The sequence below is a fragment of the Ambystoma mexicanum genome, chromosome 7q (assembly GCF_040938575.1).
Source record: "Ambystoma mexicanum isolate Mex_15411 chromosome 7q, UKY_AmexF1_1, whole genome shotgun sequence".
NCBI lineage: Eukaryota > Metazoa > Chordata > Amphibia > Caudata > Ambystomatidae > Ambystoma > Ambystoma mexicanum.
The window spans coordinates 805120440-805192528 of record NC_090941.1 but is presented as its reverse complement, the minus strand read 5'-3'; positions in this window follow the sequence as shown (position 1 = coordinate 805192528).

The window sequence follows — 72089 nt, the reverse complement described above, 5'->3', positions numbered from 1 at the left end:
GGACCCCACCAATTTGCATACTCCACCTCGTTCTGCCAAAATGACATCTAATGCCATCCGATTTTGGAGTGCTACCAATCTTATTGCTTTTTGTTCTAGTGTCATATTGTAGAGTATGTCCGTGGTCCGGTTGATCATTCTCTCCAGTACCCTTGCTAATCCCCTAAAGTTCTCAGAGTGTCTTATTTGTCCCCAAAAGGGCACAACTGATTTTGCTATATCTCAAAATACTTGCCCAGGGGTATCTCCGTTCTTGTCCCGCCGTGGGCGAGCCTTAGAAACCTCCAATGTACTAGCTACAAATACCCCGGGTAACAGGATTCCTAAATAACAGGTTCCCTGCCAATCCTTGGGCAACCAGGGAAATGCTAAACTACCACAAACAAAATAAACAGGCCCCCCTACATACAGAGGCCTGTTTTCTCCAGTCAAATTTACAGTGTTCATACAACCTTCAAAATCTCCCATTGGCCGAGTGCCATTTCTTTGTACACAAAAGGGGACCAGATCAGGGCTATGATTTATAGAGTAAGAAGGAGGCACGGCGTCCTTATTGCCTATCGGATCCATTTTAAAGGAAATTAAAGTTTGAAAAGGAAGAGAGTGTTTATCAGACGGCCTAATAGAAGCGACATTAGGTTTACTTCTATTTGCAAAAAGCAAGCATCCCAGGGGAGTTAATTCACGTTTCTCGAAATCATTCAAATTAGTTCCATCAAAGTTCCCTGAGATGCTGTCATTCCAACGGCCAAAGAATAGTGCTCTAAGAGATGCATAGCAAGCAGTCGTTAAAGGTAAAGGGTGAATATACCATCCTAGCCCTTGTTCCCATGTTGCGGTAAATGAGTGCAAATCCAACAATTACTCTTATTAAAAATGGCATGCATTGCATTCATTACTATCATTAGAGTGTTATTATTTACTTTTGTCTATGTTGGGAGTCTCTAGGGGACAGAGTGTGAAGGTGTACAGAGGGAGTCAAAGCAGTTGGTACAATCTCGGTCGGTAGTAGAGGTTTTAGAGGATAGATTTCTTCAAAGTACCAAAGTCCTACAGCAGTAATTGCAAAAATAACAATTATCGTTATCAAAACACAGCAATACGTTTTCGGGGCCCAGGCACATTGTTCATTGTCCAAGTTGGTCACCCCCTTATTCACAAGTCCAGTGCGGGGAGCAGCAATGGAGGTGGCAGGCATTGTAGTTCCTCAATCGACGACCCCAATGTTCGTTGCTGGCGACGCTACGGTCGCGTGATTTCTTAGTCCTTCCCAACCCTAGCCAGCAGAATCCCTTTTCTTCCTGTTGTTCAACAGAAACTTTCTTATACAAAAGAAAACTTTCAATCACTTCTCTTTTCCCAAATGCACAGAAAAACCTGTGCCGTAGTTCTATTTTCTTCGTCGAAGGTTGTACCTGGTGGTACCCAAGATTGTTTGATCCGAAAATAAGGTGTCGTCACTTCCTGAGGGAAGCGTCGTATCAGAGGCGACGGAAGTCGCAGAACTCGAAACAATGTTTTCCGGAAGTGATTTTTCAAAAGAATGCAGAGACGAAATGGACTGTTCCCCAAGCTACACGGGCTCAGAGAAATTCTCCGAAGCAATCACAGCGCTGTTTGCTACTCCAAGATCAGGGACTGTAGCATCAGCAAGGGGATCTGCTTCTTCTGTAACGTGTGGCGTCGGGTGAGGAAGTTTCTTGACATGCGTCGCGTGGATCCAGTGTTCCTTCCCAGCCACCCGCACTGCTCTCTGGGTGACCAACAGCACCTGGTAGGGTCCCTTCCAACGAGGAGCGAGACAGGAAGACCTTTCGTAGGCCTTCACTAGGACCCAACTTCCAGGCTGTATATCGTGTCCTGGGCTCGTGAACCGTACAGGTAAAGCCAAATACACCTGGTGATAAATGAAATACAGGTTTTTAGTTAACTGGTTACAGTAGTCTACAAGCAATACATTTTCCACCTCTCTCAGGGTTTTAGGTTTTGGGAGACCCCAAATGTTAGCAGGTCTCCCCATCACTACCTCAAATGGAGAAAGCCCAATCTTAGTTTGAGGTGTGGTACGCATAGCCAATAATAGAATAGGTAAGGCATCTGGCCATTTCAGTTTGGTATCGGCACATGTTTTTGCAAGCTTATTCTTTAAGATACCATTGTGTCTTTCCACCAACCCAGCACTTTGAGGATGTCTAGCTGAGTGAAATCGTTTCTCAATATGTAATGCTGTGCATATCTGCAAAATTACTGCTGCAACAAAATGAGGACCATTGTCTGACCAAATTACCCTTGGGAGCCCAAATCGAGGAAAGAATTATTTTACCATAATCTTTGCAGTGGTCATGGCGGTAGCATCTTTAACGGGGAAAGCCACGACCCATTTACTGAAGGCACAAATAATTACAAGAACATATTTCAGATTGCTACACCATTCCATCTCAATAGAATCAAAGTGAATGACCTCGAAGGGAACAGAAGGGGGCACAAAGCTTCCCCTTGGAGTTACTGTCCCCTTACCCACATTGTGCTGTAAGCAGATCATGCAGTTCCGAACATGGCGTTTTGCAGTCTCCAGAATCTTGTTATTCACCCAAACTTGTTCTAACATGTTCGTGATCTGCTGAGCACACACATGTGTAGGACCGTGTGCCATCGTAACCATTGCCAGTACATATGAATCAGGGAGCAAACATTTTCCTTCAGATGTATCCACCCAACACCCATCATCATCTAGTTTCCCCATTCCTTCGGCCCACCTTTTAGATTCTTCTACTGTAGCATCAGTTTGAATATCCCGCACAGACCCAATGCCTTCATCCATTACATAGGCATCTTTTGTTTCCCTTAGCGCATACATGTCTGTGCTAAGGTCTGTAGCCGTTTGCCTGGCTATCAGGTCCGCAAAGGCGTTCCCTTTTCCCACATCATCTATGACCTTTCGATGTGCTGCACATTTCATGATCGCTAACTGCCTAGGGAGCGAGAGTGCCGAGAGCAATTGCACTATCAAGGGGCCATGCTGAATCTTGGTCCCATGTGAGGTCAGGAACCCTCTTTCCGACCAGATCCTCCCAAAGTTGTGAGCCACCCCAAAGGCGTACTGGCTATCAGTATATATATTTACTATATGCCCTTCGGAGAGTTCACAAGCTCGGGTCAATGCTATAATCTCTGCGGCCTGCGCGGAGTTATGCGAAATTCTCTTAGTTTCAACAACTTTACTCAATGTAGTAACTGCGTAAGCAGCTGTAGATGTACCATCTGAAAGTTTGAAGCAGGAGCCATCACAAAACAGCTCCCCTTCTGCATTGTCCAAAGGAGTATCTATAAGATCTATACTTCCCTTTGTTTCTTGTTCAGTGGTATACAGACAGTTATGTAATTCTTCGTCACCGCAAACAGTGTTTTGCAGGAAAGGTAAGAGTTCAGCCGGATTAAGAACACAACACCTCTTAATTTTAATGTGCGGGGAAACAGAATTAATTCATACCTTGTTAATCATGCAGGGGTGAGGTGTTGCGTTTGGGTTTTGTTCAATAGGATATCTACAGAGTGAGGTACCATCAAAATCAAATCATGGGCAAGGACCATCCCCTCACTCTGACAGACCCGGCAGCAGCAGCGACAGCTCACAAAAATCTTGGCAAAGCGCATGCGACAGGATCAAGGGTGGAGGAGTAGTAGCCGCACGGCCTATTCTTCCCTCCGTGTTCCTGTGTTAACACAGCCAAAGCACATCCATCACATTCATGCACAAACAACACAAAGGCCTTGTCATAATTTGGAGTACCCAGAACCGGTGCAGAGCATAACACGGTTTTGAGAAGCTCAAATGATCGTTGATGTTCCGATTTCCATGGCAGTGGCAGAGAAATGCCCTTCTTCGTCAAAGCCAACATCGGTTTTATCACTAGCGAAAAGTACGGGATCCACAACCTACATTAAGAAGCCATACCTATTAAGGCTCTGACTTCCTTCTATGTATTTGGAACAGACATGCCAGAAATGTGTTTTATTCTTTCAGGTGTCAATCTTCTCCCCTCCTTTGACAGGAGGTACCCTAAATAGGCGACCTCCTGACAACAATATTGAAATTTTTTGAGCGAAGCTTTATGACCATTTTTTGCTAGATGAACAAGCAACAGTATAGTGCCTTCCTTACAAGCACTTTCAGAGTCTGCAGCCAAAAGCAAATCATCAACATATTGAAGCAGTGTACAAGCGGGTGGTAACTCAAGGGTGTCGAGCTGCTCTTTCAAAGTTCTACTATAAATGCTTGGACTTTCATTATACCCTTAAGGTGCCCTAGTGAATGTAAATGAGCGTCCCCCAAGGTGAATGCAAACAAATATCTACTTTCCTTATGTATAGGAATGCTAAAGAAAGCATTTTTTAGATCCACAACGCTAAAGTGCATAGCCGTAGCAGGGATCATTGTTAGTATCGTTGCTACATCAGGAACGATTGGAAATTGTGGGGCGACAACTCTGTTAATAGCACGAAGATCAATTATGAACCGGTATGGGATTGCATTGTCGCCTTTCTTATATACAGGCAAGATCGGACTGTTACACAAATTACCTGTAATCTCCTCGATCACCCCACGATGCACAAAATCGGAGACAATGCATTTTAAAGCACGCTCGCCCTCAACTGATATTTTATACTGTGGAATGCGTGATAGTTTAACTCCATGTTTCAAAACTATTTTAACGGGCTCAATCTGTAGTACCCCGACATCATTGTCGTCAACCGCCCATAAACATTCCGGAACAATGCTAAACTCAGGAGGTAAAGGTCGAATCAGAAACTGAGAATTAGGAAGTTGCTGTGGTGAAACCGTCAGCCGTACTCCATCAGAAGAACAATGAATTACTGCATTCAATTTCTTTAACAAATTCAACCCCAGCAAATTCTCTCCACAGTACGAAGTCAGAAGAAAAGGGCAATGGTCCGTAAAGGGACCCACAGAAACAGACACCGGTGAAGAAACCGGACAGACAATTGGTATACCAGAAAACACTACGGAAACATTTGTTTGCCCTGATAGTGGAATGTTTGGAACCCGAGAATGATCAATGGAGCACTTCTGTGCTCCAGTGTCTATCAAAAACTGGTGTTTCCTATTCCCCACTAATAATTCAACGTAGGGGCCTCTCTGATTAACGGGAATAGGTGAAGGTTCCAAACCCTGCTTCGCGCAGTCCTAATGAAATGGAGTATCGTCGGAAGGAAGCTCTTCAGAAAGGTAGGCAGCAGAAGGGGGATCAGATATGTTCCTCGAGTCCACACTCGAGGTCTGATTTTCCCGTGAAAAACGTTGCTGAGGATCTTGCAAAAACTGACCTCTATCAGGGCCCCCTGCTCCAGGGCGGCCCCTAGGTCGTCTACCCATACTCCCAAACGCACTGTTTGACCTTTGTCGAAGGACGGGGCACTGTGCTCGCCAATGACCTTCCTGGCGTCAATAAGCACATTGATTAATATTCACAGAACCCAAAGGAGCATTTCCTTTTGGGACATACTGACCTCTGGTCTGTGTCGTGCCTCCTCTGGGGTTTCTAACAATTTGTTGTAATAATACTTTGGTTTTCAAATCTCCCTTCCTCTTTTCTATTTTCTCCTTCTCATTATTAACATGATTCTCATAATACTGAGCCATGTGCAAAACCTCAGATTGAGATTTTGCTTGCCAAGCGCTCTCAGAGGACATAATCAGTGACTGGATGCCGGGCAACAATCCATGCACAAATTTGTCCACAAACAACCTTTTCCCAGACTCTGTACCCAAATCCTGCCCACTGAAGTCAGAAAATACCTGCTCAGATCTATTAAAGAATTTGGTGGCGCCTTCAGTTTTCCCTTGAACACAGGCCGTAAGCTTGTCCCAAATAATTCTTTTCTCTGGAATTATAGTTTTTAATTTTGTGACAATTCTATCAGGCAAAGTAAGTATTACCTGAGGTGGTTTCTCACCTGCTGGTCTTTCCCCATCAATCCGAATCATATTAGCCCACGTATCTCCCAACCCTGGCACATCGTCTATTGTCCAAACCTGCTTCCATACATCTACGGTAGGAGTACAGGGAATAGCAAGTCAATATCACTTAAGGTGAACACAGAGGACTGTAAAACGGACTCTATCTCTTTGTAAAACCCCGTCGGGTTTTTCCTGATACCGGGAACTGATTGTCTAATAGTGTTCACTTCCTGTCGTGAAAACGGGACGTGAACGAATTGTGATACATAATGTGCAGGGATATCCACAGCGGGTGCACCAGTTCCAGCGTTGGCGGGAATCTCAACCTTTGGGATGAAGGTCAGAGGAACCTCTCTCATAGGCAACTGAGATATAGGCACCTCCGGCCGCTTACTAAGCAACAGAGCCAGGTCGAGCGCTAAGGCAGCCGAAGAAGTGTCGGCCGAAAAAGCCCTTTTACAAATCCCCAACAATTCTATGGGGCAACTAACCTTCTTTCTTACACATTCTTCTTGCAGGTACTGTACCATTACCTGAATTACCTTTCTTTGCATTTCTACTGTATACTGAATATACGTGTCATATAGTTCATCTGGCGGAATCGATGAATCCGAGATCCATCTAATCGCATCTTTGGTACAAATTCGTACTTCCTCAGGTGTCGATCTACGACACGGAAGGAACCGTTTCTGTACATACATACTATCGTCTTCGTCATCCTCATCTCGTGACTTTTCAATGTCCTTCCTATACCCAAACAATTTTTCAACATGACCATATACTTTCTGCTCTGTGTCCCTCGAAAGTGCCAAAGCATTTAGATCTCTCACCTCTTGTGGAAGATCTGAATTTTGTAATCTACCCCACATCACACATAAATGAGTCCCCAAACCTCCGATAAAAACATTTTTCTCTGGAAAACTGTTCAAATTAGATAATGTGGAAAAAACATTAACTTGATCACCTTTCGCCATACAGTGCTTAGCCCATGCAAACAATTCCTGTTTCTTATCTGCAGAAACAGTATTACGAGTGACGATCTTTGATCCTGCACCTTGATCAACTTCAGTCAATACGGGACCACTCGGGAGCGGAGGTGCAGGTAAATTTAATAAAGGTGCAACTATCGGCGCAGGAGGAAGAGGCGGTGCGATAGGTGGAGGAACAACAACTAGAGGAATAGGAACAATAGGTTGTACAGGGGGAACAGGAATAACAGCAGGAACAACAGCAGGAATGGGCAGAGCACCCAAGAAAGGATCATAAGGAGGTGGCGCAGAGGCACCAAGCCTGCGTTCGTTTAACAATTTTTCAATAAATTCTTCGGAAACATGGAAATCTTTAGAGGGGTAAATATTCTGGATTCCAAGAGAAAAAGCCCTATCCATATTTGTAACTGATTCTGAATGTTTTTCTTCATCATATAACAACGCTTTTTCGGCATTTGTTTTATGACGGCGTGCATGTTTATCCCTACTTTTAAGCTGCTGTAACGCTTCTTTTTTCCAATTCTGTAAAACATCAAAGGCTGCAGGTCTAGCCTTCTTTTTTAGCAAGACCGATTCTAGGTATTCAATACGGGAGATCTCAAAACTGCCATTGATTGGCCACTGAAATTCGGAGGCATGTCTGGTCTGTCTGTGCCAAATATCATTAAATACTATACTACCAATGCCATACTTACAGTACATAGTACTTGCCGGCGACCCCTCCTGTGGTGCCGGGCGGCTAAATTCCAAAGATTGTCGATCGCTGCGGAACAGACAATTTCCGAGGCATTTCACAAAAAATTGGTGTTACCTGGTCAATAATTGTGTCTGCAGATACAATACGCCTAATTCAAATTGTCAGGGTTAAATTAAGAGGCGGGTCACGATTGCACCTGACCAAACCTAAGGAGGACCGTACGGTTTATCAAAGAACTTACCTAATGAATTTTACCTTGTGTTTGGTGGTTTCGACAAATCTGCCCGCCTCAAAAATGGACCCTCGTCAAGATGCCGTGTCAGACCACACGTCTATCGTCCAAGGATCGGATCGTGCAGCGCTGCCGAGGTATCGCGTCTCGTTTGGTCGGGCCCGCAAAATCACACCGTCCGATCCCGGTTCGATAGTCTGCGTCAACCTTCAATGATCCGGCATCAATCTTGAGGGTCCCTATTCAGGCGCCAACTGTGAAAACATAAAAATTGATATGAGGCTGGGAAGAAACACACCAACACAGGTTACAAAGGACATACAAGTGCTTTATTAAAAAGCTACAACAGTTACCAAAGTCAATTGACAAATGGATAGCTATTCGGCTCTCAGAGTAACGTAACGAACTTCAACGAGGGTTCGATGCATTAGTAGAGAGACCGTACATTCGGAATACTTGGGCTTTTATATCCTTTATCCAGCCCTTGGCCAACCCCCTCACGGGTTAACCATTCTTGGGATCAGGCCTAGGGTTCCTTGCCAGGTCAATCCTATAATGTATGCATTTTGATCAGTTCCGCTGATACAGTTGTTCATTTACATATAGGTCAGTGATAGGACAAGGTCTCAGTTCGCGACCCCGACAAGTGGCCTGCAGGCATATTAATTATTCGTGTGTGCGGAGGTCACAACGGCCAGAATCTCACTCAGAATGTTATTCAGCCTCCATTTTGATGTTCAGGGTGACTTCCACATTACAAGAGAACCTAAAATGGCAGCTAAATCCAAAATGGCGACTTACATTACTTTTCGTTAAGGTCAAGACCTTGCCGCGGAGCATATTTACATGATATTTTAGACAACTTGGCGTAGGCCAATACACATTCAATTACTGCGATAGGAGGCATAATATTATTTCAATTCCAACATGCCTACCCAACATCTTCAAACTCAAGCAAGGCAACAGAGAAGGAAAAAGAGGAGGGAGACTCATTGTGGTAGGCAAGGACCAGCTACAAATAAGAACAGCAACACTTAAACATCCCAAGCTGCAAATCACTCACACTACACCTATCCCTACATCCTCAAACCAACCTAATGTTTCTACTCATCTACAGGCCACTAGCCTGTGACCTGACCTTTGTGAACACCATCACCAACATGGCTATTAACCTTAACCACCTGATCATTCTTGGAGACTTCAACATATGGTTCGAAAAGAGAACATCAACTCACCACACTTACAAATCAACTAGCAACAATGCGTCTATGACAACTGGTGAAAGGAGTGAAACACACAGCAGACCACACAATAGATGGAATCTTCGGCAAAAAATGCAAATCCTGTGTAGCAACCACCTCATTATACTCTTTGTGATCCAGCTGCCAACAAAGATACCTGACAACCTCCCTAAAAATACTCCCATTCAGAAAAGAAATTGGAGACCAATTGACAGTGTGGACCTGGAAGCACAAAACCACCAATCACCATCCTAGACGCAGCCAGCATGGAAGAAAGGAAACATTAAATGACATTGCACCTGAAACACATGTCACCCCTCCACTAAAGAAAGCAATAGCTAGATGGTTCACACCCCATATCAAAGCTCTGAAAAAGACCAACAGAAAACTAGGACAGGAATGGAGGAAAAACTATGACCTACAAAAAAAATGCATACCACAGAAAAATTAGAATATACAAAGCCAAAACACCGAAATAAAAAAAGACAAACTAAAATGAATGGATTGCAAAATCAAGCAACAACAGAAAGAAATGTTCAGCATCATAAACGAGATAAGAAACTCATCCTTGTGCAACAACATACCAACCCCTATGCAAAACCTATGCAAGGACCTTGCTGACCACTTCAAGAACAAAATCACTAGCATCCAGCAAATCATACAAAGCAATCAAAAAGCACCTTTTATCACCTCAACCAGCTAACACCGGAACCACCGACCAGACTAAACCATCTCACGCAAATATCGACAAAAGCAATCTACAGCCTATTAAGCGAAAGCAATAGAGCAGGCTCTCCAGCAGAACTCTGCCCACCAGATGTTTACAAAACCATCCTAACCCAGAGAACACTTGCCGAATACTACCTCAACCTATTCAATCCCTCACTAGCAACAGGAATTGTGCCAAAAGCCTTCAAATCAGCCTACATCAAGCCACTCCTAAAGAAACATCTGGAAACACGGAAGACCTACCCAACTACTGACCAAATTAAAATATCCCATACCTGGCAAACTGTTGGGGTGCATGTACTCTCTCCCAGCCAGGCAAAAAGGTTCTGGTTGAGGTAAACCTATCAGAGTGCAACATTATGGGAGAAGAGTAAAGGCTGTGTCGCAGACAGCACATCGATGTCTTAATTAGGTGGGGTACATATTTGATACTCACATATAGTAAAACAGAAAGAGCAGCAAATGTATTAATGTTGATGGTGCAGAGGTAGAAGAGAGGGCAGCATTATAGGCCTGGTATTATTGGATGTAACTATAGTAACATAGGGTAGCCTGATTAGTAGGAAGGATTGAAATGAGCCAAAGATGGAGTCAGCAAGGACGTGTGATAGAAGCATGGGTTTTTGTGTTAACTTGGGAGAAGCGTCACCATTTTTTATGTTAAGGCCTAGCACAGGATGAACAAACGAGAATGCAGGCCTTGGTGTGGAGCTGTGGCTCTGGTAGATTAGCTCCAAAAACAAATCCCCTTTCCTGTTTTTTTTTTAGCGCCTGTGCTGCTGGGGTGGGTTTATCTATTTTGCCATCCGATCTGTCCACCCTAGGGTTGAGTAGACAGTTGAAGTCTCTGCCCCATAGGATCCCGCCCCCCCAGCAGGGGGCTAATTTTGCTGTACAGCGTCCTATAATAGGCACCTGTGTCCTGATTGGGGGCGTACAGATTCACAATGCACACTTCCCGGTTTTCTAACATCCCTTTAATAACAAGCAGTATGCCGTCTGGGTCCGCCACAACCTGGAGAAGCTGAAATGGTACATGCGGTGCCACCCAAGTAATGACCCCTCTGGCATATGCTGAATACGTGGCTCCCCCCATGCACCCCTTCCATTTCTTCTTGACCACCTCCAGTTTCCCCCTAGTGAGGTGGGTCTCCTGTAACAAGGCTATATCAATCCTCATCCTTTTCAGATACATCATCACCCTGTTTCATTCAGATAGCTGTTTAGGCCCCTGACATTCCAGGTGACCATTCTAAGGCACCCTGGCGCCAAAATTGCAGTGTCCCACCTTCCTCCTCCACCTATTATCCTGCCTACGGAGATTCACATTTTGGCTCGTTATCCTTTCCCTCACCCCCAACACCCCCCCCAAACCACTGCCCAACTCCCAAATCTCCAACTTCAAACCACTGCACACCCCCACAGCCCTCCCCCCAACCTCGACCCCAACCCCAACCCCAACAAATGCCCAGCTCCATCCCTGGATCTCAGGCCTCCCCGCGTTTGGCTTTGCCCTAGAATCACAGGCCGAGAGCCCAGCAGGGTGTCACCGGACTACCAGTGACCTAAATAAGCTACTCGGTGGGGGTTATGAGGTCAGGCTCCGTGTAGCTCCCTTATTAATGTCAAAAGTTTCTCAGTGCCCCCGGATCATATTTATAACTGTTACTTCAGCATGTACACCCGCCAGTTATATGCCAAGCTATATTCAAGCCCCAAAGTCTCTTGCTACAGCGCCCAGGAAACTCTAAACCCATGCTACTTATCCTCACCATCGTTTTCCTGGATCTCCGATTCCTGGGGGCAACTATGCACGTCCAGCCATCCCATGGTGTCCTCAGGAGTGTGAAAAAACAAGGTTCTGCTCTTGTGGAATACCTTCAGTTTAGCAGGATAGAGCAGCATGTACTTGTAGCCGGCTTCCCGCAATCTCCTTTTCACCAACCTAAAGTTCCTACAGCTACGCTGTACCTGCAAGGTATAACCCGGGTATGCCGTTATAAGCGCGGCCCCCCTCTGTATCGTGCCTCCTTTCCGAAAGTGCTCAAGGATTTTTTCCCGATCCTGGTAATTTAAGATCCTAGCGATCACCGGTCTAGGGGGATTCCCGGCCGGCGGCTTCCTCGTCAGGGCTCTGTGCGCCCTCTCCACAGCGAACCCTTGGGATAGGACTCCCCCGGGTATCTCCTGCAGTAGAATGGATTCGATGAATTCGGTGGGGTTAGTTCCTTCAGCACCCTCCGGCAATCCGACAATGCGAATGTTGTTCTTTCGGGCGCGTCCCTCCGCCTCCTCTGCCCTGTTCTCCAGATTGCCCACACGTTGCGCTAGGGCGTGGAGTTCTGATTGTTGGGTCGCACAGGCCGCCGTGTTCGGGGCCACCTCTTTTTCTAGGGCCCCCATGTGCTCCGCTAGTGACCTTACATCTTGGCGGAGGAGGTTCACGTCCTCCTGCACTGCTTCTACCTTGAGCTCAAGTGCAGCTTTCAGTTTGTCTATTGCTAGGCCCAGTTTGCTCTCCAAGGCCACCTTCGGGTCTGCGATTGCCTCCAATACCTCTTGGTTGCCCATAGGGCTGGAGCTCTCGTTGGGGGTCTTTTCTTTCTTCCCGGCCCCTTCTGTGCTTGATGGCGTTCTAGCAAAGTCATCCAGTGTGGGCTGCTTGACCCTTTGTCTGAGGGGTTTATTAGACATCTTGGTGTGCTGGGAGCAAACAGGCCCCCCCCCCACAGCCTGCTATCTTCTTTTCAGGCTTACTAAATTCCCCAAAGTGTCAGGGCCAGGCCTGACTGTATCCTTGGTATCCCGGTAGCTTAACACACTACCAGAGTGGACTGTGTCCTCCCACGTGCACCTATATTTGCAACCTTCTTTCACAAGGCCCAGGCTCCGGCCGCTTCTGTCCTCTGGTGCCAGTGCAACCCACCCGGTCCAAGAGTCTTTTTGGTGCCCCAAAATCCTCCACACTAGGACTGTGTCGTGGTGGTCCGTGAATCCGTTTAATTTCACTTATGTAAGGGCTCAGGCGGCCATGTCTTGCATATCTGTCTGGGCTGAACGCTCCAGTGCCCATGATGGTGGCCGCCCTATCAATAAGTCATGTACCGCTGAGGGTCTTAACCCACCTCACTGTCCGGGTTCGGGTGTGCGCCACACTTGAGATAACAAATCCGAATAGTAGTAGTGCAGCCTACCAAGTATGGTAATGGAAACTGATTGAATGCTCTCCACCATCCTTTCCTTAAATACACATCATCCTTCTCCCACTAGCATCTGTTAAGGGACTCCAATTCAGCAATCCCACTAAGTCAGTGCCTCTTCTGGGATGCCCAAGGGAAACCCTTATTTACATATTTCTATGACACGTTATAATCTGGATGATAAACCCTTATATAACGCCCCTCTCTTTGAATCCCCCTGACCTCACTGAGCCAAGAAGTAGGTTTGTTTTGCAAATTAAAGATTTATTGGAAAAATTAAACAAGATATATATATCACACTTTTATGAATAAATGAATATTTGATAGTACACTTATGCATATAATGTTGATCAACAATGGGTAATGTTACAATTGCACACTCTTTTCAATTACTTAGGAATGAGTATAGAAAGGATAAGGTAGCAGAGAATGCTTTATGGTTTCAAGGAAATGCAATGATAGAAAAGAATGTAGCACAGGAAAAAACTTATATGGGTTCAACAAGAGCTAATATAATCACTTTTCCCCTTGTGGCAATTCATTCCTCCCCCTATGCAATATAAGGAGATGGAAGTATGCACACAGTTTTCAGGAATACAATCAACATGCAATACAGATTCAGTTCAAATTCTAGTAATCTTGGAGCAACCAGTATGCTTTTAAAACATGCAGAAATATTTTGACTGTGATTTGCTATGAAGTGAAAATATGCTAAAAATGATTTAAATTCCCTATAGGAGATTCAGGGTAGGTGACAGCTACTTTGAATTAGTTCAGGTCAATGCTATCAATGCTCTATGAATGATTATCAGGTTGCAAACGAATTTCAGCAGTGCACAGCAATAGACCGCTATTTTGACAGAAAACGAGATTGATCGAAATGACTATTCGCTGTAATTTAGTTGCGTGCATCAAGCGCGAGCGCGATTACGGACAAACTATAATGAATAGAAAGTTGTTTTGGGCTTGTTGGAAAGCTTGGATTCTTAGTGTTACAATGACCTTTAAATTACGCTTCTAGGATGAACGGATCAAAAGTTATAGAGATTTTTGTGGAGGTAGATTTTCGGAAATAAATCAAGGTTTCAGAATGACAGATGACACTTTTGCAGTTTTGAACTCACAGAATGGACACACAATTTCTATGCAGTTCTAATTATGTTGAAATGGATGGGATGAGATTATTTTAGACTAAGAGATGACTATGCACAGTTCTGGCTGGATACTCACTCCTAATTTTGGACCGGAATGGGCCTTGGACGGCACTCTCGCCACGGGACGGTCTGGGCCCTGCTCCTTAGCACTGCATGGCGGTCTGGTCTGGGTCTCTCTCGGGTTCCGGATACAGCTCTGCTTACTGGGTCTGGATATGGTTCTGGATACAGCTCTGCTTTCTGGGTCTGGATATGGTTCTGGCCCAAGGTTCTAGCCAGAATCAAACAGCTTACACGGCTGTTGAATCAGGTTGCCAAAGATTTTGAGGCTTTCTGAAAAAGGATTCAGCTGGTGGTTCAGGCCCCCCTGTTTTAAGTTCTGGCTTGGTTCTGGATCTATCTGGAGTTAAGTTCTGGATCTCTGGATTTGAAGTCTGGAGTCTCTGGTTTTTTCATGCAGAGCGTCCCGCCAATGTTCAGGTAATGAGTAAGTCTGGAAGCCCCCCCTAAGGCTGGCTATCCTTACTTATAGCAGAAATTTCATCACAAAAATGGGTGTGTGCGTTGGCATAACTAAGCCTGCCCCTCACAACTTATCATTGGCCAAGTTCTCTTCTCTCCCTTGATTGGGGAACTGAGTTGTGTGTCAGAGTGATGCTACCATTTTACAATCTATTGAAGAAACACCCCTTTGCTTTTGCTTAGAAATGAATTTTACCCAAAACACACATTTCCCAAATACACAAGTTGTTGAAATTACATGTACACATCACCGATGAATTAAGGTACATTCTTGACCAACTCTGATCTTCCTAAGAGCTTGGGTTCAGAAATGACAACTTATTTTCGTTTTTTAGTTGGTTTTCCAATATTGGACTTTTACCCAAATTTACACAGAGGTACACACCCCTTCTGGGCATATTAATATAAGTTATCATGTCTCTAGCATAAACCCAGTGTCTGCAAGATTAATAAAACGCAGGGTTTGGTCTTAGAACATCATACAGAGTGGAGTTTGGTCTCAAATCGTGAGGGCATTTTTCATATTAAGGATCCCCCAACTTATATAAAAACATACAATATTTTATAAGCAATTTAATAAAACCACATTTGCCCTTAATGGAATTCACATATGAGTCTGGGTCCGCCCCCAGGAGCTTGGCTTGACTCAGAGAGCAAATGTCTCTCCTTTCCCCAGAGCAGTGTTGACAGTAAACACCCAAAATCAGCATATTCTTTCAGCAGAAAGAGTCAATTGTGTTGTTTCCTGCAGGCTGCAGGACACTCTCCTCCCCTCCTAATTTACATGTCAAGGCGATATTCTGTACTGTTGGTGGTAAGAGCAGGTGTCAAGACTTACAAAGGACAGAGGCCTCTTGAACTGTTAATTGAATCAGACTGCCTTCTTGTGAGGGCCTGGGAACAGCAGGTGTTTAAGAATTCTCATTTACCAGCAAGGCTTTGAAGTCTAGGCTGACTCAGGTTCCTTGACAGCCACTGAAATGCAGTTCTCCTGTCAGAGTTTAGATCGCTTGCGCCGGTTAGTGTCAAATGCCGGTACTGCATCCATTTTTGACAGCTGTCTTGAATTAATGTCTTTCAAAAAGAAAGGATTTTGAACAGCACCATCTTTCTTGCACTAGTTTTAGCTCTGTGTGTAGCCAAAGGATAGGGCCTGGAAATGGTCTCTTGTATTAACATTGACAGAGGCAAAAATGGATGGCAACCTATTTTTCATGTTTTCCCTGTGCATTTTCTGGTGAGTTCTGGCCATCAGGATGTTTTCAATGCCAGTAATGCACAGTTCTGTGGTAGGTCTTGGATGCGTGGGTAAAAACATCCCACAAGCCCCCCTTCTTGCGATGGCCATTCTGATCTTTCACCGATGGAACTCGCAAGATCTGGGATGTTCGCCTCATCTTCTTCCGATTCCGCCGATGGCAAAGTTCAGCATCTCTTCCTCCATCAGGGTGGATCAATCAGTTCTCCTTCCCGGTCCTGATGCGAGTATTGGGCGGTACCCAGGGCCCCTCGGATCTTTGCTCCCGGTCCCTGGGTCGTCCACCTTGGTCAGTCTCCATGGTTTTCTCTCTCCTAGGATGACAAAGCAAAGCGGCAATACCTATTCGTAGACATTTCTCCCCCACTATTGATATAGTGGGGCGGCATATACATTTTATAAATCAAGAGACATTTGCATTCTTATTTTAAAAACAAGATATAATCAGGAGACATTTTCATACTTGTTACTATATTTTTGATATGTGGAATACTTTAGGGTTGGAGTTTTTATTGATCTGGGGCGGCCCCCTCTAGGATTCCAGAGGATTCCTCCAGTTGTTGCAGAGAGTGCCTGGGATGGCAACACTTTAGCTGATTAATATGGACCCACTTATCGTCCCCCTCTGCCAAACTGCCTTTGTGGATGCGGATCTTGTAAGCGACTGGGGAGATCTTGTCTACAATTTCAAACGGTCCCTTCCAGGTAGGCAGAAATTTCCGCTGTTTGGCCTGATTTCTTTGGAAATTGTATAGATAGACCCAGTCTCCCACATTGTATTCTTTACTGGTAGTTTTCAAATCGTAATGGGTCTTCATGCTATCAGCTGATCTTTCTAGATTCCGCTGAGCATAGGCAAAAGCATGTTGAAGGTGTTTCCTTAAATTCTCCACATACTCATGAGTTGTGGAGGCATTTATCAATGTCTGCTCTTGGGTCCTGTAGAGCAAATGCTGGGAAAGCACCATCTTGCGTCCAGTCATAAGCTCAAACGGTGACATTTTTCTTGCAGATGAAGGGGTAGATCTGATGGCCATTAGGACAAGAGGTAATCGGATATCCCAACTTGGCGCAGAATCTGCCACAAACTGTTTTAAGATGCTCACAATGGTGCAGTTGTAACGTTCTACTGCCCCAGAAGAAGCTGGCCGGTAGGCAATTGGTAGCTTCCTTTTTACCCCAAGTATCTCCCACATCTTTGTCATCACTTCACTGTCAAAACAGTCCTTGGAGATTGGTCCTAACAGTTAATTTCCTAAATCAATGGAAAAATGTCGGTCATCAACCGTCATTCCAATAATGGTGCCGGCGGCTAGAGTAATACTCTTTAAGTCGCGGTTATCCACCTCTATTGGAATGGTGTCATGTTCTATATTGACTAATGGTGTTGGGTTTACCCCCAACCCTTGCTGTTGGAGAGAAGCATTTAGATGAATATAAGCATCAGGGTTTTTCAATTTTTGTCCTCTTTTAACTTTCACTCCCAGGGAGAATTGTTGGGTCTTTTCTGGTATGTGACTTCCTCTTTAATCTGAATTTCAACTGCATAAGGTAGCAATTGAGCGGACCTAAATGCTTTTTCTGGATCATCAAAGCCCATGGGATTATCCGCTAATCGGGACCAAGCTTTGAAGTTTATTAGGTCCAATCTAATGGCAAAGCGATTGAGAATGTCACTGCCTAAGTAAAGGGCGGCAGTGACGTCTTGCACGCCCCAACAATTATGGACTATGCTCTTGTTGCCAATGGAGATTTTGAGCATTCACCTGGTTGGCAGGAGATGTTTGGAATTGGGTGCTTCCAGGTCCATTTCCCATTTGTCTATCAGTTTGAATGTGGGAATGGCTGGATCTTTGGGAGTAGGCGGAACATGGCTTCGCTGATGAAGCTCTTACCGTTGTTCACACACACTCGGGCTACAACAGAGTCCTTCCCATCATTTAACTGAACAGGGATGAACAACTGCTCTCCAATTTGCTAAACATCAGCCAGGCTCTGAGCCGATTTCACATATTTCTGGACTATAGGAGTGGGAGTTTCTGATTGTGGATTAGCAAGGATTTTGAGAGTGTTTCCTTCCAGTGTGGAATACCATCTTAAACTGGAAAGAAGGTTGATTTTCAGAAATAGAGAGGACCCCCCATCACCAGTCTGTCGTCCTACTGCTATTACTGTCACGTCTGGAATTTGGTTGTTCTGGAAGTGAAATTCTAATTGGTCAGATTTTTGTTCAACCATGTGGCATGTGCCGTTTAAACTAACATGGTTGACACTCTGTTTTAATTTTATTGGTCAGATAGTCTGGGTTCAGAGGATCTTGTTTACGCAATCTATTAGGGGTGACAACCTTCTCAGGAGGTCATTCCCTAGTAAACAAGGGGTGCCCTCTGGAGTCACTACTATGACCGGATGTTTCACCTTGTGTCGCCCAATTTTAATGTCCAAGTCTGCAGTCCCCTCAACGGGAATTTCCTTCCTGTCAAAGTTCTGCAGTTGTACAGGAAGAGAGGTGAGAGGAATTCGGTAATTCTCCCCCCTTCCTGCATTTAGTTCATCAAAGGCCCTTCTGGACAGAAGGGTAGCTTGGGATCCAGTGTCCACCAGTGCCAAAATTGTACCCTGCCACTGTACTTGTACCGGGGCATAGTATCTTCCCTCCTTCTCCTCAAGGGGGCACAGATAATGCACATTTTTGGACAACTGGTGGGCTAACTTTCTGGTTTTGGACATTGCTAGCGAAGAGATTTGGGCAGAATTCTGTGGAGAGCCTTGGGAATCTGAAAGAAAAAGTTGGCAACTGGAGATCAGAGCCATTGTGGGTTCCCCTGGTTCCGGTTCTGGGCCGCTCCGCCCTATTTGGAGGCAGTCATCAGGATGGGTTTGACCCATGGGATTTTGGTATTGTCGGTTCTGGGATGAGATGATGGGCGGCGACAGCTCAATCCCCACATCTACCCAGTCTATTGATGCGGATTTGGGTTCCCCTGGTTCCGGTTCTGGGCCGCCCCCCCTTTTTGGAGGCAGTCACCAGGATGGGTTTGAACCAGGGATTTTCGGTATTGTTGGTTCTGGGATAGAATGATGGGCGGCGACAGCTCAATCCCCACATCTACCCAGTCTGGATTGGAATCCCTTGGGACCCATTTTTCCTTGGGAGGAGTTCCCCCATCTCTGAAGGAAAAGATCCTTTTCCCAGGATCCTCTGAGGATCCCTCTCCTTCAAATTGGAAGATCTGTATTTCTTCCTCAAAATGGGTCTGTTTGGGTACTTTGTTTCTCCTACACCCCCTCTGCTCCTTGGGTGGCAGACTTTCAGGGGCAGGAGATTTTGTTTCCGGTTCCTGGGTTTCCAGGGGCTGTTTACGAGTGGGGAAGGAAGCTTCCTCCAAGGCTTTACACCCCCCTTCCCCTTGTGCCTCCTCCCTGGGAGCCGGTGGGTTATCGGGGTGCTGCCCCCGTCATTGTCCTGGAGAACCAGGCCCAGAGTTTGGTGCATTCTGTGCCGGCATGCCCATCTGAGGGTTCTGCTGAGCCCTTAGCACGCGACCCAACTCCTGCGCCATATTTTGGACCTGGCGTTCAAGTTGTGAAACCCGCTCAGGCTGATACGGGGCTCTGTTTTCTCCCCTGAGCTGATCCCGGGAAGGGTAGCTATCCCTTCTCTGGTAGTACCCCGGGTTGGGAAGATTGGGGTACCCCTCCACACTTGGCCTCCCCTCTCCCAGATTAGGTTGTCTGAGCTCAGGGAATTGGGGAAAGGAGGATGGATGATTTTGGGGCTGGAAGTTGGGTGGATACCTGGGGAAAAAGTTCTGCCCAGGGTTTGGTGAATTTCTGCCCTCCTGTGGGAAGTTAGGAGGGAAGTTCCCTGGGTTAGGTACTTGGCTGGATCCCCCCCTTTGGCTGGAGGAGACCACACATAACCCAGGATGGGTGGGTTTCCCTTGTAACGGGGACTTACATAATCAGGGGAGTGAGGGACCCCATTTGTGGGACTACCTCCTTGACTCCCTGTCTGTGACTGGCCCGAGGCATTCTGGGCTTAGAATTATTCGGTGCAGGCAGGTTTTTAGGCCCCCCCATCTCCAAAACTAAAATGGGGGCAACCTTTACCTCTGCTACCTTGGCAGCAGCAGGTGTGCTGGTTGATTTGGGGCTTTTCTGGGCGTTATTTTTATTGTCTATGGGCTTCTGCACCATAGATCTGCGGAGCCTGTCAATGACCCAGTCTAAAGATCTTTTCTCGTGAAAATCTCTCATGAGCTGGGTCATTATGTAATTGGGTAAGGCATGGAAAAATGTATTTACAAACTCTTTACTGTCCGTGCGCACCCTTTTGGTAGTCTGCGCAAAGGCACGCTTCAATTCCTGCACACATTCTTGTGGGGCCTGATCCTCCTCACATTGCAAATTGTAGGCTGCATTGCGAGCCTCTTGGGGATTTCTGTGAACAGAAAAATGTTTCAAGATGGCCGCCCTGTAGGTGGACCATCTTGAATGATTTTGGTCCTCCAGCCCCGCAAAGAAATTGGAGTATTCTGGGGAGAATGTCCATTTTACGTACTGGATGCAGCTACTGCTGTCCTTCAAATGGAAAGTCTCCATCATTTGCTCAAAGAGCTCCAAGTGTTCCCAAACAGAATACTTGGTGTTCTTGTGATAAGGCGTGATGACGCTCCTGATTGCCTTAATCTGTTTTAAGGGGTCCTTAAGCAAGGCCCTTTTTTGCCTTATTGGCCTTTTTGGTTCGGGTAACCCTAGTCCATTCATCCTCTGACTCAGAAGCACTGCTCCCAGAGGTGCCCGTCTGATCTTCCAGGTTTTCCCGGATTCTGCGAGCCTGGGAATGGCTGGCAGAATGTGGGGACTTGGTCTCCTGTGTCCTGCGACACTCAGAGGAGTCTTCAGATCCCTCCTTGCTGTCAGGATTTGATGAGTACCTCCCACTGACCTAACTGGACAGAGGTTTTTAGGATGCCCTTAGTGGGCCTACTCTCCTGGGGTTCCCCACTAAATTGCACTTTGCTTGGGTGCCCATACCCGGATGCCCGCCCCTCCATTCCTGGGTGGTACTGGCTTATGAGCCCCATACTTTTGGCTGGATATTAATCTGCCATCCTTCTCGCCCTGTGCTCATGTGCGCCAGGGGACATGGGGGTGGCAGAGTCCAGAGACAGGGAGAGATAAAGGCCTCTGGTACTAGGGCTCCTGAGGTTATGCTCAGGTGTTTCCCTTTCCCAGCGAACCTCATCTCTATCAGCCCCTGCTCCCTGTTGCCATGCAAGAGCCTGTGCTTTCAGTTCCTCAGTTAAGGCCTTACTAGACTCTATCATTATCTTCTGCATGGCTGTAACGCTCACCTGATTCCCACGGAGGCGCTGGTCCCGGCTGAACTGTTATAGTCTCTTCAATTGAGAAGCGTAGAGCTCAGATGACTCTCTGGACTGGGCTTCCTCTTATTGACTGTCTGGCTTGCAGGGTAAGGTTTCTGCAGGAGGAAGAAAAAAGGGTTAATAACCGTTTGGCTGGACTTCCTCCTCACTAATCGCCAACTCTCCGAAAGTCCAATGTCCTGGTGAGCTCTCACCTTAGGCGTATAAATGCTGGGCTCTCCATCCTGCGACTTATGCAGGGGTGCGTGGGTTCCAGTTACGTCACTGTAGGTCCTCAAAGTCTTTTGTGGCCTTAGAAGTGGCACAGGTGCTGAGATGCCAAAAGGTGATGCCGCCGTTACTGCACGAGCGGATGCCAGTAGGTATAAAGAGTTTATAGTCTTGAAGAGATGGGCACCTTTAATGAAGTCTTTGCATTGGCCCTCATTATGACCCTGGCGGAAATCGAAAAACGATGGCGGAAATGCAATACCGCCATCGAATAGCGCTCGGTGCGATTATGACCCGTCACCGTAAAGTACGATGCCATTAGCGACACCGTAGTGAACGCCAACGCTAACTGCACTAACTGCACCAAGTACGCGCACGCGCGCCATGCCAAACCGTAATTACCACCATGGCGCAACGGTACCATTCCGCCATGGTGAGAAGTACGGCATCGCGAATCAACCGTAAACGGCCCTACTGAGTGCCTGTACACCACTCCCTGGCCACATTGCACAACTCCTCGTAGGTGCAATGAAGTCACACAATGCAACCAGTGAAATGTACAAGTCACCCATGCATGCCAACGAACAAATGAATCCAGGGGCTCCAAGTGCCTTGTGAGTGGGCATCCATATTTGCCATGGCACCATTGCCGCACTGATGCAGCACTGATGCAGCACAGGCATGTGAAGGTTCAAGTACAGCAACATGAGCAGAAAAATGAGACAAACAAAAACAGGCCCCCCCATCGACTGACACCAGTGTAAGGCAACATTCAAAGCAGTATCCTGAGTGAGACTGCACCAGCCCTGTACTCCTGCCAGTAAACAAACCAACCATCAGCATAAGCATGTACCACACAAGTTGGCAGAGTGACTGAGCAGCCAGGCTCATCTCAAGAGGGGCCAATGGGAGCTGCAGGGCACAGATGGCACGAATACAGAAGCTATTCCAATGGACATGACCTCAGTCTCCCTCCAAGAAACGCACGCAAACACAGGCACCTGTGACCAGCCATATTCTGATAATCACATCATTCCACCAATCCACCTGGCTGACCGGCATCTGTTACACAAAAGCTAAGCCCCCGCCCCTGAGCATGACATCATTAAAACAGTCATAATGGCAGGCCCCATCCCTGACCTTACTGGGCTTCGTAGGCAAACGCGGCCAGTACAGTACCACGCAACTATACTCAGAAGCCGGAACCCAATGCAGATCTCCTCACAATACACCGCTCCACAAATAGGAATATGCTACATTACTTGCAAAGAATAACGCTAGACGGTTAATATCAGAATAGAAATTTAATGCACCACAAAATCACCAAGCCCATACAGCCATTAGGTCATGAACTCCAAAATACATTTCAGTATTGTGGGCTGCATCCGCAATAAATGATCAGCTTCTGCTTGTGTGACGCCCTGTTCCTTCATGGTACACAGGGGCTACATTCACGTTCAAAAAGGCAACATGGAAGCGCCTAGAACCGCAGGGCCGTCCCATTAGGTAGGCACTAGTCCAGCTGAAAGGTCGAAATGTTGCTCCTAGCCACTAGTACTGCGTAAGGGCATGTGGCCCATTGGCGATCGTCCCATAAGATCGTAATGGTGCTCCACTGATTAACTCGAAGCAGCAGGTGTCGGGAGTAAAAGCCATCTGCAGGAGTGGCATACAGATGGCAGCGGCAAAAGGGGAGGAGATACCTGTCACCCAAATGAAATGAAAAAGAATAGTATGGCCATCAGAACTTGATTTGTATTACTCACTTCAATGATCACACTAAATCTACAGCCATATGCATGCTAGCCCACTCCAAAGGATTACTCCCACCCAAAAATCACTTGCGAATCACAACTATAAAAATCGAGGTGAAAACACTATTACAAACGAGTGTTTGTGTGCATGCGTCTGTTAAGACAGAATCCATTAGATGGGATTAGTAACGTGCATAGACACAAGTGTTTGAAGGCGCGTCGAGACAGGGAGGGTTCAACAAGGGCAGAAAGACGATGGTCCCACTATGGCAGCTCTGCATCACATAGCGCAGGGGAGGTGGATAGATTCCAAAAAGCCCTGTACATGGCAAACTCTCCATCAAATCATCTGTCCATGCATCCATACATCATTCCCTCATCCCGGTATGAAAATGCCTGATTATTTACTCACATAACATGTGAAATTTCCATTGAGTCTGTGCGTAATGCAGTCTGCAAAATCCACTGTGCTTCAGGCCGGAATTCCAGTGTTGTGAAGTAACATGTATTTGGGAACGTCCGGCCTTATCGTCCACTACGCTATTGCGCATCCCCATACTATTCATATCAATCATAGCATTCTCGCCATGGCCCCTGTCCCAAGGACATTAAACAATAGAACGTTATATTTGCAGTCAGACCTGTGGGCGTCTCCTCGCCGCTAGCTGAAAACCGAAAGCGCTGTCCTTCGAATTCCTCATTTGCAACATCACGTCGAAAAGGCATCTGTGACCGCTTGAAATCACAAATCCATCCATGTAGTGCGGCAATGTGTGAAAATGCAAACTGGCTTCACTCACAAATGGGACGCCCCGCCCGTCGGTGAACTGCGGTACAGGCTGCATGAGGGTCCACCGTTAATCGAGTACTACATTCCACTGACCCTTCACAAGTTTGTTCGCGACTGCAAAGATAGTATGTGAAGCAATGGGACCATAGCAGAATGAACATATGAACCAATATCTCACTGCCATCGGGATGAAATACATGATTGTAATGGCAAGATGCCATGCGTCGAATTGCAGCGTTGTGTGCGGGACGTGCTCGCCCAAAGGGGATTGCAGCTTGCACAGGTGGAATGAATCACCACAGGTGGAGGCAATACAGCTTGAAAACACATAAATTGCACACCCAACCCCCTCCCACAACCACACCCACTCCAAAATGCTACCGGCAGGACTAGCGATGTTGGCCCTGGGTGACCTGATAGCACTGCAAGTACTCCAACTTCAAGAAGAAGACGAACACCAACTACTACAACAACCGGCCGCACAGAGGAGACGCAGGAGGAGGAGGAGGGCAAGGCAGGGCCAGCAAGGCCCGCCAGCACAGCCACTACCACCACGCAGGCAGCCCGCAATCCCACGCCTCTGAGCACATCCGTTCAACCTCACGGATGAGCAGATCCACACCCTCTACCGTTTGGACCGGGACACCATAACCGCCATTGTGGACATGACACAGGCTGACCTTGTCAGCATGATAGATAGCCCAACCGCCATCCCACCCCTACTGAAGGTGGTGTCTGTACTACACTTCCTGGCCACAGGCACCTACCAGCACACAGTCGGACAGTTGCATGGCATTTCACAGCCAGTGTTCTCACGGACACTATTGCAAGTGCTCGATGCCCTCCTGAAGCACGCAGACGACTACATCTCTCTACCACGCTCAGAGCAGGAAATTACGAACACAAAAGTGGGATTCCATGCACTTGGCGGCATACCGGGTTGCATTGGTGCCATCGACTGCACCCATGTGGAACTGGTCGTCCCACATGCCATGGAGGCCCAGTACCGCAACCGAAAACAATTTCATTCTCTTAATGTACAAATGGTGTGTGACTCCAACAGGATCATTACACATTGTTGTGCCCGATTTCCTGGATCAACCCATGATTCTATGGTCTTGAGGAACTCTACAATACCACGCTACATGGAGCGACACGCAGGGAACAGATCCTGGCTACTCGGTGAGTCTCATTTCATGCATGATAATGTGGGGTATGTGATGCAGCAATGACCTGGCAGGAAGGGGGGGGGTGCGTACGTAGCAATGTCATTCCACAAACATCCTTTATTGTCCACATACAGGTGATGCCGGGTATCCACTGAAGAGATGGCTCCTTACACCACTCCGGAACCCACAGAACCAGCATGAGGAGGACTACAACCATGCCCACTCACGTACCCGTGTAGTCATAGAACAGGCATTCGGCCTACTGAAGACTCGTTTCCGCTGCCTCAGCAGGTCTGGCGGGGCACTCCTGTACCGCCATGAGAAGGTTGCAAAGATGGTCATGGCATGTGTCATGCTACACAACATGTGCGTACGTAGAAATGTGCCCATGCCCCCTGACGCAGAACTGCAAGCACCTGAAGATGGTCATGATGAGGGTGGGGATGTGGCAGCACCTCAAGGAGTCTGCGAGGCACAGGAGGGCCGTGACATTCGTCAGATTCTCATTGATTCATGCTTCTAGCACTCACGCCTGGTGGCTGATACATGGACACGGGACTTGTGGCACTGTGTGTGTCTGGAACATGCACAATATGGACTGTACGCCTATAAAGGCCTCGTACACAAAGATCAATGTCCACACATCTCATTGGATGATCGTGCATTGTTTATAGCATATGTGAAATTATGTTACACACCCCATCGACCCGCCACCCAAGTGAGCCCAACACACCCCCTCCACCCTCCTACCTCCCCCCCGAACACCAGTGTCCGAAGATGCTCATTGTCAGTGGGCAGACGCTATTGCAAGCCCCCTCTCCGGGTATCAGGGGCACCCCTGCCTGTGGAGCGCAGGTTCCTCCCAGATCTACGTTGGGGGCTGCCCTGGACGGAACTTGCAACGGATGATGTCTCTGCCTGCTCACGTCCATGCATGTCCCTAAGGGTTTGTGAGAGCTCAGTGAGCACACGGCGCACAGCGGCAAGTTCAGCACATACGTCTTTGGACGTCGCATGCAGTTCCCCCCTCAGGCTCTCGGTGCTTCTCTCCATTTGTACTCTCAGGCTCTTGGTGCTTCTCTCCATTTGTACTCTCAGGCTCTCGGTGCTTCTCTCCATTTCTGCCCTAAGTGTCTTCGTTGATGTTTCTATGGCTGCCTTAGTACCCCCACATTCATCAGCATGGTCCTTGAGGAGCGTGGCCAGTTGCTGCTGTTGCACGATCACCTGGTCGAGGGACTGTTGCCTCTGCTGTGCCATGGCCATTTGCGGTGGTGTCACAGAGGGGCTGGTCACCTCATGTTGCCTTGCCACAGGGCTTGTGGGGGATGGCCAGTTGTCGTCTTGTGGGTGCCCCTGCGTGGTATCCTCATGGTGTACGCGATGAAACAAACAGGGGGATTGAGACAGGTCATGGATGGATCTTACTTCGACATCCCCGTTTTCTGTGTCGGAGCATGCTGCCATTAATGCAGTGTCACCTATGGTGCTGCTGCCACCAGAAGCAGTGCCTTCTGTGGCATCCATTGGGGGGACCTGTGGTGGTGCTGTTGTGGGCATGCTGGCTGCTGGGGTGCCTGTTGAAGTTCCCTCCTGTGTGCTGCCACTTGATTTGTGCTGCTGCCGTGTCTTGATGCGTGCAGCTGAGGTGGAGGGTCTTTGGCCGTTGGTCTTGGCCCTCTTTGCAGGTGTGCTGGTAGGGGTGTCCTGGAGCTCGTCGTTTGAATCGGACCCTGTGGTGGAGTAAAGGAGGGCGAGCGTTATTAATGGGTCTGTTGAAATTGGAATGGCAATGTGTCACATGCATTGGGGTGGTACCTGAGGGTGATTTGGGTCGGGGCCTTGGAGGTGGTTTCATTTTTGTGTGGATTGAGGATGCAGTTGTTTTGCAGCCTGCAGTTAGGGTGTGCCTGCTGCACGTGTAGAGGGTGTTTTTAGGATTTTTAATTATTTATGTATTTAATGTGAGTTTTAAAGTGCGCTATCAGGCCGATGTATGTGGGCGTTCTCCTGGACATGTGTTACTGTTGCACTATGTGGACACATGGTACTTCACATGATTGGACATTGTGGATTAAGCATTGTTTTATTTGGCCCACCTACCGGATTCTTCGGATGTCTGCACTCCTTTCTCCATCCCTCCGACTCCCTCTATACTCTCCATTCCAATGGTGGAGGCACAGATTTCTTCCCAGGGGGTCAACTTGATGGGTGATTCCGATCCTCCCCCGGTAGCTGTGGCAATGTTACGGTTGGCGGATAGTATGCTCCGTACGCGTATCCGCAGGTCGTCCCATCGCTTTCTGCATTGCTGTGGGTTGCGGGGTGCGGTCCCCACCGCACTTACCCGCTGTGCCACCAGGGCCCATATGGCCTTCTTGTTCGCAAGTGCCGTCCTGGTCATTTGCGTCTAGAAGACGACGGCAGCATTCTCCTGGAGGGTCTCTGTGAGCACGGTGAGTTCCTCACGGGAGAAGTGGACCTGCCGCTTGCGGTCGCACGCTTTTTTCGCTACTTTTCCCATTTCTATTGCTTTCACTAGGGTGGATGACGGGTTGGGATGTGTCTCAGGGTAGTATTTTTTATGGTTGTGTGGGAATTCTGATTTTATAGGTGTACGGCGTGCTGTTTCCCGTTCCGGGACCATGTTTTTACTTCCGTTTCCGTATATTTACGGTCACCGTACTTTCCGATTGCCGCTCATTACGGTGACCGCTAAGATGGGTGGCGGAATTGCACCTAGGGCGCCGTACGACGGCGGTGAGGGGCGTTTTGGGGACATTTCCGCCATCGCGGACTTTGCACTTCCGCCATGGCGTAGTGCTCGTGCCCGATGGGTCGGAATTAGCCGCACTTTGCTCCGTTGTGCAATGGCGGAAACGCTATTTACGCTATGGCGGTCAGGTCAGTCACTTTCCGCCAGGGTCGTAATGAGGGCCATTGTCTTTTTCAGGTGCCTGGATGCTGAGGGCGTGGTCACTGAGAGCGCGACACGTGCGGTTGTACGTAGGTATGGGAATTTCAATGACACCTCAATAAAGTCCCTTGTTTTCTGTTTTCAGGTCTTGAGATGTTGCGGGCGTAGTTCGTCGGTTGCCGTTGCACGTGCGAAGTATGTGAGTATAATGATCTGTGACCTTATTATAGCACCTCTAACAATGTTCTTTTCTTATTTGCAGGTGTCGGCACCTTGCGGGCGTTTTCCCAGTCGCGGATGCACGTGGGGAAACACGTAAGTGTTAGGCTTTCTTGCAGTTTTTAATGGCACTTAAATAATGTCTTTTCTTGTTTTCAGGTGCCGGGCTGCTGCGGTTGAAGAGATCGTAATACGCGCACAAAAGCAGGTAAGAAAAGTAAATGCGGCCGCCTTCACCCGATTCCTACTTAACAATGTACTTTATCTTTACAGGTGCCGGTAGGCTGCTGAAGAGAAGGCCGCGAAGAATCCGTGAAAGCACAGATGGATCAGGTAAGCGAGCGCGGCTGCGAACGTGTTGCAACTTGCTAACCTTATGTTTCTTTTGCTTGCAGGTTCTGCCGGTGTCTGGATTCCTGGATGGTAAGTATAGTTCTCGTGTCTTTCTTCCACAGGTTGCTGAGCTGAAGCTGGAGATGTCACTGGAATGCTGGAGCTGACTCGGTGAGCGTCCTGCTGCAGATGCAGAATAACGCGAAGCACGTTTTCCCAATCGGGTGTGGTTTAAATAGTGTTGGAGTGATTGGGTGTCTTCTTCCTCAGCCTCGCCCAGGTAAAAGAGTTCCTGTGTTCCAGAGCTAAGGAGTGGCACCAGCCCCACCCAGGTAAGAAAGTAGTCCCAGTTCAGGGAATAGTTCCTCCCAGCAGAAGGCTGGGGACTTCATCCTGCCAGCATTTGCAAAGGTGAGTATGCAGCATGGTCTGCTACAGGTAGGTCCACCCAAGCACCTTTGCAAGAATTATGAGCCCGGCGCCCCTGGCGCCGGGACTGAGGTTCCTTATGAGCCTGGTGCCAGAGGCGCCAGGACATGGTCCAAAGGGCCCCAATAGGGGTTTGCTGGAGCCGGGGACGAGGGTCGTGAGCCTGCTTCTGGGGATGCTGGGCTTGACTTGGCTTCTCGGGAGCAGTGCTCATGACAGCACCCCCCCTCAAGGCCCCTCCCAAACTTGTCTTCCCCGGAGGTTTTGGCCTATTGGGAAAAGTTCGATGGAATTTTCTGACTAGACGAGGAGCATGGACGTGGTCAGAGGGTTCCCATGATCGTTCTTGAGGTCCGTAACCCTTCCAGTCGATCAGATAGTATAATTTTGACTTGATGATCTTGGAGTCCAGGATGTTTTTAACCTCAAATTCAGGTTCTCCATTTACTTGAATAGGCTCTGGAGGTTTATTCAGTCTGGTTCCAGGTTGCATAGGTTTTAGTAGAGATACGTGAAACACCGGATGTATTTTCATGTGGGATGGCAAACCCAATTTGACAGCCACTGGGTTTATTATGGCTGTAATTGGATATGGTCCCAGATATTTTGGGTTGAAGGTGTGAGGTCCTTTAAGTGATAAATGTTTGGTGGATAACCAAACTTGATCTCCAACCTGGTATTGAGGGGCGACTCTTCGGTGTTGGTCTGCTCCCCTTTTGTACCGTTCTTTAGCCTGTTGTAGGTGGATTGTCGCTTCTTTGAAAGCTTGAGTGATAGCATTTGTGAAGTTGATCCACGGCAGGCGTTCCAAGATCTTGGGGCGGGTCGAGATTGGAGGTTCGAGGATGAATCCCATATAAAATGTAAAAGGGACTTTTTCCGGTTCCTGAATGGATCGAGTTGTTGTAAGCATATTCGGCTATCCAAAGGATATCTTTCCAATTACTTTCCGACTGCTGTAGCATACAACGTAAATATTGTTCCAGAGTTTGGTTTGTCCTCTCAGTTTGTCTGTTGGTCTGGGGATGATGGCTGGTTAAAAGTCTCACATCGATTTGAGCTAAACGACAGCAACTTCGCCAAAAGTGAGAGATAAACTGGCTCCCCCTATCTGAAATCAAAACCGAAGGGAAGCCGTGCAATCTTACAATATTTTCAAGGAATTCCCGTGCTAGAACTGAAGCTGAAGGTAAGCCCTTTAGTGGAACGAAGTGGGCCATTTTAGAAAACAAATCTACAATTACTAGAATAGTGTTGTATCCGGAACAGGAGGGTAAATTGGTGATGAAGTCCATGGAGAGGGTATGCCAGGGATGGGGCGGGATGTCTAGCGGATGCAGGAGACCCGCTGGTCTTTCCTTCTTACCTTTGTTTTGGGCACACACACCACAGGACATCACAAACTCCTTTATGTCTTTTCTCCATGATGGCCACCAGAAGTGTCTCTTGACTTTTTCCGAGGTGTTGGCAATGCCTGGGTGGCCCTCCATCAAGGAATCATGGTAGCAAGAGATTACCTGTTTTTGTAAATCGGCATGTGGTAGGAATAGTCGACCCTGAAAATAAGGCAGGTCTTTTTTTTATGATGAAGTCCTTTCCCTTCAGTTGCCAGTTTTGTAAGTCTGAAGGGGTCACAAGTTGTTTAACTTTTGCTTCGAAATCTTCGATGGATTGTGAAGAATTCAGGCCCAGGATTCTCTGTTCTGGGATTATTGGCACAGGTTCAGGATTGACAATATTATCTCCCATTCCAATCCGGGAAAGGGCACCCGCTTTGCCATTTTTGTTGCCGGGGCGATAAGTAATTACAAAGTCAAATTCGGCAAAGAAAAGTGCCCAGCGAAGCTGTCTGGAGGACTGAGCTTTGGCGGTTTTCAGGTATTGTAGGTTTCGATGATCGGTGATTACCGTGACAGTGTGTTTGGCTCCAAGGTGATAGTGCCGCCAGGCCTTGAAAGCGGACTTAATTGCTAAAAGCTCTTTATCTGTGATGGTGTAGTTAATTTCAGGCGCCGAGAACTTGCGAGACCAGAATGCCACGGGGTGCAATTGGTTAGTTTCCGGATCTCTCTGTGATAGAACCGCCCCCATTGCTAAGCTGGAGGCGTCGGTCTCAACGATGTAAGGGAGGTCTGGGCGTGGGTGTTTCAGTATGGGTGCTGAGGTGAACTTGGCTTTTAGCTCTTGAAAGGCCTGTTCTGCTTCTGTTGACCACTCAAAACTTTGTTTTTTCTTAAGAGGGCGGTGATGGGCTGCACCACTCGTGAAAACTCTGGAATAAACCTGCGGTAAAAGTTGGCGAAACCTAACATGCTTTGGACACCTTTCACGGAAGTAGGTGATGGCCACTTGATGATAGCGTCCACCTTTCTCGAGTCCATGTGGACTCCTTTGGGTGTCAGAATAAAGCCTAGAAATTCGACCTCTGTGACGTGAAAAACACATTTTTTGAGCTTAGCAAAAAGCTTATGTTGGTAGAGTTTTTCAAGGACGGCTCTAACATGTTTCCGATGATCTGCTTCTGAAGATGAGTACACAAGGATGTCATCTATGTAGACTACTACGCAAACATCTATGAGTTCTCTGAGGACATCATTCATAAAATACTGAAAAGCGGCTGGTGCATTGCATAGTCCGAAGGGCATCACTTGGTATTCAAATAGTCCATACTTGGTGCGAAATGCCGTCTTCCATTTGTCGCCTTCTTTAATCCGTACCAAGTGGTAGGCTCCCCGGAGATCTAGCCTTGTATAAATGCAGGCGTTCTTAACTTGGTCAAGGAGTTCCGGGATCAGAGGTAGGGGGTATCTGTTATTTACCGTTATCTGGTTCAGGGCACGATAATCAATACAGGTTCTAAGGTCACCTTCTTTTTTAGGTACGAAGAACAGAGCCGAGGATGCAGGAGACTTTGATGGGCGGATAAATCCATTGGCCAGGTACTGGTCCAGATACTGTCGCAAATGAAGATTTTCAGGCTCGGTAAGGGCGAAAATTCTACTACAAGGGGGAGTGGCTCCGGGTATCAGGTCTAATTGACAGTCGTAAGATCTGTGGGGAGGCAGGGTATTAGCCTGTTCCTTCTGAAAGACATCTTGGAATTCTTGATACTCTGGAGGCAATTGCGGTCCTTCGGATGTTGCTACCGCTAGGCCAATACTGGGTGGAGGATAACAAGTAGGTGAACACTCTGGGAACTGTATCGTCTTTGCTCGCCAATCAATTTGAGGATTGTGTTTCTCCAACCAAGGGATCTCCAGAATTATTTGGAACTGAGGGGCCTTGATCACATCGAACACGATTACCTCCCGATGTCCATCTTGGCCTAATAACGTCACTTCTGTGGTGGTATGGGTTACCGGTCCGGAGGCTATTTCCGTACCATCCACTGTGGTAATGACGTCTTTAATTACCTTAGGACAAAGGGGTAGGTTCATCCTGGAAGCCATCTTGCGGTCTACATAATTTCCAATCGCTCCGCTATCAATGTATGCTTTAATGGCATGCAAACGATCCGGTCGTTCTGGATTTATGAGGACCATTGACATTATGAAGTGCGAGGTCAAAGAACTGGTTTTTACGCTCGGCAAGCAGACCTCTACACTTGTCGGGCGAGGTTGTTTCCCGGCTCGGGCTTTTCGGAATTCTTATCAGAAGCTCCCACTGTCTTCTTCGGAGGTTTCACCGGGCAATCTCGGAGGAAATGTCCTGAATTTCCACAATAGAGACATAGCTGCAATTGTCGTCTCCTGACGCGTTCTTTCTGGGTTAGGGGACCCTTTACGACCCCTATTTGCATAGGTTCTACGGCTTCAACTCCTTTGGTGTGAGTTAGTGGCTTAGAGAATACTCGAGTTTCGAACCTGGAGCGGTCTGCCTTTCTGTTTTGCAGTCTGTGATCCAATTGGACCACTAAATCAATGTACTCTGAACAATCTTGAGGGGGATTCACGACCTGGGCTAGGACGTCTTTGAGTTCGCCGAGCAAACCCCTGTGGAAAAGCGTGATCCTGTTGTCCTCGGGCCATCTGGTTTCTACGATTAGTCTGTTAAATGACGCAATATAAGCCAGAAGATCCTGATTGCCCTGCCGTAGGGAAAGGAGTTCGTTGTCCAGGGCCTGCCCCTGGGAATGTCTTGCAAAAAGTCTTTCCATATTGGCCTGGAAGGCCTGGAAATTGCAAAGAATCGGGTCATCCTGTGTAACCAGAGGGATCGACCAATCAGCGGCGCTGCCGCTAAAATACGAAAGCACAAAGGCTACTTGTGTCTGATCAGTCGGAAAAGCAGCTGGTCTACAAGGAAAGTGCAATCGGCACTGATTTATGAACACCGCAAACCTGTTAGGGTCACCAGAGAAGCGTTCGGGTGGAGCCAAAGGCACATTTCCGGGCAGATTGATTTGAACAGGATTGGCTGAAGCCGCCGGGGTATAGGTCCCTCCTGAATTAGGTAGAGGGGTTTGCCCCGCTTGTGTTTGTATTAACTGTCTGGCGAGGTCATCAGTTCGTTCTTTGGACATAATCAATTCCCTCCTCAGGGAATTCGTTTCCTGGTGGGCAGCATGTACTTCAGCTCTTAATTCCCCTAGTAAGTGGGCCAGTTGATCAGTGTCGGAAGTTTCCATAGCGCCTGGGTAGGAGGTCATTGGAGGGCTTCATGTTCTGTAATGCTCACCTGATTCCCACGGAGGCGCTGGTCCCGGCTGAACTGTTATAGTCTCTTCAATTGAGAAGCATAGAGCTCGGATGACTCTCTGGACTGGGCTTCCTCTTATTGACTGTCTGGCTTGCAGGGTAAGGTTTCTGCAGGCGGAAGAAAAAAAGGTTAATAACCGTTTGGCTGGACTTCCTCCTCACTAATCGCCAACTCTCCGAAAGTCCAATGTCCTGGTGAGCTCTCACCTTAGGCGTATAAATGCTGGGCTCTCCATCCTGCGACTTATGCGGGGGTGCGTGGGTTCCAGTTACGTCACTGGAGGTCCTCAAAGTCTTTTGTGGCCTTAGAAGTGGCACAGGTGCTGAGTTGCCAAAAGGTGATGCCGCCGTTACTGCACGAGCGGATGCCAGTAGGTATAAAGAGTTTATAGTCTTGAAGAGATGGGCACCTTTAATGAAGTCTTTGCATTGTCTTTTTCAGGTGCCTGGATGCTGAGGGCGTGGTCACTGAGAGCGCGACATGTGCGGTTGTACGTAGGTATGGGAATTTCAATGACACCTCAATAAAGTCCCTTGTTTTCTGTTTTCATGTCTTGAGATGTTGCGGGCGTAGTTCGTCGGTTGCTGTTGCACGTGCGAAGTATGTGAGTATAATGATCTGTGACCTTATTATAGCACCTCTAACAATGTTCTTTTCTTATTTGCAGGTGTCGGGACCTTGCGGGCATTTTCCCAGTTGCGGATGCACGTGGGGAAACACGTAAGTGTTAGGCTTTCTTGCAGTCTTTAATGGCACTTAAATAATGTCTTTTCTTGTTTTCAGGTGCCGGGCTGCTGCGGTTGAAGAGATCGTAATACGCGCACAAAAGCAGGTAAGAAAAGTAAATGCGGCTGCCTTCACCCGATTCCTACTTAACAATGTTCTTTGTCTTTACAGGTGCCGTTAGGCTGCTGAAGAGAAGGCCGCGAAGAATCCGTGAAAGCACAGATGGATCAGGTAAGCGAGCGCGGCTGCGAACGTGTTGCAACTTGCTAACCTTATGTTTCTTTTGCTTGCAGGTTCTGCCGGTGTCTGGATTCCTGGATGGTAAGTATAGTTCTTGTGTCTTTCTTCCACAGGTTGCTGAGCTGAAGCTGGAGATGTCACTGGAAAGCTGGAGCTGACTCGGTGAGCGTCCTGCTGCAGATGCAGAATAACGCGAAGCACGTTTTCCCAATCGGGTGTGGTTTAAATAGTGTTGGAGTGATTGGGTGTCTTCTTCCTCAGCCTCGCCCAGGTAAAAGAGTTCCTGTGTTCCAGAGCTAAGGAGTGGCACCAGCCCCACCCAGGTAAGAAAGTAGTTCCAGTTCAGGGAATAGTTCCTCCCAGCAGAAGGCTGGGGACGTCATCCTGCCAGCATTTGCAAAGGTGAGTATGCAGCATTGTCTGCTACAGGTAGGTCCACCCAAGCACCTTTGCAAGAATTATGAGCCCGGCACCCCTGGCGCCGGGACTGAGGTTCCTTATGAGCCTGGCGCCAGAGGCACCAGGACATGGTCCAAAGGGCCCTTGTGAGCCTGCTTCCGGGGATGCTGGGCTTGACTTGGCTTCTCGGGAGCAGTGCTCATGACAATGGCTACCTGTTGCTGGAGCCTATCGCTGTGCTGACAGAGAGCCTCATTTTCTCTCTGTGCATCCTGGTTGGTCCTGGAGGACTGGGCCAGTCTTTGCTGCAGGAGGGTTACCTCCTGAGTCCGATCCCTACTGGCCTGCTCCCTTCTTGCCAGAGCATCTTCCACCCTCCTGGTGTGCTCTAGGAAGTCCTGATGCTCTTTTTGGTGGTCACCCAGCCCCTGGAGGGCCAGCTGATTTTCTTCAATTTTTTCTTTTAATTGGCAGACTTCCTGGCCTAAGGTGTCCCTTTCCTGACTACGAGCCTGCATCTGTGCCGCCAAGTCATCCCTCTGCCTTTGAAAGGCACCAGCTTTCTGTCGCTCTTCCTTAAATTCTGTCTGGGTATCCAGGTCTTTCGGAATCAGTTTATTGCTCTCCTCTTTTTCTCTATCCAATTGGCTCTGCAGGGTACTACCTGCTTTGTGCATGCCTTGTTGAGCATCTATCTGTTGCTCCAGCCTTTTCTGGCTCTGCCGTAGGGAGTCCAACCCTTCTTGGCCAGAAATCTGGCATCCTGGTCAGACTTTTCCTGTTGCAGGATACCCATATCCTCTTTTATTTTAATGATATACTGCCTACTATCATTTTCTGGCTCCTGGCTCCTCTGCAGCCTCTGCTCGGAAGAGACCAGGTCAGATTGGGCCTTTTCTAATGCCATCTGTTGCCTAATTGCCAGATCTTGGCCTTCAGCACATTTGTCCTGTATGGCTCCCATATTTCCAAATATAAATATGCCGCTACCCTGGCAATCTTGTTCTGCTCATCCTTGGCCTTAGAGGCCATATATAGTTCACTCAGGGCCACATTTAAGGGACCCTGATCTCTCCATTTATCTGACCCAGTTACGGTGACCTGTTGCGCGATTGCCTGCAACCACACATTTTGGTCCTGTTCAGTCCACTCACCTCTCACAAATAGTTTATGTAAGAGGTGCTCTCTAGCTATTTTGATATCTACCAAGGTCATCATTCTGGAAATTGATTTCCTTCCTGACGTACAGAAGTTAGTATTTTATTTTGCAAAACAGACCGTTTCCTTAGACCGTTCCTCTGAGGAGTGCTTTTACAGTGTAATACAGCATGGTGATCCAACAGGATTTATGTATCCTATCAGTTAGCACACTGTATCAAGCTGCACAAGTGGTAGACCTAATCCAGATGTCCCGGCTTGAGCCCCCACTCTGTTAAGGGTCTCCAATTCAGCAATCCCACTAAGTCAGTGCCTCATCTGGGACGCCCAAGGGAAGCCCTTATTTATATATTTTTATGACACGTTATAATCTGGATGATAAACCCTTATATAACGCCCCTCTCTTTGAATCCCCCTGACCTCACTGAGCCAAGAAGTAGGTTTGTTTAGCAAATTAAAGATTTATTGGAAAAATTAAACAAGATATATATATATATATATATATATATATATATATATATATATATATATATCACACTTTTATGAATAAATTAATATTTGATAGTACACTTATGAATATAATGTTGATCAACAATGGGTAATGTTACAATTGCACACTCTTTTCAATTACTTAGGAATGAGTATGGAAAGGATAAGGTAGCAGAGAATGCTTTATGGTTTCAAGGAAATGCAATGATAGAAAAAAATGTATCACAGGAATAAACTGATATGGGTTCAACAAGAGCTAATATAATCACTTTTCCTCTTGTGGCAGTTCACTCCCCCCTATGCAATATAAGGAGATGGAAGTAATGCACACAGTTTTCAGGAATACAATCAACATGCAATACAGATTCAGTTCAAATTCTAGTAATCTTGGAGTAACCGGTATGCTTTTAAAACATGCAGAAATATTTTGAATGTGATTTGCTATGAAGTGAAAATATGCTAAAAATGATTTTAATTCCCTATAGGAGATTCAGGGTAGGTGACAGCTACTTTGAATTAGTTCAGGTCAATGCTAGCGATGCTCTATGAATGATTATCAGGTTGCAAACGAATTTCAGCAGTGCACAGCAATAGACCGCTATTTTGACAGAAAACGAGATTGAGCGAAATGACAATTTGCGACAATTTAGTCGCGTGCGTCGAGCACGATTACTGAAAAATTATAAGGTATAGAAAGTCGAAAGTTGGGCTTGTTGGACCTTTAAATTATGCTTCTACAATGACCGGATCAAAAGTTAGAGATTTTTGTGGAGGTAGATTTTTGGAAATAAATCAAGGTTTCAGAATGACAGATGACACTTTTGCAGTTTTGAACGCACAGAATGGACACACAATGTCTATGCAGTTCTAATTATGTTGAAATGGATGGGATGAGATTATTTTAGACTAAGAGATGACTATGCACAGTTCTGGCTGGATACTCACTCCTAATTTTGGACCGGAATGGGCCTTGGACGGCACTCTCACCACGGGACGGTCTGGGCTCTGCTCCTCAGCACTGCACGGCGGTCTGGTCTGGGTCTCTCTCGGGTTCCGGATACAGCTCTGCTTACTGGGTCTGGATATGGTTCTGGATACAGCTCTGCTTTCTGGGTCTGGATATGGTTCTGGCCCAAGGTGCTAACCAGAATCAAAAAGCTAGCCCGGCTGTTGAATCAGGTTGCCAAAGATTTTGAGGCCTGCTGAAAAAGGATTCAGCTGGTGGTTCAGGCCCCCCTGTTTTAAGTTCTGGCTTGGTTCTGGATCTATCTGGAAATAAGTTCTGGATCTCTGGATTTGAAGTCTGGAGTCTCTGGTTTTCTCGTGCAGAGCGTCCCGCCAATGTTCAGGTGATACGTGAGTCTAGAAGTCCCCCCCCCCCTAAGGCTGGCTATCCTTACTTATAGCAGAAATTGCATCACCAAAATATGTGTGTGCGTGGGCATAACTAAGCCTGCCCCTCACAACTTATCATTGGCCAAGTTCTCTTCTCTCCCTTGATTGGGGAACTGAGTTGTGTGTCAGAGTGATGCTACCATTTTACAATCTATTGAAGAAATGCCCCTTTGCTTTTGCTTAGAAATGAATTTTACCCAAAACACATATTTCCCAAATACACAAGTTGTTGAAATTACATGTACACATCACTGATGAATTAAGGTACATTCTTGCCCAACTCTGATCTTCCTAAGAGCTTGGGTTTAGAAATGACAACTTATTTTCGTTTTTGGTTGGTTTTCCAATATTGGACTTTTACCCAAATTTACACAGAGGTACACACCCCTTCTGGACATATTAATATAAGTTATCATGTCTCTAGCATAAACGCAGTGTCTGCAAGATTAATAAAACGCGGGGTTCGGTCTTAGAACGTTGTACAGAGTGGAGTTTGGTCTCAAATCGTGAGGGCATTTTTCATATTAAGGATCTCCAACTTGTACATTTCTGTGAGCTTAATACAATATTTTATAAGCAATTTAATAAAACCACATTTGCCCTTAATGGAATTCACATATGAATCTGGGTCCGCCCCCAGGAGCTTGGCTTGACTCAGAGATCAAATGTCTCTCCTTTCCTCAGAGCAGTGTTGACAGTAAACACCCCAAATCAGCACATTCTTTCAGCAGAAAGAGTCTATTGTGTTGTTCCCTGCAGGCTGCAGGAAACTCTCCTCCCCTCCTAATTTACATGTCAAGGCGATATCCTGTACTGTTGGTGGTAAGAGCAGGTGTCAAGACTTCGCAAGAACAGAGGCCTCTTGTACTTTTACTTGAATCAGACTGCCTTCTTGTGAGGGCCTGGGAACAGCAGGTGTTTAAGAATTCTCATTAACCAGCAAGGCTCAGGTTCCTTGTCAGCCACTGAAATGCAGTTCTCCTGTCAGAGTTTAGATCTAAACTCTCCTGTCAGAGTTTAGATCGTTAGCGCTGGTTAGTGTCAAATGCCGGTACTGCACCCATTTTTGACAGCTGTCTTGAATTAATGTCTTTCAAAAAGAAAGATTTTGAACAGCACCATCTTTCTTGCACTAGTTTTAGCTCTGTGTGAAGCCAAAGGATAGGGCCTGGCAATGGTCTCTTGTATTAACATTGACAGAGGTAAAAATGGATGGCAACCTATTTTTCATGTTTTCCCTGTGCGTTTTCTGGCCATCATGATGTTTTCAATGCCAGTAATGCACAGTTCTGAGGTAGGGCTTGGATGCGTGGGTAAAAACATCCCACACATCTGAAATAATCGAGTACTGAGATGTCTGTCATAATTTCTTTCCAGCTCTGGCTGCGTGCATATTCATGTAAGCTATAAGAGAAAAGCACATGATGGATTCAGGGGAGATGAGATAGCGGGCGCAGCACAGGGCCGGTCCGGCGCCTCCCGCAGGGTGCCCTCGCCTTCTGCAAGATCTGGTGGGGGACCCCTCTTCAGGTCCTTCAGCACTGTTGCACCCCTGTTTTCGACAGGTCCGGGTGAGGCCAGTCCCAGCCTGCATGCTCACTATCCACTGCGGAGCCCACTGGAGTCCGCTGAAGCCGCGCAAGGGATGCCACAGTGCTTCTCACTAACACAATGCGGGCCGGCGCACTCTCCGCACTCCTACCCCTTTGGGCCCGGGCCCTGTGGGGGACACCCCTCCTTCTGGGATCACGATCCTGCTGCCGGGCCCCGGGTGCACACCGCCAGCCGGTCCGCCCGCCTCGCCCGCTCCAAGAGGCGCTCGCACCAGTTCGGTGCAGGACCCCCGTCCTGTCCGCACCGCCAGGGACACAGGAGTCTGTCTCTTGGCCTGCCGGCCTGCCCACCGGCTGGGTCTGCTGGTAAGCCTCCAGGCTAGGCACCCCTCGTCTCCTGTTACAGTGCCGAGCACAGGCACGCCGCTCCAGCGAGCACTCCTAGCATGGCGCTGTGGTAATTTTTATGACCCTTTGTTCTGGTCCACCATCTTGTCCGCGTCCAGGCCGTGGGCACCCCGCTTTTCTTTTTTGGCCGGGGCTTTCCGCACCAGCACCCGATCTGACCCTTCCAGTGCTCGGAACATGCCTCGGGTATTCATGCATACCTGGCAGTGTTGCCGGTGTGCGATGTCCACTGGAAACTTCAGTTTCTATAAAAATCAATGTCGGATCACAGGAGCTCCCCACGGACACGTCCTCCTACGTGGCCATTTAGCCACGCCCCCAATCCCCTTTCCTGTTCCCCAGGAATGAAGCCAAGGTCACAGGCACCCATGGTGCGCAGATAAACACAAATTGTACCAGCTGCCGGGCCTGAACATGGTAGGAATGGAATGTTAGTTGGTAGAAGAGCAGGAAGGGTTGCGCTCTTTGAAGGAAAACATTAATGAGAATATAGCACAAGGCTCTTTAATGCCAAAAGAGCCAGGCACTACTGTCCACACCGCAGGGTGGAGACCCCATATGAATTTCACCTAAACACACAACTTAAGCAAACATACCCTTGAAATTCAGAATCTTGAATGCAGTTTTCCAAAGAGCTGACAAGAGATATTTCCACGCCGCATTTTCAAAACATAAATAATTTGTGATATTCGAGACGCTGTTGCAACATTGGGGTTTGAAATTCTCTCTTGTAAGAAATTCCCCTTCCTCAAAAATAACTCTGATTCTAAATGCTTCGGGCAACGTAGCTAGATTAGGTCAGCGCACGCAATGTGCTTGCTCAGTTGAACAAGTAGAAGATATTTTGTGGCCACTGTACGTGGTTTCTGAATTAGAAGATCCGGTATTAATTAATGTGAAAACATTTGGAGAAATGCTGGTAGTGAATGTTATAAGACCGCCAATGCGACATCAAAAATCCTTCAATCTGGATTATATGTGTCCTGATGAAAGCCTTAGTCTGATAAACATAAATCTGGTCATCTACTCTGACATCACCCACACTTGGGTCAATACTCTAAGGCTTGAAACAGACTCATTTCTGTCGATACAATTTGAATTTGAATGGGGACCTTTCTTGAAAAGACATTTGTATTTAGTCACCCATAAATTACTAACATCACATTTTTTGGTCTACAACAAGCATTTTTGTGGTATAGAACCAGCTTCTGTCTTGTTGTAATATTTTTGTCATTTGTTGTTATGTGTTTTTTTATGAATGGGACCCGTGTTGTCCATTTTATTATGTGTTAAATAATAAAACCTAATATATTTTTGTAAATTCCGACCCTATCTTCTTTGATATTTGCTCCTAAAGATGATAGTTGATTTCCACCATATGTGAAGTGTAATCTTCAACCAAGTGCAACATTAGTAGGTAGCTCGCTGTGGACACTCCGTTCTTCTGACATGTTACACAGTCCTCTCCCAACGAGCCCCAAACAAAAAAGAGGACACTTTATATTTTTGTGCTCGTTTGACGATTTCTCTGACAATAATGCTGGACTTTGCTTTGCACGTTGTCTACTTCCTCCATGCATTTCATTCGGATTGATTTCAGTACCTCTGCCTACCTGGGACTTTCGGGGCCCACTTAACATGTGGTAGCATAGGATCGGGTAGGCTAAGTCTCGTTGGAATGTCAGGAAAGTCCCTGCCATGCCCTCTGAGGACTTTAAAGGCGACCTCTGGTGAGCTAGCACATGCTCAACAGAGAAGGGTCAACAGGAGCCCCCTTAGAGAAAGTCTGCTCCCATCCCCACAGGCGACCCCATAGGGTGTTGAGAGTCACAGGATGATAAGGGATACCCAATGCCGAAGACCTTCAGCAGATCTGTGGTTGTAAGTATGACATCGGCATAGCAAAAAGAGGGGGAGAAGATTTTTTGTATGTTGGGGAATTGTAATGCGATAATCTCATTACGAGTTTGGAGGTAGCCATGCCCTTAATAAGGGCATGGCTACCCCCAAACTCGGGCCCATGTCCGAGTTCCTTGAATGAGGTATTACCGGGCCATTCCAACCTTGGAGGACCCGGTAATTCCTCATTCAATGTAACCACCCCATTCCCATTTGAGCCCCCACAGGACTCAATGGGAATGGGGAGGGAGCTAACAATGGGCCCGTAAATAATGGGCCCTTTGTTAACTCCATGGTCCCCTCGCGGGACCCACAAAGGACGTCTGGTCTGACCAGACATCCAGAGCGGGCCCCGCAAGGGAACCTCGTAATAGGGTGTAATGGGTTTAATGGCACTGGCACCTTTACCAGCGCCGTTAAACCCATTCCGCCAGGGTCGTAATGAGGCCCTAAGAGATAAAAGAGATAACTTTTGGAGAGAGCCAGGAAAGACTATGTAGTAAACCTCTTTATGGGGTAATAATGAAGAGAAATTAATCACCAGGAGATGGGAAGACAGCTTTAGTGATTATACTGTGTAGTGATTGCTGGTGCCAGCCTCATGTTGTAAGATAGCTAAGGCTTTGTAGAATTGGATTTGTGTATATTTGTGGAGGACATAAAGTGGTAGTGTGGACCGAATGGTCTGGACCAGTTTGGGAACAGCGAGGTGGAGCTGCTCGGAATGTGAGTGTCATTGTGTTGCCACTTAGAAGGCTCCAAGGGCAGCGTGGTGAGTCTGCTTGAGGGCAGAGTGGCATTTTGTGTTGCTGCTCAGAAGGATTTGGTGATGCAGGAGGCATTGTTTCAGAGACGCAGAACATATTACATTGTTGATAAATATTGTGGAGAGGGGGGATTGAAAAGGAGGAAAAGGGATGAACAAAAAATAAGGTTTGGTAAGCTGTGTGTGTGAAATCATTGAAATGGGGGATACCCCAATAATCCATCTATGTAAGGCATTACCCAGGTAGAAGGAAAAAATCCTTAAGTACCACACTAAGTGAGTTTGGGATACAGCAGACAAGATGTTTAAGCCCTGGCCGCAAGAGGGCACTCATTCAAAGACACTACTGCATCACATGTGCACTTATTTACATGCCACATATACGGGGAAACAGTTAAAGAATAGATTATATTAGATTTATGGAAAATGTATTTGGAGGAAATAGCAGAACCCGAGATGAAAGAATGAATGCTTAACCCCTTGAGTGCCAAGGACGAGTATGGTTGTCCTTTTTGCATAGACTTGCATAATAGCCTGGCCCTTTTTTTCAGCATGATGAAGGGTGTATGACACCCACCGCTCCTCCTCCTTAGCCCAAGAATGAAAACCAGTCTTCAACCACAAAGAGATTATGCCCATTGCATGTATTAAAAGCAACAGCAAGATATACTAACCCCACATATGAGCCTCCAGGCTATAGCAGTGAAGACATTGTAAATAAAGAGATCATAAATAAACAACGGGCAGTGTCTGCACATCTAGAATATGCCGAGTGCTGTGAGTTACAAGCCAGTCTAACATAAGCAGAGGAAGAGATTCAGAAAGAGAGAGGCAGGCAAAAAGATAATAGAGAGACAGCGATTGTACCAAATGAATGGATAGGAGGACATATAATGCTCAAGTTAGATGGAAAGGGCAACAATGATTCTAAAGAAAAGGCAAAGGAGATTAGAGAAAGGCAGCAGAAAATAGAAGAGAAAAGAGGGAGAGAGAGAGCGAACACCGAAGGCAAGAGAGGGAGAAAGAGAAAAGAAACGATAGAGAGAGAGAGAGAAGGAGAGGAGACTAGAGGGGGAACAGAGAATAGAAAGAGAAAAACAGGAAGACAGGGGGTAAAAGTGAGATGCAGAAAGAAGTAGGGAGAGGTACCAAAATGAAATTATTATGGGGCATACAGTCCCAGACAGGAGGTGGGAAGGAAAGGAAGAAGCGAGGAAATGAGAGAAGCAGCAAGATTAAGACAGGGAATGAGAAAGGAGATTGGAGAAATGCTGCAAGAAAGTTGATGCCATTATGCACAGGCATACAGGGTTGGATCAGGAGGAGGAAGGCATTATGAAAAGGAGAAGTTACAGAGTTACAGTTTAGACAGAAACAGGAAGGAAGGTGTAGAGGCAATAGAAGAACGGGACAATCGTAGAAAGGCAGGAATAGCATAGAGGACGTGATGAGCAGAACGTACAGGACCAATCCCCTTAGGAGATTAGATTTTGAGGATGGGGAAGATACAGCAAGTGATGATACAATGTTTAAAGACAAAGAAGACAAATAAAGTGAGGGGGCAGGCGGCATGAGCCCTGTCCACATGTACCCAGATAGGGCAAGAGGCAGGGACACTGTATGTGGCTAGATTGAGAAATGTACCCAGACGGAATTAGAGTTATCATGACAAATGTGGTGACAAAGACAAGAGGCACAGCTGTGCTGGGACTGTGCACAGGGCTGAGCCAATTTCCCCTGTTGGAGAAGGGGGGGAGGATTGGCACAGTATATACCATGGTCACAGACAGACAAAAATAACCTGATTAATAAACTACCATCACTCACAGCAGGAGCGGGAACGTGAATTTATGAATTAGAGAGAATAACAGTTGGGATGACTATAGCAGTAGGTGACATAAAGAGCTTGTTCGCTGCTATACTTTGTGAACAATTGGAAGACATTTGGAAATGAGCAGGCTATTTTAGAGAGACCCCCAAAGCACATGACAATAAGGGGCACCTTTTAATAATGGGAGGGCGGGGGTTTGGAGTGCACTGAGAATAGAATATCCAGAAACATCTGACATGCAGCAATTCTGACATGGAAAATGAGGCCGGAGGAAGGCTGTGCATCATATATACAGGACATTCAAGAAAAGTGGAGACTAGAAACAAGGGAACCATGGGACAAAAATATGACAATGTTTTACCACATTATGAATCAGCGACTCCCCAAAGAAGTACAGAAGCAATTAAAGAAAATTATGGGTTTTGAGGCAAAACCGTGGCCAGAGATACAGTTAAATATTGTTAATCACTGCCGATTGAAACAAGAGAAAGATAGAAAGTAGAGGAAAGAAAGATAGAAGAAGGCGAAGCTAGTGCAAAAGAAATTATTGAAACTGACGATGGAAAGAGCCATATTAACAAACCAGAAGAAAACAATGCTGTGCAGGAAGCGCAGCAATTGCAGTCAAGGTCCAATGGAAATTTTACAGGGATGGGAGAATATGACTATTAGCCAGATTGACGAGGGGGTGCACCTAGGTGTAGAGGATATAGGTTTACAGCTCAGCAAGGAGGAGGATTTAATGGAGGGCCACCATGATTTGGAGGACAGCCACAACAGTTTTGAACATGCAGGAAATTGGGTACATTTCACGTCAATGCAGAGTTAGGAGAGGAATGCAACAGAACTGGCAGCAGGCAGAAACAAGAGGGGGACCAGCATATCTCCCACCATATAGTTCAGAGCCACCAGAGCATTATGCCCAAGATTACATGCAGTATCAGGCACAATTGTAACAAATTCAAGAAACACAACAGAATTTGCCACCCGAAATGCAGCAAGTGCCAATGTAGACACAACAAGCACTGATACAAATGCTGAAATCACCACCACAGCCACAGGCACCTACGCAGCAAATTCCGAGGTTGGAGGTAAGGAATTACTGGCACCGGTAAGGGCGCCGATGCCGGTAATCCCTTACCTCCGTATTCCAAGGTCCCTTTGCTGGTCCTTCCTTACCACTTCAGAGGTAATTACGGTAGCGTAATTTACAGTGCCATAATTACCTCCTTCCCCATTCACATTGAGCCCTATGGGGCAGAAATAGGAATGGGGAAGGGCAAAAGGTGAATTACCGGTCCCTCCAACCCTGGAATGGACCGGTAATTACTCCATTCACCATGCCAGATTTGGGACGGTTTCGGAGGAAACCATGGAGCTAATTATTCCATGGTTAGCTCCAAACCTGGAATGAGGCCCAATGACATCATGGGCCACAAACATATTGCCACAGACATCTGCACCTATGATTGGGGGTTTGACAGTAGTGGGAGGGAACCCTTTTACAGGTACAGGACTGAATATATACCCACAATAGGACATTCCACGTGGACTTGATATGTCTGTCATATCTGTTACACCAGACCCACAAGAGGAGCCAAGGTCGGGGTGACCATAGGTGACAGAAAATGTTCCTTCCTAGTAGATACTGCAGCTACACAGTTTTGTGTTAAAGAGGGAAGTTTCCTGATGTCAGGTATATCCATGGATGCACAAGGGTTTTCTGGGGCGACAACAAAGATTCCTTTTACAGCCAGCTTACCCATAATGATTGGAGAACATGGCTTGGCTGTGCCAATGTTTTATTCCCACTAGACACCAGTGAATATATTGGGGAGAGACTTGATGAGCAAATTTAACATGACAATATCATATACTGAGCAGTGGATAATATTTTCCACCCCAGGTATCCATTATGTAAATGCACACAAATTCATAACAGCATTTTATGGTCCGAAAGCACAGAGGGGGTGCCACTCAACCCAGAAGTGGTCCTCTATGGAGTATACATATTTCTAGCATGGCTCCCAAGAATAAAGGAGAACATGTTGAGGTCACCTGCAGAGATCTTATTTCACCTAGAAGTACCCATGGACGTGGAGGAAGGGCACATAATTGCAATTGAGTTAGTGGCAGCAATAGTGAGGGAAGCCAAATTGATTTTGCATGGGACAGGTGACTATGGAGTAAATTGGCACACAGTGATAGTACTTGATGATGCACACAGGTTGACTGACTTGACAGATGACATTTCTTTTACAGATGAAGACTAAGTGACAAAGTAATTGACAAAGTAATGTTCAACAGTTGTCTCACATATCAGTTCTGAGTTGTGAACAGGGGGATTCCCAGAGAATCACATTAATGAATAAGGTCTTATCCTTTTTACAGGAAGATTTGGCGTATGTAACAAGCTCACTATAGACCAGCAGTCCATATGATGTTGGGCTATTACAAGGAGCAGGTGCAGTAAAAATTAAACTGAAGAAATGACCTACTTTGCCACGAGAAAGACAGTATTCCATGTCAAAGGAAGCTGGCGATGGGATCTATGAAATATTAGTGCCTTCAGAGTCAACATGCAACACGGCTGTGTACCCAGTGAAAAAGGGGATGGGGCATTGTGGAGATTCATACAACATTTACTCCCCATGAATAATATTGTTGAGGCAAAGTTCACCTTAGTGCCAAACCCAACTACAATATTATCCAATATCCCATCAAAAGCTAAATATTTTACAGCGATCAACTTAAAAAATGTTTTCTTTTCAATTCCCCTACAAAATCATAAGTCCTAATATTTGGCACTTCTGTCCCCCATGCACAGCAGCACTTTTCCATGACTTCCCCTAACCACCACCCACCCCTATCCCCTGCACTTCTCTCCGCTGCACATGCATGTTCAAATTCCACAAGGCCTGGTAGGACCACAATGGTATTTACTGCTCTTGCCAATTTTAGTAACTCCCCTGTTCCATCCCCATTGTGCCTTGTGGCACTTCGAAACACTATTCAGTTGCATATGCGTCCAACAAATGCTCAATAAATAAATAAAATAGATTTTAACATGGCTGCACTGGCTCTGTATATGAAAGCTTCTCTAGATTTAAATGAGTCACTTATTGGTCAAGGTTGTGGCAGTGCTGTGGTAACAGTGTGCCTAACTGAGATTTGAAGCATTTGGGAGTGTTACAAGGAACCCCTCAGGTCAGGAGTGTGGGATCTAATAATCAACTTCGACGGGAGGACACCACACCGCACACTGAGCCAAGCGCAAAAACTGCAACCCAGTGATCCTGAGAACAGGTGGATCAAAATTACCTGGTGGCTGGAAAGCAAACATGAAAATAAGAGGTGTACTGGGAATCCCACTACTGGCCATAAGTCACCGGTTTCTAGAGCCTTACCCAGAGTCTTTAGCTCGCTATCCTTCACAGAGGAGAAATATTCATAGCATATCAGTCTTTATCCTGCCGTGGGCAGTCCAGCACTGAAATTCCAGGCAATTCTCCTATGAACAAGAGTGCCGACAGCAACCCCAGACACGCGTTTCGGTCTGGTTGGACCTCATCAGTAGAGTGGAGCTGTGCCTTTCTAAGAGCAGTGAGCAAGGGGTCACGTCTAGATTATCCTAGTAACTTAGGGTGAGACCGAAAGTTACTTTAATTATGTGAAAACACAGGGGTCCTGAGAGTCTCTCTATCGGCCATTAGTCCGGGTTTGTATCCTGACATAATGAAGAAAGATTACAAACAAGGAAAACTATGTGAATCAATTGTGTGAAGAATCAAGACAAATAAAAAATCCTCTAATGCAATGATGTACAGCGCTATGAAACACTTGTGTACGAGCGCGATATAAATAAAATATCATTTCATTTCATTTCATCATTTCCCACAATCAAGCACAGAGGACATGACAGATAAAAGATTTGATCACATTTGTAGCCGTCCTTCCCACAATCATGAACCTGTATTGCTTCCTCAATCCACAGTGATTTTCTTTCCTTGTTAGATGTTAACATTTTATTAATTCTGTAAATACAAATCTGAATGTACATGCATATATGTATACATATATACATATTCAGTAAAAAAACATTGTTAAAGGAACGTTATGGTTAAGTTGCGCTACTAAAAACCTATGAAATTCAGTAAAAAAACGTTGTTAAAGGGACGTTGTGGTTCAAAGTAAAACCGAAAACCCCCTGAAATTCCCTAGTTATGGTAAGCTTAGTAACCATAACTCGTGCCACCACCATGCATTGCTAAGACTAACACCCAGGACATCAAAGATGACATCACAAATGTCATTGATGACATCACTGATGACATCACATGTGCATTTACTTTTCATGAAAGGATTCCTATTATAATGTTGACAAAAAAGTGTCAAGGATCATTGAAATAGATGTCATGAGCTATGTAGTGCATTAAGCAATGCATTGATATAAATAGCATTCTATTATGAAGTTCTTACAGTATTATAAGCTACTCATGTATAAGCATAAGCATTGTGTGCAGCATACATGATGGAGGTGCAATATTCATAATCTTCCCATGTTGAATAGTGAAATCATAAATGCTTTCCTATTAGAGTTTTGTGTACTGTGCAACATGTAATAAGTAGTTAATGAAACCCACTTAGTATATAATTTCATTATTACATACAAAACGCAAAGACACAACAACACATACAAATATGAGTATATACAGGGAAAGTGAAGTACGCAAAAGAGCAGCAGTAGAACCAGAAAGTGTTCATAACCTACCTGATTATCTTTATGCACAGAAATGATTCTTCTGCTTCAAACCTACTACTTCCCTATGTATAACTATCACATGATGTGACTGACCCCTAAAGAGAGTAATGCAAATACAAATATGAGCATATCCAGAGAAAGTACAGTAATAAAAAAAAAAAAACGGAGAACAATAAGAAAGTGTTGATAACCTTACTGATTGTCTTCATACACAGAAAGCATTGGCATCTTTCAAGTGTGTATTCTCCCTAGGTATATGTTTGATATGCTGTGAGTGAACCCCAAATGAATTACTGTAAGAACATATTTGAAGTATAAGTCTACAAATATAGGACTTTATGATTTCTTTGTTCCTAAGTATTACTGGAAAAGATATATCAGTTAAAGGAAAAAAGAGGGAGCCAGACATGTGATGTCATCAATGACATTTGTGATGTCATATTTGATGTCCTGGGTGTTAGTCTTAGCCAGGCACGGTGGTGGCGCAAGTTATGGTTGCTTAGCATACCATAACTAGCGAATTTAAGGGGGTTTTCGGTTTTACTTTGAACCATAACGTCCCTTTAACAAAGTTTTTTTACTGAATTTCATAGGTTTTTAGTAGCGCAACTTAATCATAACGTCCCTTTAACAAAGTTTTCTTACTGAATTTCATAGGTTTTTAATAGCGCAACTTACCTATAACCTCCCTTTAGCAAAGTTTTTTTTACTGAATATACATACACATAGTGTGAATTTGATACATGTTTACTAGGATTCCTTTACTTTATATACATGTAACATAGAACATACTGAACCCCCAGCTAGTGATTTTGATGTCCGCGAACTGTGCGAATGTCAACACTACCCAAAAACTCAGGGGATATCTTAAATTGTTCTATCATGCCATATAAACACTGAACAAGTTCAAAAAGCAGCACATAAACACATTATATGTAGTAATAAATAAAAAGTGGAACCTATATATGTAACACATCAACTGTCCATTTAAATAACATATGTACTCAAATGGCATATACCAAAACAAAAAAGATATGCCTCCAACATAATTACCTCACAGAAACTGCACAGCAAGAAGCAACAGCAGACCTACACAACAATAACAACAAAACCTACCAGAAACTAGTAAGTAAACTTCATTTTTCATATATATTTCTAAAGTTTCTGTATTAGGTACACTAAAATTAATATATATTTTTATGTACACAGAAACCTCACCACCAAGAAAAACGTTATGATGAGACTTTCATCCCTTCATCCCCTCCCATCCATCCTCTCCAAACCCCTAATTCCCCTGTATTTGTGTCAATTTCTGCTTCCCCCTCTCTTTCATAAATTTTATATCTGTATATAATAAAAAATATTATGTGTGTTTTAATTCAGTCCTTTGTGTCTTATTTTTTTTTAAAAGGCATTTAGGGGGTCCGCGGACAGCACGGGTGTCCGGGATGTCTGTAATTAACCAAAATGGGGGTGTCCTAAAGACACTATACCTGTCCATACTGTCCGCAACAATGGTGGAACTGTTCTTAGAACACACTTGGTGTCCGGAATGTCCGCAATTAACCATAATGGGGGTGTCCTAAGGACACTATACCTGTCCGTGCTGTCTGCAAGCAAGATGGAACAGTTCTTAGAACACACTCGGTGTCCGGAATGTCCACAATTAACCAAAATGGAGGTGTCCTAAGGACACTATGGGCCTCATTATGACCCAGGCGCTAAGTGTTTAACGGCGCCGTAAAAGGCTGCGGCGCCGTTAAACACTTAGCGCCTAATTACGAGGTCCCTTTGCGGGACCCGACCTTAACGGCTGGTTTTACCAGCCGTTAAAGTAGGGACCCGCAAAGGGACCTTGGTGCTAAGTACGGTGCCGCAATTTGCGGCACCGTACTTAGCGCCTTCCCCATTTCCATTGAGCCCTATGGGGCAAAAATGGGAATGGGGAAGGGCCCATGGTGAATGGGGAATTACCACCCCACCAACCTTGGAATGGGGCGGTAATTCCACCATTCACCATGGCGGACCCGGCATGGACCATGGTGCTAATAGCACCATGGTTTAGCGCCGGGGTCGTAATGAGAATGTATACCTGTCCGTTCTGTCTGCAAGCAAGATGGAACTGTTCTTAGAACACACTCGGTGCCCGGAATGTCCGGAATTAACCAAAATGGAGGTGTACTAAGGACACTATACCTGTCCGTACTGTCCGCAAGCAAGAAGGAACTGTTCTTAGAACACATGCAGTGTCAGGAATGTCCACAATTAACCAAAATGGAGGTGTCCTAAGGATACTATACCTGTCCGTACTATCCGCAAGCAAGATGGAACTGTTCTTAGAACACACTTGGTGGCCAGAATGTCTGCAATTAACCAAAATGGAGGTGTCCTAAGGACACTATACCTGTCCGTAATGTCCGTAGAACATCTACGCGCATGCGCACCACACCCATAAGTCCTACGAACATCGCGCCTGTCTGTAACTGTCCGTCTCACGTGTGTCACACTTTTAATTATTTTGAGGACCCGAACACTGTCCGTAGAACAGCCGCGTGCATGCGCATGATCGTTCATGCGCATTTGGTATCCTGCGGACACCCGTCCCATTCGCGGACATGTTTGCAACATCATCATGTGACCGCACCCACGCTGAGCGTGTGTCCTGATTTGCGGACACTGTCCGGGTCCCTCAACATTTTTTAAAGTACTTTTTTGAACAATCCAAAGTATTTTACAGTAAAAATTCACCATTGCACATGACCCAGATAATTACCCTGGCATTCTACATACTTTTTGGAACTTTTTGAGCCTTTTTTGGGTGTCCGATCTGTCTGCGGATGGTGCGGCTGTCCGCAGAGCACGCACCAGCACCCCTATAAAAGGTCACACCCCAGAGCTCATCCTCATTTTGTCTTTCTACTATTGAAGATTGACCTGCTTTTGCTGCCTTTGCTGCTCTTGCTGTGATTGCCTCATCAAACCTGATGGCATCCATGGCTGCTGCTGCTCCTGTTGGTGCTACTTCTGCCTCAGCACCATCCCCAACCCCTCCACCACCACCACCTCACCAAGGGCCTGCATAGGGGAACAGGCGTGAGGATGTAGAGGAGTCGGATGAAGAGGATGAGGTAGTGGAAGTCCCTACTACCAGCACTCGCCGTGAGCCTTGGGTGTGGCGGTTGTTTACCATTCATGGTGGAGTACCAAAAGCATGTGCGAACAAGGTCACCTGCAACCAGTGCAAAATGGTGCTGAGTCGTGGGAGGCCTGGTTCGAACAGCTTTGGTACGACATCCATGAAGCAACACCTAAGGTCGTTCCACGGTGGGGCTATTCGCAAGGTTGTACCTTGTGACAAACGTAGTAGGTTGAGTTCCCCTACAACATCCTCCATTTCCGCTCCTGTCACCACAAGAGACACTCCTGTGGGACAGCGCATCCCTCCAGCTGCCTCACAGGCCATCCATGATGCTGTTGACCCTTACCTTTCGAGGGTCACAATATTGTGTATGTACTGCGACGCAGTACTCTGCAGGGGGGAGAGTCTTCGGAGTGCTTTCGAGACTGCAATCACGGAGCATGAGAAGGTCTGCTACCTACCTAAATAGAGCCGACCCTACATCTTCCTCTCTCCACCTGCCCTTTCTTATCCCCGTCGTTGGTGTCCCTTCCTTACACTCCTTTCCTCTCCTTTCCTAGTGTGTTGTGTGTAAAAAAAACAAAAAAAAAGAAAACAACAAAAAAAAAACAATAAAAGGCTCTTTTCAGAGCTGCCTTTCACAGTTTAAAAATAGAAGTGAAAAATAAATAGTGCAGGTCCCTGTGAATTTTTTAGAAGTCCTCAGACATATACAATTTTGGGGAGCTGCCCTATCAAAACCATTGCACTTTTCTCTGGGAGGAAGTGGTGGTTCTGAAAAGAGCCTTTTGGTGGTGTTTTTGTTTGAAAAACTTCAAATGGTGAACACCTACTGCAAAATGGATTGCTGTAATTCCAAAAAAGGTCGCAATGCAATTTGTACATTTCTCAGAAAAATATGATTGCCAGCATAAGTAAGATGGAATCCATCTCTGCGAAAAATATATGTGCTACGAAACATAATATTTTCATTGTGAAAAGAGGACATGCCAACATCTCTTAAAAAGGGCCAAACAGCTTTATTGACATTTTGCCTTGATTTCTCCATTTGAGGACCAAATGAAGAAGAATGCAGCCACATTTGTCTCTGTGCAATACGAGAAAAAATTACTTGGGAATTTGGAAACATGTCCATGACCTTCCCAAGTCCTTCTTTCATTGCAAATTGCAAAGAAATTCCAGACACATGTCCTAAACTGTTCCCTCCACAATGAATCTGGAAGATGCTGTGTCTCCAAGGTAGCACAGAGAGGTACCAAGTCCAGCCACTTCATTCCAAGCACTCCATGCCAGTGCACTTCCACATGAGGGAATCCAAGATCTGCAGCTACTCCACAGCGTTATGCATTCACCTCCAACCAATGTATCCATGAGTCTCCTAAAATCCAGATAATCTGTTTCCTAAAACACACAGCCATAGCTATCTGTTCTTCTCTCAGGAAAAAGACTTTCTCACAAACTCTCTCCTTACACAACACACCCAGTAAACTTTATTGACCAATCACTTGCTCTGCTCATTCTCATTTGCATGCCTCTCCACCCCAAAATCCCCGTATGTAATACGCCCTGTCCGCGGATTACATCCGTGGACAGTCTTCGGCCATGCACCCAAGACCCTAGGCCCTGGCCACAACCACCGCAGCATATCACACCCATAGATCACACACATAGAATCAAACATTTTAACTCTGCTATATGGGCTACTGCATTTTTTATGTCCGCGGACATGACAAACACATCAGGGGCCCCTGCCACCTAAACAGATAAAGCATTTGACCCATCTCTTACTCCCCCACCTCCCCAAGCACTCTTACACACCAACACACTCCCCAAAGCTGCATTTCTTTCCCGTTTTTTGCTGCACTGTCCCTGGATGTCCGCGTATCCAAGATGGCGGGCGTATCAACACAATACGACGCACCTGACGCTTCATTCCAGCCAATCAGTGAACACGTTGCATGTCTGCGGACATGACGCAAGCCGATTAGCCAATCGGTGTCCTGTCCGCTGAGCAAACAGGGAAGTGTGTCCGTGGAACGGACATAGATATCACTAATTTCTTGTTACCTACATGTTGGTCATTTTCAAAAAAGCTACTGGACGGATTTTCACCAAATTTACAAAAGCACGCTTTCGGGACCACGCTGCTGCTTCTGCCTCAAATTTGGTGAAAATCCGTCCAGCAGTTTGGGCTGTAGGCATGAGCAAAGTTTTTTCCCCATTCAGTCTAGGGGAAAAAAATATATTTTGGGACCCCCCCTATAACTTTGCCCCCCCTGGATCAGACCTCACCAAACTTTGCAACAAAAAAAAAATCAGAGTTGGCCATATACTTTACAAAGTTTGGTGAGTATTCATCCAGTGAGAGCAAAGTTATAAACCACCCAATAAGTGCTCTTCCTATCGGATTAGCAACTTAACCATAACTACACAGCCACTACCGTGGGCCGTGTAATATGTATATGTATAAGTAAATATATGTATATGTAAATATATATGTATATTTTTGACTCCTATTCTGAATTTGTCCGGGATTTTGCCGTCAAAATTGTATGTGAATTGCCCCGCCACCCTCCCCCGTTATTCCCCTGCCCAGTACTGTAAGATTGGGAAAGATTTCCTAAAAATAAATAAAGTTATTAAGAAAATAAAAAAAAACACTTTCAGACAACTCCCCATTAATTTTCCCATAGAGAAAAAAGGTCATTTATTTACACATCGAAAACCACTGGATAAATTTGGAACTGGTCCAAAACAACATGGGCATGAAGCGTTAACAATCCTTTGGTGGTTTGGGGTTATTCCGTCTAGTACATTTTAAATGATTTAACAAAGAAGGGGTGCACCCTACTCCAAAATAAATATCTATATCTAGGGTAAATTGAGAATCTGGGTGTTTATAAATGAAACAGCCGCCATCTTTCTTTTTTCAATGTAAGTGATAGCTACAGTTATTCCCCAGGTTATAACCAAGGGTATCAGAAAATAAAACTCAGAAAAGCCATTTGCAGGTCAAAACATGGAAATAATGTCAGGGTAGTGGTTGGGAGAGGCAAGTGGGGTGGGTCTAGAGATCAAGTTTTCAATAAAAGGCTCAAACATTTATCTGATAACCTGGAATATAACTTGGGGTATACCTGCGAATAGCCGACATCTCAAAAAAACTGCGTCACAGAAACACTGAGTATTGAGGGGGGAATGGGAGAGGCCAGGTGAGCTGAGAAGGCCATCAGGGGGTTGGGGGAGCTGGGGCAGATGAGGGTGGCACTCAGTGAGGGCCTGTGGGAGCAAAGACTCATGTTTTAATCTCACTGTGCTTTGCCTAAATGCATTGTGAGTTCTCAAAGCCTGCCATCTTTATACATAACAATACCACTGTCAAAACAGGTACAAATCAGTCTGTGATTGATAAGCATTTTTGAACGATGGTTGCATTAGGGTGGATTTTGAGGTTAATCTTTCAAACATGGGCATATGTTATTCTTGCAGCCTGTCATGAAATATTACCCTACTTATGTAGGCAATGAAGCAATAAAATAATATTTGTCTGATTGCAATGGAAAAAAAAACAGTTATCCGTGATTATTTGAAGGCGGCACACCGTAAAACACTGATGGACGCAGATTGTGCCATTTTTCTAAACACTGGAAAAACACCTCCAGAAGGAACAAAATAAAGACTGAAAGCAGGAAATCGTAATTATAATTATACCTGTGGCTATGGCAAACAAGTAATAAAAATAAATTTTTAGTCATTTTCAAAGATACAGTGAGGTCGGGGGTGAAAAATCATTGGCACAGCAGTGTTTTAGAGTAAAGCGTGGACACAAACAAATGGGCATGATATATAGTGAGCACTGTTGAAGGTCGTGGTCACTGGTCGTGGCCAAAGGCCAGTGGGCTGCAAGTGGTTTAACACATGCAGTGGACACAGCTGAAGGCCATGGCCATTGGCCATGACGGAAGGCCATGACTAGTGGCCAATGTTTGTGTTAAAATATATAGTGGGCATGGCCAAAGGCCGTGGCCACTGACCATGGACTAAGGCCATGGCTTCTGGCCCGTTTGTATTTTAAAATATACAGTAGACACGGCCGAAGGCCGCTGACCTGCAATAATAAAAATAATGTAAAATGGCCTGCACATGTTTTAAAATATACAGCGGGCACAGCTAAAGACCCTAATAAAAATAACAGAAAATATATAAATATATACAATGGGTACACCCTGTGATGCTGGAAATGCATTGGAGGGACAGGGCCTCCGTATCCTTGTCCTTAACTGTTTTTTATTGTGTGTTCTGTCGTGTTTTCCACGCAGGAGTTCATGAGGGACTCCTGGCAGTGCAGCTCTCTTTTGGTATGGTGTACAGACCCATGGGATACCCTTATGACACCCATGGGTGGGGGTACAACCCTGTGCCCCTAGTGTATGTTTTTGGGCACCTGTGTGTGGCCCACAGAGCAGGGTATGGGCTGGTGGCAGCTGCATGCTGAATTTGACAGGTGCTCTGAGTATCCTCCATTTTGGGATACTGTTGGGAAAGATTTCATATGTGTCTGCAATTTACCCTCCATGTGTCAACCCCCAAACATTTTGCTGCTGTTTGAACATACCTGACTGACTTTGCCAGAGAAGCACAGCCTTCAGCTGCACTCCTCTGGGCTTTCGCTCACTTGTTATGGGGAAACTGACATGCCCTTAAGACAGTCAGTACTAGGAGACTTTGTTTGCCTTAGTACTTTTCCTCATGTTGCAACTTGTGTGCATCATGTAACAAGTGTACAATGTATCTTACTCTACAGTACACTTGGGTCTCTAGTAATTTCCCAAGGCCCTAGATACTCTTGCTGGACATTTTATGAACTGTGCAGATGTGTCATGGACAGGACTGGTGGCAGCTATTGTTTCACATTATTTTTAACCCTTTTCTGCCATGTGAACCGCTTTAACCGCGTTTGGCACGAATAGGTGGCCTGGCTCCAAAATGGCCATGTCACGAGGTTCTTTGTCCTGTCCTTTGGCCATCTTGCCCCTTCACCTTCCCCAGGTCGAGTCGACCTGGGCCAGTCTTTATTTGGTAATGCATTTTCCCGCGAATCCCAATGCTTTCTCGGGCTTCTGCATGCCGTGTGTGTGTGCCTCCAGGATGTGGGATGGGATGCCTGGTCCCAATACACATCCTGGGTGCCAGAGAGTCTGGAGTGTCATGAATGCCTGAGACCACCGTGGTCTGTGATTGGTCCACGTATGGAGTGAGTGTTTGTGAGCAGATCTCCCATTGGGTCTTCTCCGTTTTGGCGCAAAGGCATCTTTGGATAAGAGGAGGCTGAAAACACCACTACCATGTCGATCTCTTGTGTTATCACTGAACAAAGGATAGGATCCAAATGTCCTGCAACTACAAAGCCGAGTTGAGGAACCGCTGGAAGGTTTGGCACCCTGCACCCGCTGTCGTCCCCTGGGACCCCTCTGCATCTGGTCGTGCTAGAAGTTCTGCGAAGACGCTTCGGCCCATTGGAATAGTTGAACCAACTATTCTCTGCACCTTCAACAAAGCCTGCAAGTAAGCCTTCTCGGAAGTGTCCCTGGGCCAACCAGTGGGCTGACCAGCTTACGCAGGACCTTTGCTCTGTCTCCGCCGTCGTTTCGAGGAAGCCCTCGAAACTTGGTATACTGCTACCTCTGTGTCCAAGACACCATTACACCGAATTTCGTACACTTGGCATTCCCGGGTCTGAAGTGAGAAGAGTGCGCCCGGACCGGAGTAAACGCAGTTACCGTGTTGCCCTGCTGCGGCAACGTCCTTTGCAAGTCCGCTGCATTTGTGACCCTCTTGCCCCTAAAGCCTGCTGCGGTGAAACTGGGACAATTCATCCACCCGGAGCAGAGAAATCGCCACTGTCCTGTTTGGGAATCCTCGCTGGAACTCAGGAACTAAACGGTGATGAGACGTCCTTTTTGCCGCCGTCGAACCTGCAAGCGAATTGGAAAAACCTACTGAAGTTTGGGTCTCCTTGCCTTGGGGACTGGTGAGTCATCATTACCCCAACCGGTGGCCCCTAGCGCCAGAGCCCAACTTTACGCATGAGTAGCCACTGGGGGCCCCTCTCCTGTCCACTGCTTTTGCAAAATAGCGACTCCAACCCAAACTCTTGAATTGCCTCTGCCTTCAAGTGGAGGTCCTTCTTGAATAGTGGGAATTTATTCTTCATCACCTTATCCACCTTCCCGAGCTGTTAGAGACCCCTAAAGAGACCCTGCTTTGTCCATTGGAACAACCGCATGCATTGGCACCCATGTACTCTTGAGCATAAGACTCCACTCTTCTTAGGGCTTGGACTGCCTCTTAGGTGAATAACTCATGTGGAACTGGGTCTAAAGTCTTGTATATATATTGTATTGAGTGTGATGTATTGGTTTACTTAGTGTTACTGTGATCCTTTGCTATAGTCTGTGTTATAAAGGCCTTGTAATAAATATGTCTATATTTTCAATATTACACCTGTCTGGAGTTGTTTGTACGGGTCTTTGCTGTGTGTGCTCATTGAGGTCCTTCAGTCACCCTCACCCCTCCTGAGACTTAGTCTTGACATTCTGCCATAGCTACCCTGATTGGTCTTGCTTGTCCAGAGCTTACCCTGTTCCAAGAAACTAGGTTGGCCTTCTGAACCACTGCCCCTCCTGGACAAAGTTCAGAAATCCTTCTTAACAGATACGCAGGCTCTTGCATTGGAATCAGTTGATTCCTGATAGGAAACAAGATGGCTCCTGTGGCTTCTTGCTTTCTATCGCCTGTTACCTTGTTTTCCCAAAGTCCTGGGAAGCCCTGACTCTGTCTCTTCCCCCTGACTGGCTGTTGGGTGGAAGTTCCATATATGGTGTTGTTGTGAAGTCCAGGCGAGACTGGCTGGAGCATTCCCAGTGACTGTAGGTTGTGGGTACAACCTCTGGGTGGGACCTAGGTAAATGGAATGTGTGACGAATATGCACTTCTTGTTGTGGATGTCTCGTTTCTGGTGTTTGACACAATGACTGAGACAGCCCTGCCCGAAACTGGTATGAATGCAGTGTGGAGTGTTCAATGACTGGGTACTTGTCTGAATACACATAACTTGTTGTGAGTGTCTGGAGAGAAGTGAATGGCCTGAATGCACTATGCACCTGATTGGCTGCCCTCCTGCATGAATGCCCTTCTGACCGATTGGTTGCCTGAGTGTGACCCAGCAGAATGAATGGGAGATCAACTAGTATATCTGGGGGCCTCTCACTGCTAGAATTGGTGTTCAGAAACTGAAGAGAAACTGGAGTTGAAACTGAAGCTTAACCTTGAAGCCGTGCTGGAAGGGAAGTCTTGCTGCTGCTCTACTTCACCAATCTGAAAGCTGCTGTGTCTCCATGGACCCAGAGAGGACATGGTTAGGCGCCCTCTTCCCGAGCTAGGAGGGACCATTGTGCACTGCTAATCTTTGCCAGCGCTCCCTGGTAGACCTACCTATGACAGGCTGCCGACCGGAGAAAGGGACCGCCGCGGAATCACAAGGAGAAGCACCCGGACACTGTTGTCCATCACCATCACCGACCACCGTCGCCGACCGGGGCAGCCGTGCTTCTATGCCTAAGTAATATTTGATCCAAGGGCGCTCTCGCCTGCATCGTCGACCACTTTGTCTGCTGAAGAAAGCCAAGACCGCCGACGCGCCGAGGAGCATCCACCGGTGGGTTTCCCGCCATCTAAAGACCACAGAGATGCTGACGATTCGACACCCTTGCTGGACCACAGTCCTTCAAATTCTTTGTGGTCCTGAACTATCGTCACAGAGCCCATGAGATACTTTTGGCTGGTCACTTGAGTTTCAAGAAGACCAATGAAAGGCTCTCTCTTTACTTCTACTGTCCTTAGATAGTGAGTGCCGCTAATGTCAACTGGAATGCTGATAGTGTGGAAAGTTTAGGAACAATGAAATGCTGAAAGAACTATTGCAGAACTATGGTGCGAAGAGCGATTTGGCAGGGTTAAGCATGCCAGACCACTTAAAATAAAACGACTAGGAAAATGTATATTATATACTTTTTACATTATCTACACCATGGAACTCACACACATGCCACATTTCAGGGCTATAGCATGTTGGGAAGTACATTTCGAACAGACACACAAACACACACACATATCCACACATTTGCCTTTTATATAGAGACACATGTAAACATATGTGTATATTTTACCAAGGCTGCGGATGTGGAGGATACAATTTGTATCCCAGCTGCAGCCAGCTCCACAGTCCAGTGATGTTCTCCTCAAGCATGCTTTCATGCCTCAGCAATCATCAGGAAGGCAGATCTGATTCAGGTGTGCAACAATAAATACTTCTAGAAAGTACCAGTATGTTAAAGCAAGCAATTGTGGTTCCCGTAGTTTAAAACTAGCCAGGATCCAAATCTCCCTGTTTATTTAATCTTAGTACAGATGAGGGAGATGCTATGCTTGTTTGAGAATGTGAAATGTTTCACCAAATTAGGTTTGACATTCGTGTATTATCAAATAGAGTTATACCCCCAGTCTCACCATCTCACAGCCATTGTAACCCATGAAGGCATTTTGCAATGTAACAGGATGTCCTTTTACTCTATTGTCTTCCTTCTCTCTATCCTAGAATGTACATCAGCACCCCAGGCGGGTGATCCAGCCAATTAGGTGGCTGGGAACGCGGGCTTAAACCGCAGGTACAAGCCCGCATTTCATGCCACTTGATGGCCGCTGTCCCTGCTGCCTTCTCCCCCCACCTTCTGTCCCTGTTTTTTTTCTTTATCAACCCCCGGGCCCACACTTACCTTATTTCGGCTTCCCACGGCCGCCATGGAAAGGGAAGAGGTGCTCCGTTCAGGGCCTCGTATCCCTTTCCATGACGGCCATGTTGGTAGAGTATTTTCCTTCCTACAACGGGACGTGCGCAGCATTCCATTGTAGAAAGGAACATCCTTTTTTTTTTTTAGCACCCCGGGTTGTTGCTTTGGTAACCCAGGGTGCTAATGGCCTTATGCACCCATTTGACGGGCAACAGCCCATGGCCCATGTTAATGGCCCTCGCTTCGCTCGGGCTGTTAACTGGGTCCACGGCCTGTAAACCCCCGGTGTTGCCCTTTGAACAGTTATGTAATGCCACAATATAGTATGGTATAGGGTGTCCCTCATTTTCAGTGCTTCTAAGACAATATGTTTGTTAGCAGGAGAACAAAGAAGTAGCATGGCGAGACCTTACAAAAGGTTTTTGATATTTTACAATTCAGGAGTCGTACCATTCAGAAGGAAAATTGGTAGTTTAGGAAAAATGTGGTGGACTACATAGATAATACGATTTCTGGTAAAATCCATAAAAGCAATTTGTGGATACCATAAAAAGTTACCACTGAGTAAAGAGCAATTGGGTTCTCTTTGGGGCATGGATGAATTGTATCAGAACTGTGTGAGTAACATGAGAACATTGATGAAAATAATGTGTGAATTTGAAAAAGAAACAGATATGGGGGTAATTCATAGAAATTCGCACAAAATGGTGCACACGGCTGGTGCACAGTGTTCCCGTGCGAATGTCTGCGCCAGCCGCGTGTGCTAAAATCGATTTCCGCGCACAGGGTATTCATGGATTTTAGCCTCCAACAGCAGCCGTGGCGCAGAGTGGCGCAGCGACCCTGCAGCAGCGCCAGTTACGCCCCCAAGAATGCCCTTGTGCAAGGAAAAGCCATCAAAATCCCCAATCCAGCGCAAAGGGCTGCGCCAACCCTGGACCAGTTTACCGGACTGCCAAACAGCAAACGTCAAGCGGGGAACGTGTATTATGGGTTTCGCGGTAATTTCCACACGCGAAAGGGCCTGTGCGAGTGGGGTACGTGTATAACTGTTGGTCGTGTGAATTTTTACACACGATTGGCCTGAGTACGTGTATTCCAGGGGTGCGCGGGAAGTTTCACACACGATCGGGCCTGGGGGAGAAGGGGTACGTGTATTTCAGGGGAGCGCGGCAAGATTTACACGCGATTGGCCTGGGTACATGTATTTCAGGGGCTCGCGAGTAGTTTCCCACGCGATTGGGCCTGGGGGAGCGGGGTACATGTATTTCAGGGGCTCACGGGTAGTTTCACACGCGATTCGACTGGGTACGTGTATTTCAGGGGTGCGCGCGAAGTTTCACACGCGATTGGCCTGGGTACGTGTATTTCAGGGGTGCGCGGGAAGTTTCACACGCAATTGGCCTGGGTACGTGTATTTCAGGGGTGCGCGGGAAGATTCACACGCGATTGGCCTGGGTACGTGTATTTCAGGGGTGCGCGGGAAGTTTCACACGCAATTGGCCTGGGTACGTGTATTTCATGGGTGCGCGGGAGGTTTTACACGTGAATTGGCAGTGTGGGTCCTCCCAGGTGTGCCTCTACCCCCTCCACGGCCCCTGCAGGCTGCCCACACCACAGGGGACTACCCTGCACCCCTGGTCATGTCCTACAGGCAGCCCATCCACCATGGGCATGCCCCTCAGCCAAGCCACATGTCACATTGCAATATGATCACCAACTCATGTCTCCCAGCACCCCCACCCCCCAGCAGTCAGGGGCACCTGCCAGCAGGCCCCCACTCATGTCCCCCAGCACAACCACCCCCCAGCAGTCAGGGGCACCTGCCAGCAGGCCCCCACTCATGTCCCCCAGCACCCCCACCCCCCAGCAGTCAGGGGCACCTGCCAGCAGGCCCCCACTCATGTCCCACATGTCCCCCAGCACCCCCACCCCCCAGCAGCCAGGGGCACCTGCCAGCAGGCCCTCACTCATGTACCACTCATGTCCCCCAGCACCCCCACCCCCCAGCAGTCAGGGGCACCTGCCAGCAGGCCCCCACTCATGTCCCACTCATGTCCCCCAGCACCCCCACCCCCCAGCAGTCAGGGGCACCTGCCAGCAGGCCCCCACTCATGTCCCACTCATGTCCCCCAGCACCCCCACACCCCAGCAGTCAGGGGCACCTGCCAGCAGGCCCCCACTCATGTCCGACTCATGTCCCCCAATACCCCCTGCCCCCAGCAGTCAGGGGCACCTGCCAGCAGGCCCCCACTCATGTCCCACTCATGTCCCCCAGCACCCCCACCCCCCAGCAGTCAGGGGCACCTGCCAGCAGGCCCCCACTCATGTCCCCCAGCACACCCACCCCCCAGCAGTCAGGGGCACCTGCCAGCAGGCCCCCACTCATGTCCCCCAGCACCCCCTCCCCCCAGCAGTCAGGGGCACCTGCCAGCAGGCCCCCACTCATGTCCCCCAGCACCCCCACCCCCCAGCAGTCAGGGGCACCTGCCAGCAGGCCCCCACTCATGTCCCCCAGCACCCCCACCGCCCAACAGTCAGGGGCACCTGCCAGCAGGCCCCCACTCATGCCCCACTCATGTCCCCCAGCACCCCACACCCCAGCAGTCAGGGCACCTGCCAGCAGGCCCCCACTCATGTCCCACTCATGTCCCTCAGCACCCCCTCCCCCCAGCAGTCAGGGGCACCTGCCAGCAGGCCCCCACTCATGTCCCACTCATATCCCCCAGCACCCCCTCCCCCCAGGAGTCAGGGGCACCTGCCAGCAGGCCCCACTCATGTCCCCCAGCACCCCCACCCCCCAGCAGTCAGGGGCACCTGCCAGCAGGCCCCCACTCATGTCCCCCAGCACCCCCACCCCCCAACAGTCAGGGGCACCTGCCAGCAGGCCCCTACTCATGTCCCCCGGCACCCCCACCCCCCAGCAGTCAGGGGCACCTGCCAGCAGGCCCCCACTCATGTCCCCCAGCACCCCCACCCCCCAGCAGTCAGGGGCACCTGCCAGCACCCCCACCCCCCAGCAGTCAGGGGCACCTGCCAGCAGGCCCCCACTCATGTCCCCCAGCACCCCCACCCCCCAGCAGTCAGGGGCACCTGCCAGCAGGCCCCCATTCATGTCCCACTCATGTCCCCCCACAACATGTCAACATGACCCACAATCATGGCCCTCATGTCCACCAAAATCCCACGGCACGCCAACCCCTGCCCAAATTACCAACCAAGCATAACATACACCCCACAGTGAAATGCCCATTACATGAAACAACCCAAATGGCATGTATGTACATCAGCACATGTCTTTTCACACACACACAATGGGTGCCAGTGAATGTGAACACCCACATCGTGACATGCATGAAACCAATGAGATAATACCACACATTGAAGTACAGGAACAAATGTATTGAACAAAGAATGTGGTGAAAGATAATCAAACACCAAACAATGGACGGAAGGAAAACAATGCAGAATGTCACATAATGATAAAAAAAGGAAATCAGAATACAAAATATATGAAATCAAAAATGTCTCCAAAGTCTCCTTCCAACAAAGCAAATCCAAACCGAAATTAAAAAGTAAAATCCATTGCTCCATGGAAAAATACAAAAAGAAAAAGCCGACAAATGCACACTCCAACTATTTACAAGGATGAAATCCTGGGTCCATGAGCCCAAACTGTCCAAAGGAAACCTACAAAAAAGCCTACAGAATAAAAAACTATATACAAAAATGTGGGGCATAGTCCATTCGCCCCAAAGGGAAGAAAAAAAGAAAGGAAACTTAACACTAATGAACTATATACAATGGCGGTGGACAAGTCCAACGGCTCACTGGTTGATGTCATGGGCCAGGGCATCATCGAACTCCTATTCAATGGCTTGGAGGCAGGGATGTTTACTGGCCCCGAGGTCTCGCATGGATAATGCGGTGTCCAGCTTCAACTCCCTGCGAATAACCTCAAGGCACTCAGCCCGCCTCAGTGCCCTGCGCATGGAGTTTTCCGCCCTGACCATTGTGAGCCATTCCTCCTCCGCCCGCCGCCGCTCCGCCCCTATCTGCTGGCCCAACCGCTGCCACACGGAAGACACTCCCATTCCAGGGTTCTCATGCCCTCCGGCCTTTGCCTGCCCCTCTGATGTAGATGGCCCCGAGCCATGATGCCTCCCATGTCGAGCCTGCCGCTGCCTCCGACGCAACTGCCTCTGCCAGCACAATGGCATCCAGGCTGATGGAATCCACCGACGCCGTCGTGAACGTACCCTGCCCGATGATGCCGGCACATCCTCCATCTGCTGGGGTCCAGTTGCTTGTGTGTCCACCCCTGCTGGACCTCCGACTCCTGACTGTGGCAGGGATGGGAGCCCCACCGAGCTGGCTGCGTTGGTCGGGGCAGGTCCACGGGGGGCCCTGGTGGCATCTGGGCCGGAAGACGTCATGGAGAACGACTGGCACATAGCCTCCACAGAGGAGGAGAGGGTCGCCAGAGTGGCTGACACATGTACGAAACCCCGACCATGGTCACTCCCAACTGGGCCACGTTGGCACGCTGCTCTTCGTGATGACGTGCGTGCCCCCCCCGGAAAGCCACATGTCATCACGAATGACACCCGTGCGCAACGCGACACCAATCAGGACCTTCTCCATACAGCCAGGGGTCCGCTCGTCCGCAGGTAGAGGAGTGTCAGATGACATGGACATCCCCCCTACCTGCGGATGGGCCTGGGATGGGGCATCCCTGCTGGTGCATGGTGGTGCAGTCACAGTGTCAGGGACATTGACATGCACAGGCCCCTCCACGGCGACCTGTGCTGCCTCCTGCCCCTGCCCCTGGACTGCACCACTTGCACCAGTGGTACCACCCCCACCAGGCCCCATGTGCAGCTCAGTAGCGGCCTCCTCCTCCTCTGTGGAAACCACCAACCTGGATGGCTCCACACCGTCTTCCGCCGTTGCAAGCCCCTGTGGGGGCTCACCCACCCCTTCCGCTGCAGCCGTGGGGGCATCCCCGCTGCTTTGCTCCACAGCGCCGTCTCCACCCTCTTCTTCACTTGCCACTGTGTAGAGGGAGACATAGCACACAAACATCAGGATACTGTACAATGGTCCCCTAGACAGGAAGCAATGGCAGATGAGTGACACTGTCAAACATCACTTCCATCATGTCCCTCCACAACACATGGGTCAGTGCAGGCAAAACACATTCAGTAACAGGCATGGCGCATGCTATGGACATTAGCATACATGTCCAAGGGACTCTTGAAACATACAATGTTGGTTTGAAACTCACATGCATCATGGGTCATGCCTATCACATGCACACACTTCACCGTAGTTTCATCCGTCTGGCCTCGTACACCCCAGACAAGGTGGATACAAGGATGACTAGTCTGCATCAGTGAATCTTAACATTGTCACAGACATATGTCATACATCCATGGCATTCCCAAGTCACAGACACGCAGGTCAGACACACAGACATGGACACCATACATGTACATGGCATCAGCACCCATCCCTCACCCCCACCAATGTCCAGGAACACAAACTGGCATGCTCTCATGTGTCCATTCCGCATAGAGCTCCCCATGTTGCATTTGAACATATGCACCAACCATGTGGTTCACACATTACTGGTCTCACATGCATGACCATGATGTCCCTGCACACACACATACGTACATGGCCTATGTCACACATACAGGCAATTATCAGACAACCAGCACACTGCAACATGCCCTGTCTCCCACAGTAATGCTTGGCCACTTACTGCTCAACTCCAGATGGGTCTGCCTCTCAAGGATCTGGGAGTGGAGCGCTGGGCGTACGCGTTCCAGGACCCTCAGCTGGATGGTACTCATGCAGCCCCAGCCCCCCTCCACGAGGCGCCGGGCCTTTAAGAGGGTCCTGGACCTTAAGTCCGCCCAGCGCTTCTCGACTTGCTTGATGTTGCGGGTAGCCACCCCCTCCGTGTTGATGGCAACTACAAAGACGTCCCAGATCCTGTCCCGTCCTTCCTTGTTGGCGCGTGATGATCCGAAGAGGGCATCATAATGCCCCAGGACAAGCTCCACCAGGACACCAACTTCCTTGTGACTGAAGCTGGTGTCCCTCTGCCCCTCTGGCTGGGGGTCGCCAGTGGTCTCAGATGGTGTTTGCCCTGACATGACGACCCCCGAGGCAGGCGTGGGTGGGCAACTGGGTCCTGGGGCTGGGCTGTGGAGCGATGGTATACCAGTCGGGAGTCTTCTGTTCCAGCAGGGGTGGACACAGCAACTGAACCCCTGCAGATGGCAGATGTGCAGGCACAAAAATGGCAGGGCACGATGGCAGCAGGCAGGCAGGCAGCAGCAGATGGCTCGTGGGAGGCTGGTCGGGGCTCTGGGGGGGGAGTAATTCGGCCTTTTGGGCAGGAGCGTGGTCTTCCGTGTGTTTTCGCGTGGCCAGCTTGATACGGAGTGATTTGGCACGTGAAATTCTTGCATGTCAGCGTGTAATTCGAGGAAAGTCCCTTAGCGCGTAGGCACTTCAGCACGCATACGCGATTTCATTGGACCAAAGCCCCTCAGCGCGTAAGCGCGTCTGTGACGTATCGCGCATGTGCCTGTATGTGCTTTTCGTGGGGTGCGGTGCGTGTGTTTTCCAGGCATTGGGGTTCACAAGCTATTACTTCACAGCGGGTGGGTGTTGGTTACGCGTTCTTCTACACGCAAGGCAGACGGTGAGTGGTACCCCGCTCGCCCAGGCCAAATCATGTGTGAACGTTCACGCGCCCCCCTGAAATACACGTACCCAGGCCAATCGTGTGTGAAACTTCACGCGCACCCCTGAAATACACGTACCCAGGCCAATCGCGTGTGAAACTTCATGCGCACCCCTGAAATACACGTACCCAGGCCAATTGCGTGTGGAACTTCACGCGCACCCCTGAAATAAACGTACCCAGGCCAATCACGTGTGAAACTTCACACACACACCTGAAATACATGTACCCAGGCCAATCGCGTGTGAAACTTCACGCGCACCCCTGAAATATACGTACCCAGGCCAATCGCATGTGAAACTTCATGCACACCCCTGAAATACACGTTCCCATGCCAATCGCGTGTGAAACTTCACGCGCACCCCTGAAATACACGTACCCAGGCCTATCGCATGTGAAACTTCACGCGAACCACTGTAATACATGTACCCTGCTCCCCCAGGGCAAATAGCGTGTAGAACTTCCCGTGCACCCCCAAAATACACGCACACGGTATTTTTCACACAGCGGGTGTCGTGTTTGTCGCGTACCCCTTTGCACGTCATTTGTCCTAGAGGCCCACAGTATGGGACATTCTACATAGCTGTATATACCTGCTTTTTGTGGGCGTAGCAGGCAGGCAGGCAGCAGCAGATGGCTCGTGGGAGGCTGGTCGGGGCTCTGGGGGGGAGTAATTCGGCCTTTTGGGCCGGAGCGTGGTCTTCCGTGTGTTTTCGCGTGGCCAGCTTGATACGGAGTGATTTGGCACGTGAAATTCTTGCATGTCAGCGTGTAATTCGAGGAAAGTCCCTTAGCGCGTAGGCGCGTCAGCACGCATACGCGATTTCATTGGACCAAAGCCCCTCAGCGCGTAAGCGCATCTGTGACGTATCGCGCATGTGCCTGTATGTGCTTTTCGTGGGGTGCGGTGCGTGTGTTTTCCAGGCATTGGGGTTCACAAGCTATTACTTCACAGCGGGTGGGTGTTGGTTACGCGTTCTTCTACACGCAAGGCAGACGGTGAGTGGTACCCCGCTCGCCCAGGCCAAATCATGTGTGAACGTTCACGCGCCCCCCTGAAATACACGTACCCAGGCCAATCGTGTGTGAAACTTCACGCGCACCCCTGAAATACACGTACCCAGGCCAATCACGTGTGAAACTTCACACACACACCTGAAATACACGTACCCAGGCCAATCGCGTGTGAAACTTCACGCACACCCCTGAAATACACGTACCCAGGCCAATCGCATGTGAAACTTCACGCACACCCCTGAAATACACGTTCCCATGCCAATCGCGTGTGAAACTTCACGCGCACCCCTGAAATACACGTACCCAGGCCTATCGCATGTGAAACTTCACGCGAACCACTGTAATACATGTACCCTGCTCCCCCAGGGCAAATAGCGTGTAGAACTTCCCGCGCACCCCCAAAATACACGCACACGCTATTTTTCACACAACGGGTGTCGTGTTTGTCGCGTACCCCTTTGCACCTCATTTGTCCTAGAGGCCCACAGTATGGGACATTCTACATAGCTGTATATACCTGCTTTTTGTGGGCGCCATTTTGGCGCACATTTTTTTCATGCGCAGGGACGCGACCACCTGCCTTCGTGTGGCGGACGTGTTTAGGCCTGTGCGCGTCTTTGCCCGTGCGCTGTTTTGCCCTATTTGATTCCATGAATACGTGTTGTAGGCGAGCGTGTGGGCGTTCCGCGCACTTGCCTCCTGTACTTCCCCCGTGACGCCCACATTTTCACGAGTTGTTCCCCATTCCGCGTGTCACGCCCTGTGTACCGCCTACTTTTGTTATGTGCGCCGCGCTATGTGCGCTTTCGCTGTGGCCTTAGCACACGCCGTTAGATGACCTGTGCGCCGGCGTGCGCCGTGCACTTTTTCAGCGCACATCCCAGATTTTACTCGCACACGGACTTCCATGAATAGATGTGCGCTGGTTTCCCTGCGATATTCGCACTTGCACTGCGATTTTCGCTCTTTCACTGCGAATCGCACGTTTTCGCACGCTTGTGCCGATATTTTCAGTGCACATTAATTCCATGAATCGGCCTGATGTAGTTCCCTCTTGTACAATTGGCAAGGGTGTGGAAACCATGCAATCTCAACTACAAAGGCCATTGAAGTGCTCATAAGGCATGCTTTAAATGTCCTAAAAGGCCCCAAATTGAGAAGGTGACTGTGGCACGCAATTTGGTAATTGAAAGGTTTAGTACGTTTGTCTGGGGTATTCATTTTATCTTAAGAACTTAACACAAACGGTTGAAAGGTATTTGGGAAACCAAGTGAATATAAGGTGTTTGTAGGTGCATAGAACGTTGGGTGTGCCATATGCAGCGGTATTATTTTGAAGTTGAGCACCTGACATAGTCAAAGTTCACTCTTGCAGTCAATAGGATTCTGTAAAACTTAATTTATATGCAAACACCCCCCAGGCCCCCACAAATACACAGATGTACAACCCATAGTCACTACGGACATTCCGAAACATAACTTGCGAACATACGTTATTATTGCCTTCTCTGCAAAAGTAGCATTTTATGAACTGCAACAAGTTTAAGCATCCAGCTGCAGGTTTGACTTTCAAATGTGCTTGAGGATAATATTTTAAAAGCTATGCTTCAAAGAGTTCTCTGAGCTTAATTCAGCACCTGCAGCAATTGGTTTGTACTCAACTGCAGATTTTAAAGCACAAACCTGCCTTCGAAAACCTCTGACAGCAATAGGGAGGAACTCTGCAAGCATTGAATTATAAATTGTGCTTCCTATGCCTGGAAGGGTACCAGGGAGTTTAACATAGGCATGAAGTGACAGCACCAATGGCAATAATTAGATTTTTCGCATGCAAAATTCTTGGATTCACAGGTTTCAAGTCATAATATATGCTCGTGCTTATCTGTTCTATTTGCTATTACACGTAGGCAAATGCAACACATTTTTTGAGTTAGCGCAATTTAAAAAACAGAATCGATGCCTACCCGGATGCCTGTGTGAAAGTAGCTCAGGAAAAATTCAAAATATATATTATGTGCATGCTGGGGACTCAACAATGCACCCCTGTTTTATAAAGATGCTCGCCAACATCAAATGGGAACCCCACTTCCTAATGGCCACGCTTGACGTCAAGGCCCTATATACATCAATTGACCATGAACTTGCCATAACTAGCATGGGGTTCCTCCTCAAACACAAGTCAGCCTCGCACCTAGATCAGGTGGAAATGACTAAAGCCTTCCTAGAATTCTCTCTCGCAAACAATATATTCATATTTAATGGTGAATACTTCAAGCAGACCAAGGGGATCGCAATGGGAGCCAGCTATGCTCCAGCGTTAGCTAATTGCTTTATGAACTCAAACATGCAATGAAGGAAGACAAATACACTAGGCTCATTGTTAATTGGGCCAGATTCATAGATGACATCATCTTGATCTGGAAAGGAACCAAAGATGAACTTAATAAATACATCTCAACACCAATGACTTCGGTATTGAATTAACTAGTCACACTAGCAAGGTTCAAATTGACTTCTTGGACCTCACGATTAAAATAGAAGAGAACAAAATCACTACCAGAACCTACCGTAAACCAACGGAAGTGAATTCCACCCTACATGCACAAAGTTGCCACAGAAAAAGCGTTATACGCAACATTCCGAAAGGGGAATACATTCGGGCAAGAAGGAACTGCAACACAGATATCAAAGATTCAAAAGTCAGGGCTATTCCCATGAAAACCTGGCAGAAGCAAGAAAACAAGCCTGTCAACTAGAAAGATCATCTTTACTGTCCCCCAAACC